This window comes from Hemicordylus capensis, chromosome 2, assembly GCF_027244095.1.
Source record: "Hemicordylus capensis ecotype Gifberg chromosome 2, rHemCap1.1.pri, whole genome shotgun sequence".
Classification (NCBI taxonomy): Eukaryota; Metazoa; Chordata; class Lepidosauria; order Squamata; family Cordylidae; genus Hemicordylus; species Hemicordylus capensis.
The window spans coordinates 238307759-238378192 of record NC_069658.1 but is presented as its reverse complement, the minus strand read 5'-3'; the positions used below and the strand labels follow the sequence as shown (position 1 = coordinate 238378192).

Here is a 70434-nt window from a genome sequence, read left to right as displayed (position 1 = left end):
AAGCAAGCAGCGCAGGAACAGAACCCAACAAATTATTGGTGCTGGGTCAGCACTGCTGACCAGCTGTTCACAGAATAAGATGAAACTAAAACATCTTCCTGACCTGGTTAAACCATTTGAGCCACACCATGGCATCCTGGTCAATGGTGAACTTGAGGTCTGGAGATCCCACCCTCTCTAGACTCCCAAATTTCACTTTATGGACAGACCGATTGGGAAACACAACCCAGTTCACAATATCAGTGTCAACTGCCAGGTCTCCGTTCTCATCCAAATACAATCCATCCATGGAAGTATTGTGGAACTGGAAGTTTCTCAGGAAATGATGAAGCTAGAATGAAAGAAAAACCACAAGTACAGATATCAGGAAACCATGCTGGAGAGTTCTGTCCTGCCTTTTCTGAGGCAAAATCTCCCTTCACTCATAGCCCATGACTATGACTTCCAGACTGATAATGGCTGTGTATACTTCTAAAAATTCAAAAGGGACATAATGACAAATCCCGAGATCCTTCCAGTCTATCCGTATAATTATTGCAAGACTGTACGTTTCTTAGGAATTGATGCATTTAGGAAGCAAGGGACCATGCTGGGCTTTTCTTTGTATATTTTAGAAACTTCTTTGTTTATTTTAGCACTCAATCCCTCAACCTTGTCTTGGCTACTCGTGAGAACAGCCTCAGACTGTAGCTGAACTAATTCACCGCAGTGTTCGAAAATGTGTTGTTGCCCTCTTGTGCAAAAGTTTCCTTTAAAACATATGAGGCTTGCCACAGGTTGTGCAGCTGTTGCACAAGTGCAAGGAAGTTTGCACCCGTTCAACACCCATCTGGAACACAAGCTCCAGACTCAGCACAAGTAGTTAGCACAATAGCCTTGCACTGGTGCAACATCCTTGTGCATGTGTTTCATTCATTTGTATGTCAGCTATCATTAATATCACAAGGCTGGACCCACAACACAATGCTGCAGTATATCCCTGGTGTGCATGTGTTACCTGAGTCTGATTATAAAAGGTTTTAGGCACCTTTCCCCTTCAGAAGCAGAGGGGGTTGTGACTGTGCTGAGGAAGTATTTTTCAAGCTGAGAAATTTCCAGCTCTTTTCATTCAAGCTTTCCTTCCCCCACCCTTGACACTGAGTTCCATTAGCTCTGCCAAGCTGTTTGTCTGTTAACTGCCCTCTGAGTCCATGAACATTCCGCTCCCTTGAATTACATAGGGGAAGCTGGGGGGGGTTGCCCCTTTAGTCTTTTTGTTCAGATTTTTGTACTCTGATCTATCTGAGAATCACCACGAGTCTGCTGGTACCTCCCTCTTGCCCATAGGTCCTGTTGTCATTTGTCCATAAAGATGATAACTTTTCCAGCTCTTTCAGAAATAAAGATGAAAATCTGACTCCATCTGGAAGTGGACAACAGCCTGTAATTTTCAATGAGACTATCTAAGAGGAGAAAGGCACACCTGCCATGGCTGTAGCCTTTGCAGTTCCAACCTGTCTCTGCCCACCATCAGCATCCACTTTGATCTGGATGAATATGCAGCATTTAAGGCATGTGCCACAGCTTGGACTGTGTTCCAGATCCTGTAGCTGTCGAGAGCCAGAGTGTTTGCAATCACTTCTGGAGGTGGGGCATCCAGGGTCTGTCTTTGTCTGCATCTTGTCCAGTCTTTCACTGACGATTTCACCAAATCCATACATTGAAATGCTTTTTCCATAAGCTGATTCATAACAGAAAACTCACCATAGCTTGCCCTTTTCTTTGTTTGGATCAAGAAAGAAAAGAAGCCATGGATGTGTTGGAAACGTATATTATTGAACTTCATCTCTAAGGTGATGGCCCACATGGCTGTTGTGATCCAGATTTTCCCCACCATTTCTTTATTAAATTTCTCCAAAGCTTGTATAATCATTATTCCATCTAAGAAGGAGCGGATCTCCGCATAGTAAACAAGCACATTGACTTCTCTCTGAAGACGACATTGAAGAGATAACCTAAGTGACCTTATCCCTGTTTCTGGGAGGATGCATGAGAAGGCAATGCAAATTCCACTCTCAGTGAGCAGAGGAGTCAAGGTCCATAAGAACCTTTCTCCATTTGCATTATATGTAGCAATCAGACCAATCCACGTCCATCTGAAATGCTGGAGGAGTTTGACAATCCCCATATATTGGGATTCTTCTTTGGGGAGCATCCGGTAGAAAAATGGGAACTGCAATTCATCGTTCAAAACATGAGAAACAAAAGCATAATTGACCTAGTAAGAAAAGAAAAGGATGGGGGGAGGGCGTGTTTTGACAGAATTATTCATCAACCTTCTTAAAAAGCAGAAAGGTAACAGCAATTAATATGGTTATATATTAGCATATACTAGCTGAACCCGCACAGAGCATCTGTGGGGTAGTTCACTTCCTTTTGGGGGTTAGTTGGGAGAATTTGTTTGGCTGGTCCTCCCACAGCTCTCTTGCTCGCTCTGTCCCCCCCCCACAACAGCTCTCTTGCTCACTCTGCCCCCCCACACCGCCTCTCTCGCTCGCGCTGTCGCTCCCCCCTGCGCGCCTCACTCACTTGCGCTCTCGCACCCCCGCGCTCCTCTCTCGCTCATGCTGTCGCTCCCCCACGCGCCGCTCTCGCTCCCCCGCTCTCACTCTCGCTCCCCCGCGCACCTCTCTCGCTCGCGCTCCCCCGTGCGCCTCTCTCGCTCGCGCTCCCCCGCGTGCCTCTCTCGCTCGCGCTCTCTTCCCCCCGCGCGCCTCTCTCACTCCCCCGCGCCTCTCTTGCTCGCGCTGTCGCTCCCCCGCGCCTCTCTCGCTCGCGCTGTCGCTCCCCACGCCACTCTCGCTCGTGCTTGCACTCCCCTGCGCCTCTCGCGCTCGCATTCCCCCCGCGCCTCTCCCGCCCACACTCTCTCTCCCCCGCGCCTCTCTCACCCACGCTCTCTCTTCCCCGTGCCTCTCTCACTCGCGCTCTCTCTCCCCTGCTCCTCTCTCGCTCGCGCTGTCTCCCCTCCCCCCACGCCTCTCTCGCTCGCGCTGTCTCCCCGTCCCCGCGCGCCTCTCTTGCTCACTCTCTCTCTCCCCCGCACGCCTCTCTCGCTCGCTCTGTCTCTCCCCCCCCCCCGTGCGCCTCTCTCTCTCGCTCTGTCTCCCCCGCCACCTGCCTCTCTCAATTGCTAGAGTCTGCAGCCACCACCGGTCGCCAGGCCAGGCCCGCCAGCATGGGCCGGCCAATTCTCCTACTCCCCTCCCCCCAAGCCTTCTGCCTCAGTCCCCTCCCCCCCAATCCTTCTGCCCCAGCTTGCTCCCTCCTCCGTTTCCACCTCTTTCTCGCTCTTTCTCTCTCTCTCCCTGCTTGTGTTTTCCCTGTTTTCCCTGCTGGCCGTTGCCGCATCCTCCTTCCTCCAGTCCCTGGTGTCGGGCCGCCAAGCGTTCAGCCAGCTCCTTCCTGCAGCCCTCCCTCTAGAGAGCCTCTTCCGAAGCGGCCAACTGTTTGTCTCTGCCCAGCCAGGCTCCCCCGCTTTCTCTCCCCTCCCTTCTGCCCCAGTCCATTCAGTTCTCTTCTCCACTTGCCCGCTTTCCTTCCTTTCCTTTCCTCCCCAAACGGCCACTTCCCTACGCGGCCAACCAGCCAATCCGGCGCCTCCACCGCCCAGCCAATCCTCTGGGTTACCGGGACGCATCCCCACAGAGGCACGTCTACGAGAATTGATATAATAGATTACAAGATAGTCTAGGGTGTGCATTCTCTGTGTATCCTGCTCACATTTTGCACTCACTGTAGGAGTCTGTCAGTGAGGACTCAGCCACCCAGAATCAAGAACAACATAAGAACAACCCTGCTGGAACAGGCCAAAGATCTATCTTGTCCAGCATGTTGTTTCATACAGTGGCCCACCAGAGGCCTCTGCGAAGCCCACAGGCAAGAGGTGAGGGCATGTCCTCTCTCCTGCTGTTGTTCCCCTGCAACAGGCATTTAGAGGCATCTTTCCTCTGATGCTGGAGGTGGCCTATAGTCACCAGACTAGCATCCTTTGATAGACCTGTCCTCCACGACTTTGTCTAAGCCCCTTCTAAAGCCATCCAAGCTGGTGGCCATCACCACATCCTGTGGCAGAGAATTCCATAGATTAATCACACACATGTTTAAGAGAAGAAGTAAGTAGGGATGTGCGTTTCGTTTCAGATACAAAACGTTTTGTGCACAAAACAGGCCATTTTGGCTGTTTTGTAGACAAAACAAAACACTCAATGCTCAAAACAGAACATTTTGTAGCCAAAACAAAACATCCCTGTTTCGGATACAAAACATTTTGTTGTTTCGGCGGTTTCAGAACTCCATTTTGAAATCGCTCATTATTCCTTTTAAGGAAATTTAAGGGTAAAATTTACCCTCATTGGCCAGTGGGGCAGTGTGCACACTGCATGGGACAGTGTGCATTTCACTGTTGTTGTTTCACACTGTTGTATGTAGATCAATTGCATTTCTGAGGGGGGGGTGGATGTGCATGACCTTTGGAAATCTGCCTGGTTCTTTGCAAACCTCTGCTGTTGTTGATGTGTGATGTTGATGTTATTTTGGGTGGATTCAGGGCAGAAAGGGGGCTTTGGGGGCAGAAGAGTGGGTCAGATGGTAGCGCCCCAATGGGTGCCCGCTGCCACCCAGATTCCAAAGGAATTAGGAAAAGGGCTGATTTTTAAAGAATTTCTGAAGTTGACATGTTTTGGGGGCAGATTTGGGGCAGAAAGGGGGTCTGAGGGGCAAAAGTGGGTTGGGCTGCCCCAAGGGGTGCCTGCCACAACCCAGATTCCAAAGGAATAGGGCAAAGGGCTGATTTCTTAGGAATTGTTGGAGTTTATGCATCTTTAAGGTTTTCCCCCATAGAGAATAATGGAGGTTTCAGCAGACCCATAACTCCACCTGGGGGGGCACTGGGGTAGCCGGGAGTGAGTGGTGTTGTAGTGCACATATTGTGCCAACCACCGCCATGGGTTGCTAACCCATGGGGTGCTGGGTTCTGTTGATTCTGAGGTGTTCTGAGTGTAGATTCTCTGGTAGCATATGAGATTTTCAACAACAAACCATGAATCCATTCTCATATGCTACCAGAGACTCTACACTCAAAACATCTCAAAAACAACATAACCCATGGGGGTGGTTGGCACCCTCTATGCTCTACAATACCACTCGCTCTGGGCCACCCTGGTGCCCCCCAAGTGCATTTATGGGGCTGCTGAAACGTCCATCATTCCCTATGGGGAAGAACCTTAAAGATGCGTAAACACCATTAAATCTTTACAAATCAGCCCTCTGCCCAATTCCTTTGAAATAATTCTGGCAGCTTCCTTATCCCCACTGGGCACTACGACCCACCCAACTCTGCTCTGGGCCACCCCTTTCCACCCAACGTGAAGCTATACTTTTGCTGAAACCTCCATTATTCCCTATGGGAAAAATCTTAAACTTCAAAAACTCACCAAAAATCAGCCCTTTGCCCAGTTCCTCTGAAATGTGGGTGGTAGCTTCCACCCATTGGGCACTACCACCCCCACCCACTAGTTTTTCCCTGGGGCCATTTTTTAAAATCCAAAATGTTTCAGATTCGGATTTTGCAATTTTGAACAAAGAACAAAATTGGGGTGTTTCGGATTGGCTGATTTCGAACAAAGAACAAAATGGGGGTGTTTCGGACAAAATGCACAACCCTAGAGGTAAGGCTATTACACATTCACTGGACAGGAAGTGTCAGTTAGGGCTCCTTCTTTAGCTTCTGTGTACCATGTATAAAGGAAAGGAAAGGTTGTTCCGTTGAGTCGGTGTCAGCTCCTGGCGACCACAGAGCCATGTGGTTTTCTTGGTAGAATACAGGAGGGGTTTACCATTGCCTCCCCCCACACAGTCTGAGATGATGCCTTTCAGCATCTTCCTATATCACTGCTGCCCGATATAGGAGTTTCCCATAGTCTGGGAAACACACCTACGGGGATTCAAACAAACAGCCTCCTGCTCTCTAGGCAGATTACTTCCCCGCAGTGCCATTTGGTGGCCTGTACCATGTATACCTGCCCATATATTTCAGAAATTTTGCTTCTTTAAAGCTTAGCCTCCCTGCACCCACACTGATATGTAGGACTTCACTGGGAGGAGGAGGAGGAGAAAGAGGGTGAGAGATTTTACTTTTAAATGCAATTCATTGCATCCCAGACACACACACACACACACACGCACACACATGTACACACACACACACACACACACACACCCCTTTTCTTCATTTTAAAAAAAATTCAAGCACAAACATGAAAAATATCTTGAGAGGACAGACATTTTGTTACTGATTGTCACTGTTACTATTAATTAGAAGAGGGAAAATAGGGTTTTAAATATTGTACTTCCTTTTAACATGGTCTCCATACATCAACACTGACAAGAACCACCTCCCTGAGTCTGATTGAAGTGGATTCTTCTTCTTCTCCCCTGCTAACCTGGCAAAGAGGCACCTTTTAACATGATGGTTCTCTTTATTTAGCAGGGGGAGAGTAACTGGCCCTATCCACCCTCAGCACAGTATCCCTCCAGTGACTGTTGCTGGTGTCAATCATGTTTCTTTTTAGATTGTGAGCCCTTTGGGGACAGGGAGCCATCTTATTTATTTGTTATTTATCTTTGTAAACTGCACTGAGCCATTTTTGGAAGGGCAGTATAAACATCGAATAAATAATAATATCTCTCATATTATATTCTTAATAATATTCTTAATAATATTATACATATATTATATAAATATATTTATTAATATCTTAATAAAACTTCTTAAAGAAATTTAAAATTTTATCTTTTATCTGATCCCATGTCCTTTACCAGATCATGTTCCCCTTAGGATCTGATAAGGGAGAAACTTGTTAACTTTCCCCACTAGCCCAATAGCTCTATCTCAAGAACAAACACAGAGCCTTCTTCTGTCAGACCCAACTTGCTCTTCTGTTCTTATGCTAGACATCTGTGAAGCTTGCAAAGGTCCGATTGGTCCCAAAGAGCTGCTTTCATGGCAGCACCAGGGAATCTCATCACTGTTGGTGCCCCCAGTATTCTTCTGCCTGAGGCATCTGCCTCCCCTTGCTTCATGAAAGTTCTCCCCCTAGTTCAAGGTGTTTGAACAAAAATTGCTGTTCATGGTATACCACTCACTTCACTCTCCCTTACCTTGAAGGAAAACAAGATTTTATTATTTTGAAAACTGGAGGGGGGGGAACAGAGCAGAGGAAAATATAGATGTCTCTACACCTGGATGTTTTTCACAGAGGGCTTTTAAAGCTCTTTAATTCGCATCTCCTCCTTAATGGAGGGGGTGCATTCACATATTGTCCAGATTTACCCCAAGTCTCTGTGAATTATTGGGGAGCAGTTCATTCACAATTTGGGTTTTTCACAGAGTGTAGCCAGATTTATATCCAGGGTAAAAAAATCCACTATTTGTGTCATTTTGGTGGGGGACAACTTCAAGTTTGCGGTAAAGCCTCCCAGTAAACTTGCGGTAAAGCCCGCTGTCTGTAGAAGTCCCAGGGGAAGAGAAATCAGTTTCAAATCAGTTTCAGTTCTCTGAAAACAATAGTTTCTCTTAAAACAATAAAATTGTGAGACTCTCAAACCTCTTTTTAAAAATAACCTGTTAAAATCATCAGATTCTCAGCTCTCACTTTTAATTCTCCAGCACTGCCTTCTTCTTTGGATTGATTGCAAGGGGACTTAGACATCGCCTGTACCCACCCACTCCTTCATACCTGTGGGATTTTGAAGGTGTTCAACATCCTTGAAATCTGGATGGAGATGTCAGAGTCAGACCCTTCAAGAACAGCCACCAGGTGTTTCTGTCTTCCACAGCTGTAGTTCGGAACATTCACCTGCCCAGTAGATAAAAGGTCTGCCACGGCATCCGAAGTCATTCTGATGTCATAATTGTTGTCATAGACATTGTAGCCCAGAGTGATGTTTGGTAAGAGCTGAGGATTCTGATTGATCTCCTGAACAGCAAACATGAAGGACAAGATGTTCCAGGATCTTGTCATTGCTCTCCTGCAACAAAATGTTTGGGTCCTCAATACCATCCTCCATTCACTGAGAACAACATGCCAGATTCCAGCTCCATTAACTCTAGGTCCTCTGCCCCCACACCAGTAAAGATAGGAGACATCAGCATGGATTGGGCCACTTCTTATATATTATAATAATTATATATTATAATCTGCAGTGGATCAAATATGCCAAGTCAAAATCTGCTCCTCTACAGTGCAGCCAGCTAAGCTTAGGAAGTGAGCGAGGAGGGCACCATCCTTCCCCCAACTTCACTGCGTGCACAACCCTAGCTCCAAGCTGCCAATGGTACTCAGAGCATGGACTGGTGAGGGAGGAGGAGGAGAGGAAGGGGTGAGCAGGAAAGGGAGCAGTGTAGGGGATGCATTAGAACTGTGACCTGCACTCTTTCCCATTCGCTCACCTACGTTCTTGCCTGCCTGCCTGCCTGCCTGCCAGTCTTCTCTGAAGCCTTGCGCTCTCTGTAACCATCTCACTCCCCTTACACGCCTGAGCTTTGGAATGTCTTCGTCTTAGTACAGGGCCATCTTCAAATACCTGAAGGGCTGCCACATAGAAAAGGGAGTTGACTGCTGCATTAGAGGGCAGGGCTGGAACCAGTGGGTTGGAATTGCCAGGAAGAAGAGTCAGGCTAGACATTGGGAGGAATTCAGTGAAGCTCTTCTCACAATCTGTGAGAAGAGCTTCTGTCGTGTCTGCAGGGAGAGCAGGCTTAGCCTCCCAGATGGGGGTCTACTCATGTGTCGCCGTGCAACACACAAACAAAAAAATGAGGTTAACAGAGTGCTCGCTTGGAGGGGGAATTAGGCGGGCTAGCCTGTGAGCTAGCCACGATCACTGGGATCGTGGTGACTACAAGAGCTGTTCAACAGTGGAACAGTCCACTTTGTGCAGTGCTGATCTTGCCTTTGCTGCGGGTTTTCAAAGAAAGGCTGCACTGCCACCTGCACAGCCTCCCCTGCTGACTTGGCAAAGAGGCACCTTTTAACGTGGAGATTCTCTTTATTTAGCAGGGGGAGAGAAACTGGCCCTATCCACCCCCAGCACAGTATCCCTCCAGTGACTGTTGCTGGTGTCTATCTTATGTTCCTTCTTAGATTGTGAGCCTTTTGGGGAAAGGGAGCGATCTTGTTTATTTATTGTTTCTCTGTGTAATTGTTTCTCTATGTTTCTCTAAATATTGTTTCTCTTTGGGAACTTTTGTTGAAGAGCGGTATATAAATACTTGTTGTTTGTCATTGTCAGGGAAGTGGCAGTTTCCTGCCCCGAGCAGGGGTTTAAACTAGAAAACCTCCCAGGTCCCTCCCAGATCTAATATTCCAATATTTTATTATTTCAACAACTGAAGAAACTCTTAGGAACATAGGACTATGAACCTGCCTTATACCGAGTCAGATCATTGGTCTATCTAACTAACTCAGTACAGTCGACACAGACTGGCAGCAGCTTCTCCAAGAGTGCAAGCAGGAGTCTCTCTCAGTCCTATCTTGGAAGTGGCAGGGGGGGAAATTGGAAGCTTCCGCATGCAAGCATGCAGGTGCTCTTCCCAGAGCAGACCCATCCCCTTAGTGGAATATCTTGCAATGCTCACACATGGAGTCTCCCATTTAAACATGAACCAGGGCAGACCCTGCTTAGAAAAGAGACAATACCACAAGAACAACTCCTCCTTACCTTCAGGGAAGACACAGGGAACTGAAAGGAAAGCTACGGGCTTCTCCTCCCTCCCTCCCTAGGAGGGTTAGAGGTAGGGTCATCCTGGCAGGGCAGAGGGCCAAACAGGGCCATCACTCCAAGCCTCATACCATCCCTGGGGGCGTGGGGCCTCGGCTAGGTTGGGGCATTGCTGCTGAGGCAGGAGTTCATAAGAACAGAAGAACAGCCCTGCTGGATCAGGCTCATGGCCAGCACCCTGTTTCACAACAGTGGCCCACCAAATGCATCTGGGGAACCCACAGGCAAGAGGTGAGGGCATGCCCTCTCTCCTGCTGTTGCTCCCCTGCAACTGGTACTGAGAACTGTGCTCTGGGGCAATCTGGATAGGGAAACTCCCACTTTATTATTATTACTAGTAGTAGTAGTAGTAGTAGTATTAATTCAATTTCTATACTGCCCTTCCAAGAATGGCTCAGGGCAGTTTACACAGAGAAATAACAAATAAATAAGGTGGATCCCTGTCCCCAAAGGGCTCACCATCTAAAAAGAAACATAAGACACACACCAGCAACAGTCACTGGAAGTACTGTGATGGGGGTGGATAGGGCCAGTTACTCTCCCCCTGCTAAATAAAGAGAATCACCACGTTAAAAAGGTGTCTCTTTGCCAAGTTAGCAGGGGTGTTAGCAGCCGTTCCTTTTCTCTTAGGAACATAGGAAGCTGCCTTATTCCGAGTCAGACCTTTGGTCCATCTAGCTCAGTATGGTCTGCCCTGACAGACAACGGCTTCCCAAGGTTTCAGACCGGAGTCTTTCCCAGCCCTTCCTGCAGACTCCAGAGATTGAACCGGGGACCTCCTGCAAGCAAAGCAGATGGCAGAGGAGAGCTGGTCTTGTGGTAGCAAGTATGACTTGTCCCCATAGCTAAGCAGGGTCTGCCCTGGTTGCATCTGAATGGGAAACTTGATGTGTGAGCACTGCAAGACATTCCCCTCAGGGGATGAAGCCACTCTGGGAAGAGCAAAAGGTTTCAAGTTCCCTCCCTGGCTTCTCCAAGATAGGGCTGAGAGAGATTCCTGCCTGCAACCTTGGAGCAGCCGCTGCCAGTCTGTGAAGACAATACTGAGCTAGATAGACCAATGGTCTGACTCAGTATATGGCAGTTTCCTATGTTCCTATGTTCCAGATACTCCACCACTGAGCTACAGCCTCATCCCTTTCTAGGAACCCTAAAAGAAATGTTCTCATAGTTTATAGTTCCAGATGAACCTCACCAGCTGCAGTGTGTAAATTGGCGTCGAGCACCCTAGATGGTATCCCAAAATCTTCTTCAGAAGGCAAAATGGGGCGAAAGAGGGGCACCTCTTTGGTTGGGGCAGATTTCAGAAAGCAAGGGAAGTCCATGGTTGTGAGGGATGATGTGAAAACAAACGGAAGTGAGAAGTGTGGTCGAGTAGCAGTAAAGCCATGAGCCATTTTTGGAAGGGTGCAGGGGCGTAGCTACCGTTGGACGAACGGGTTCAAAGAACCCGGGCTGCGCCCAATCAGGGGCTGCACCTCACGGCCCCGACACGCTCCCCCACGTCTGATGTCTGGTGCGGGGGTGCTGGTTTAGCTCCCGAGCAGGGGCTGCGCAGGAGTTAAATGGCCGCTGCATTTGCGGTGCGGCCAGGAGCAGCACTTCCCTGCCTTTAAGGCAGGGAAGATCCGCTCCTGGCTGCGTTGTGAATGTGTGGCTGGACCCCCGCATCTGACATCAGACACGGGGTGGGGTAAGTGGGGCCGCTGCCGGTCAGGCTCCATGCCTGGGAGGGCAGTATAGAAATCTAATAAATAAATAAATAAATAAACAAACTAAATAACACAATTACTTACCGCTGATGTCTGGGAAAGGGAGGTTTGTAGAAGATGTGTGGATGAGCCTTAACAGGGGTTGCAGATACGACTCCACTAATGAAGTGGTCTCCTGGCTGGTAGTAATTAAACGGGTCTGTTTGTTCCTGTATCACAGTCTGTGGGCATTTTGTCTCCAGCCACCCACAGGTTGCCTGGGGGAGCAATAGAAGCAGCAGCAGCATGCTTCTGGGGATGCCTGCCATAGCTGTCTCCCTTGTGGCTGCTTTCAGCTTAAACTGGGAGAAGCCTAAACTCTCTGGCAAGACCCAGGCTGCAGTGCCTGTACTAACGCAGACGGAGCCCAGCCATGGACTCACATCTGAAGATGATGGTAAGCCTCACATCATCCTGCCCTAATTCCCAGCCCAAGATCCCAGTGGCAGAGGAGGCATTTATGGACCAATCCTTTCATTTCTTACAATTGCAAAAGGGTGCTGCATGCAGGTTGCTATTGAGTCCGGTGCTTATGTTTGCCAGTTCCATCTTGTGAAATATCCCAAGAGAATTGATCAGAATAAATCACAGTAATTGTGATAATCATAAGGAGAAGAATCGCCTCTGTAACATCATTGTCTCTCTGCAGGCCTTCTTGAGCAGGTACACAGCCTGAGTAAACAGCTTTGTGCGAACTCACAGGTGGTTCCATACTCTGATATCAGAGTTGATGTCAGAGCAATTGAGCCTGGCAAACGTTATAGAAGAAACACACTTTTCAAAGCCAGGAGCAAGATATTGAACCTGTTCACACGATCAGCCCTACGCAGACCTGGGCAGCCCTACTTGGGTAGGACTGTTCATGTGAAGCGCTGGGATCGAGATTGATTGATTGATTGATTGATTGATTGATTTCTATACCGCCCTTCCAAAAATGACTCAGGGCGGCTTACACAGATAAATAATAAATAAATAAGATGGACCCCTGTCCCCAAAGGTCTCACAATCTAAAAAGAAACACAAGATAGACCCCAGCAACAGCCACTGGAGGTACTGTGCTGGGGGTGGATAGGGCCAGTTACTCTCCCCCTGCTAAATAAAGAGAATCATCACATTAAAAGTTGCCTCTTTGCCAAGTTAGCAAGGGTTATCAGTGCTGTCAAGTTAGCAGGGGTTAGCAGTGCTGCCCTCCCAGGTAGCCTGGGATTTTTACCCAACTGTTTACCTGAGTAAAGGTGCATGAGCAAACCCTTTCCCCAGGTACAGCGTGGTGTGAATCCATGGGTTGTATGCAGCCGGGTGTCTGGAGCACCAGACTCACGGCAGAATCCCTCAATAAATCACACTCATTGCATGGTGCATTGTGAGATATCTGGCGACCAGGATGTATTTTCCCAACCTCCAGAATGCCACATGGCTCGCAAAAAGCACTGGTTGTCTGGGTGCGCCAGCCACATGGCCCAGGACCACACCAGATCATCGGGCGGGGGGGATAGGTGCTCTCCTGTTTTCCTCCCACCCACTCGCCCCGGTGCTCTCAAATCGTGTGAATGACCTCATTGGCTGACATCCAGACTAAATTGCTTCTTGCTAAACCATGAGATTGCTCTTCCTCCATAGAAAAATACATGTGCACGAGTTGACTTTTTGTCATCACTATCTTCAGCCCAGATGGCATCCATGTATCCTACTAACTTGAGTGGCTCACATGCTGGTAGTACTAATTCCAGATCAGCTGTGCCCTTTAAATACTGTGCAATTCTTTTAAGTGCAATCCAGTCCTTTGTTGGTGAATTCATTTCAGATACCATCGTACTGAACAGTAACTTCCCAATTCCCATTCTGTAGTTTTCATTACTTTCCAGAGACTCGTTGGATTCTCTCTCCTTTAAGAATCCCACTTCCATTGGAGTACTCATCTCATTAGCCTCTGTTAATCAAGACACTCAATTAAATCTATTAACCTTTGCCTCTGAGTGTAAAACTTCCATCTCGCCTTTTTTATTTTTATCCTGATGGCAGGAGCCTCACTTCAGGGGTTGGCAGTGTTAGGGACAGGGACATTTCAGGCATGAATGTCCACGCTGCTGTCGTTGGCATGAGACAAGGGAGTGGCATGGGGTGTGGGGCAATGCCCAGATTCGCTACTTCCAAATGGCAGAGCTGCCCACACTGAGAGGTGTGCCCACACTTAAGCTTGATCAAAGAGGGTTCAGGATTTGATGAAGGACGGCTTCTTTTGTCTCCAGTCCAGACCAGTCCAGTAGGAGAATGTTCCTAGATCAGTCCCAACAGGGGTCCTCTTCTGCCAGACATTGCAGTCTAGGGCAGAGGTGTCAAAATACTGTGGCTTTCCAGCTCTTGTTGGCCTTAAACTCCCATCATCCCCAGCCATAGTGGCCAGTAGCCAAGGATGGTAGAAATTGTAGGCCAACAACAAGTTGGAGAGCTGCCATGCAGTTTGGCAGCACGGTCCAGTGGAGGTTTAAATATCCCTCCTTGAGCCTTTACAGACATAGCTTCCAGGGAGTTATTCACACATGGCTTTATGCCCCAGGGTATCTAAAGAGCAAATCTGCTTCAGAGCAGATTCGAGGCACTTTAATTCAGGGGATAAGATGGATCATCCACAGCGCCATCAGCTCCTCCCTGCATTCCCTGCAATCTTTCTCCAGTGTGCGTTCCCACTACTTGCTCCAGGTTTTTAATCCAGCCAATCACATGACAGGAGAAGGAGGAGGCAGGAGACCTTTTTCTTCCTTTTTGTTAGTTTGACAGCTGTAGTTTGACAGCCATATTTCAGCAAGATTGACTAGGCTCGGAAAAGCTGAAGAAACCCACATTTCTCATTCCCAATGATGTGTGCTTTGACTCAGGAATTTCTCCTTCTGGACTGTGGGAAGGCAGGGGAGAGACAAAGGGAGGGGAGAGAGAAAGGGAGGGGAGGGGAAAGGGAGGGGTGCTCATTGCAAGGAAAGGAGCCGATTCTGTCACACTCCTTAGTGGAAGATCAGAAGTTTGGCGAGACAAATTGCCAAACAGCACCCTCTGCTGATACTTGGCATTCTGGAAATACACCCAACAAACATTTTTTTTTAACAACACAAAAGTGTGAGTCTGGAAAAAATCCAAATTATTGGCACTGGCCCATCCACACATTACAGATAAACTTCGGGGCATAACAGAAGTCTTGTTTGTTTTTTTCAAAATCCGCTGGAAATAGAGGGTTTTTTAAAGCCGGACATACTTTGGGCTAAGCCAGAATGTGCAGCCTCAATTCGGGGGAAACCAGAGTCCTGTCTGGACTGGTCCCTAATAGCCCGCAGGGACTTCGGGGTAAATGCAGATAAAATGTGGATTGGCACACTCAATTCCAAAGGAGATTCAAAGTTTTTTTAAAAGTCTGTGTGTATAGCCTCCAGCTCTCGGAGAATCCAGCCAGTGAAGCCACTTTGAATTAGACTCGCAGCATTAGGGAAGCAGCCACTCCCCTCTCTGTTCCGAGTTGTCTTCTGTGCAGGTTCACACGCAGCTTGCTTCCATGTTTTGCTTGTGGTCAATGGCTTCCTAGAGGGACACCACACCTCCCTTTTTTCCAAGGGTTTAATACTGCAATTAAGACACTCTCTGTGATCTGGCTCCGCAGAAGTCCACACACACACACACACACACACTTACTTACACTTAATTAGCCATCAGCCTTTGCTTTCTATTCCCACCACCACCACAACCCCAACATACACAAGCTCCCAGCATCTGCCAGACTTCCTGCAGCGTCACCTCTGCCTTTGCAGCCCCCTACCTAGCTTGGATTGCATGCTCATTTTCAGCAAGGAAAGCCCTCTGCAGACTGCAAACCCTCTCTCCTCCCCAGATCTCCCCCCTCCAAAAGCTTCCACAGAGCAGAAAGCCTGAAAACTGGCTTTTCCACCCTTTACCTCTGAGCAGCTTTCTACAATATTTGCATTTCATAGGCATGTGTGGAGGAACAAGGCCTAGACCTCTTCGTTTGTAAACAAGTAAATTGTATTATATTATGAATTGAAAATATCCCTAAAAATCTTCTTTTTGTAATGGGATTGTATGTATACTTGCCTTGCAAAGAGTACCGGCAGGGTCAAAATATCATACTTGTTTTTTTGGTAGTTTCACATTTGAATTGGCAGTTGGTTTTGGAGGGAAATGTGATTTTGAAAAATGGAGGGAATTTTTATTTGCAATGATTGGTTAGGTCAGAAAAACTGACCCAAAAACTGTTGGGCCAGAAAAGTGTATAGTTGAGAGAGTTTCGGAGAGTTAGAGACACAGTTGAGTTGAGTCAAATCAGAGGAAGATTTGAAAGCCAGTCACAGCTGACCTTGGAAGCTTTGAGAGAAAAAGTGTTGGACAAGCGTCAGTCAGAGGCAGTCTGCAGGAGGATTCTAGAATCAGCAGTCAAGACTGTGAGTTTCTTTTTAGATTGTGAGCCCTTTGGGGACAGGGAGCCAGCTTATTTATTTGTTATTTCTCTGTGTAAACTGCCCTGAGCTAGTTTTGGAAGGGTGGTATAGAAATCAAATAGATAGATAGATAGATAGATAGATAGATAGATAGATAGATAGATAGATAGATAGATAGACAGACAGTAAAAAGACTGAGCAGTCAGCAGGGGACTCCTGTGATTTACCCATTGTCATGGACGGACCACCATCTGGTTAAGGTTGGACTCACGATCACGTCCCACCTCTGCAGGGGTGAGGTGCCTATTAGGATAGTCCACCTGAGAAGGTTATTGGATCCCATAGGATTCCAAGAAGCCTTGGAAGGATTTAGTGTTGGCTCAGCCAGTGATCCTGTTGATGCCTTGATGAAGACCTACTCAGGTCAGTTGACATGATCACTCCTAAACGTCCTTTCTAACACACTTTGAAGCTGGTCCCTTGTTATACAGAAGAACTGTAGGGGTTGAAGCAGCAAGGAAGATAACTGGAGTGCTAGTGGAGGAAGACTCAACTAGAATTGGACAGATTACAACATAGAGCACATTTGAAGATCTGTGCTCAGGTGATACGTGTGACAAAGAAGTGATTCTTTTCTACCTGTATTGCATTATGAATGCTGGATTAGATAGGCCTTGGGCTTGATCACGTCCAGTGGAGGAGTTCAGGGTTGTGAGAGAGCTAGTGTGTGCCCCTCCTCCCTTGAATCAGAATTTGGAACCATCACTTACCCACTGACATTTTTAAGGAGTTTTTTGTGGATAAAATCTCTCGTATTCAGTCTGACTTGGATTCAGATCCAGCAATTACTGCAGTGTCTGATGCGGAGGCGTCCAGCAACTCCTCTTATGTGGTTAGGCTGGATCGATTTCAGTTTGTGACTCTTGAGGATGTGGACAAGCTGCTTGCAACAGTGCAGTCTACCACCTGTTCTCTTGACCCTTGTCTGACTTGGCTTATACTATCAGCCGGGGGAGGGGTGGTTTGTTGTAGAAAGCCTGGTAGAGATTATAACTGTTTCACTGAGGGAGAGCAGGATGCCTCCTTGTCTCAAGAAGGCAATTATAAGACCTTTTCTGAAGAAGCCTGTATAAGATCCCTTGGATTTAAGCAACTACAGGCCTGTCTCCAACCTTACACGGTTGGCAAGGTAATTGAAAGGGTGATGACCACCCAGCTCCAGGCCATCTTGGAGGAACTGATTATGTAGACCAATTTCAAAATGGCTTCCAGGTGGGCTATGGGGTGTAGATGACCTTGGCCAGCCTGATGGATGACCTCCAATTGGGAATCAACAGAGGGAATCCAAAACGGATTGTGAGCAGCTCCAAAAGGATCTCTCCAAACTGGGGGAGTGGGCGACAAAATGGCAAATGCGGTTCAATGTTAGCAAGCGTAAAGCGATGCACATTGGGACGAAAAACCCCAACTTCAAGCATATGCTGATGGGATCCGAGCTGTCGGTGACGGACCAGGAGAGAGATCTTGGGGTTGTGGTGGACAGCTCGTTGAAAGTGCCAACTCAATGTGCGGCAGCTGTGAAAATGGCAAATTCCATGCTAGGGATCGTTAGAAAGGGGATTGAAAATAAAACGGCTAACATTATAATGCCCTTATACAAAACTATGGTGCGACCACACTTGGAGTACTGCGTACAATTCTGGTCACCACATCTTAAAAAGGACATTGTTGAACTGGAGAAGGTACAGAAGAGGGCAACCAAGATGATCAGGGGCCTAGAGCACCTTTCTTATGAGGCAAGACTACAACACCTGGGGCTTTTTAGTTTAGAAAAAAGACAACTGCGGGGAGACATGATAGAGGTCTATAAGGTCATGCATGGTGTGGAGAAAGTGGAGAGAGAGAGATTCTTTTCCCTCTCACACAACACTAGAACCAGGGGTCATCCCATGAAATTGATTGCCAGGAGGTCTAGGACCAACAAACGGAAGTACTTTTTCACACAACGCGTGATCCACTTGTGGAACTCTCTGCCACAGGATGTGGTGACAGCCAACAACCTGGATGGCTTTAAGAGGGGTTTGGATGACTTCATGGAGGAGAGGTCTATCAATGGCTACTAGTCAGAGGGCTTTGGGCCACCTCCAGCCTCAAGGGCAGGGTGCCTCTGAGTACCAGTTGCAGGGGAGTAATGGCAGGAGAGAGGGAACGCCCTCAACTCCTGTCTGTGGCTTCCGGCGGCATCTGGTGGGCCACTGTACGCAACAGGATGCTGGACTAGATGGGCCTTGGGCCTGATCCAGCAGGGCTGTTCTTATGTTCTTAATGTGACTCTGCGGTCCCTTTGGATCTCTCAGTGGCTTTCAATACTATCAACCATTGTGTCCTTCTGGAGCATCTGAGCAGGTTGGGGGTAGGAGCCACTGCTTTGTGGTGGCTCTGCTCCTACCTCTTAGGCAGATTCCAGATGGTGTCCCTTGGGGATAGTTGTTCTTCAAAAACTGAACTTCTGTATGGTGTCCATATGGTTTCCAATGTTGTTTAACATCTACATGAAGCCATTGGGAGAGATCAGGAGATCTGCTGCAGGGTGTTATCAGTATGCTGATGACACCCAAATCTATTTCTCCATGTCAACATCATCAGGAGAAGGCATAACCTCCCTAAATGCCTGTCTGGAAGTGGTAATGGGCTGGATGAGGGATAACAAACTGAATCAAGATAAGGCGGAGGTACTTATTGTGCAGGGTCAGAACTCAGGAGACTAGATGGGTCACACTTCCCCAGAAGGAACAGGTGGGCAGTCTTGGTGGTGCTTCTGGATCCAAACCTCTCCCTCGTGTCCCAGACTGAGGCAGTGGCCAGTAGCGTTTTTATCAGTTTCGGCTGATATGCCAGCTGTGTCCATTTCTCAAGATAAATGACCTCAAAATGGTGGTACATTTACTGGTAACCTCCAGATTTGACTACTGCAATGTGCTCTATGTGGGGGTGTACGCAGTCCGGAAACTGCAGTTGGTACAGAATGCGGCAGGCAGGTTAGTCTCTGGGTCTTCTCGGAGAGACCATATTACTCCTGTACTGAAAGAGCAACAATGGCTGCCGATAAGTTACTGGGCAAAATACAAGGTGCTGGTTATAACCTATAAAGCCCTAAAGGGCTTAGGCCCTTGGTATTTAAGAGAATGTCATCTTCTCCATGACCCCTTCCACCCATTAAGATCATCTGGAGAGGTTCATCTACAGTTGCCACCAGCTCATCTGGTTTCTACTCAGGAACGGGCCTTTTCCATTCCTGCCCCCGAGCCTTTGGAAAGTGCTCCCTGTTGAAATAAGAGCCTTCCCATCTCTGACAAATTTTTCATAGTCCGTTAAGACACATCTGTTCACCCAGGCTTTTAATTAGATTTACAGTTTTTAATAGTTGTTTAAACATTGTGTTACATTTTACATTATTTCAATGATTTAATTTTGTTGGAATGGTATTTTTATTTTAAACCACCCAGAGACATCTTGGGTGGTATATAAAGTTGCTAAATAAATAAAATAAAATAAAGTATGCTAAATTGGCCAAAAAAGTGGGTGCAAGTGGAGAATAAGAGTATAGCACAATACCTTGCTCTCCAGCAATGCCCCCCCCCATCTCTGAAATAATCTCATCTTTTGCCTTGGGGTGGGGGGCAGGGAAAGGAGACACAAATCGGCTCCACACTGCTTCCAGGCCAGAAACGCCACCAGAAATCATTTCTGGTCACATAGGCACCATGAATAGGCTAACACTGCCTGAAATTCCCTGCACAAGAATGGAAACCAGTTCCCTATGATCTGACTGCAAATAGCTGGAACCACCATAGGAGAACCTGTGGAAAATGAGGGTCTCCTGTGCTTGGAAATGTTGTCTGAGGGTAAGGATGATGAGCAGGTTAATAGACACGGGGGGTGGGGGGACAAAAACAAGGGTGAAGTTCTCCCAGGTTGTTCACTACGATTCAAGGAGGTCATTCACACAATCAAAAACTATGTTCTACCCGGGATCGGGAGCTGTGTGTGCTCCAAATTTTCGGTTGTGTGGAAGCAAGGTAAGGAGAAAACCTTGGCAGAAGTGATTGTGTGGAAGCAAGTTAGGAGGGAGAGCTACCCAGGTTTCCTGCCTACTTTGCTTCCACACAACCAAAAATTGGAAGCACACACAGCTCCCAAACCAGGGTAGAACACAGTTTTTGATTGTGTGAATGGCTTCAAGGGGTTAGCAGAGGAAGGTAAGAAGGAGGGTTTGGACAGCTTTAGGTAACCTTTTACCATAGTTGGGGAAAACTATTCATGAATATGGATCCCTACTTTTTTTGCCTGGGAATGCTTTTTGTTCCAACAAAGACCAGAGGTCTCCATTCCTGTTAGTCCTGTTAAATTTTGATCTGATTTTAACTGTTTTTTTAAAAACATATTTTAAGTTGTCTTGTCTTTTGTATTCCCCTGCCCCCACTTTTGGGGGGGGGGTCTGTTATGAAAACACACTCAGACTCACAGAATCCTTACTCACTGGCTTTACTGCATCAAGATGAGACTCTTGTGTGTAAACCTTGCAAGTGCCCGGAATGTGAGAGTTATCCTGGACAACACCCCTTAAAGCAGGTATCCTCAACATTGGGCCCTCAGATGTTCTTGGACTTCAACTCCCATAATCCCCAGGCCCAGTGGCCTTTGGCTGGGGATTATGGAAGTTGAAGTCCAAGAACATCTGGGGGCCCAACATTGAGGATCCCTGCCTTAAAGCACACACACACACACACACAAAACCCCACAAAACCACCCACCCGCCATTAATACAGGGGTATCGTTTGGACAAAAATATGGCTGTTGGCTCCTTTTCTTTGGGCTTATAACAAAGTCTTTATTATAGACAACAAAGCTTATGAGAATAGAATAATACTTGCAAAAATTTCAAAATCAAAGCATTAAAAGCCCACAAAAGGTGGGACTGTCAAATGGAGCAAAAAGTAACAAGGGCCTATATTTGCAAAGGTAAAGAATGATCTACAAGTCCAATTAAAAAAAAACCCCTCTCTCTACTTGTTTTCCAAGCTAACAAGCACAGCCTAATTAAAGGTAAAGTATGCCGTTGAGTCAGTGTTGATTCCTGGTGCCCACAGAGCCCTATGGTTGTCTCTGGTTGAATACAGGAGAGGTTTACCATTGCCATCTTCCACGCAGTATGAGATGATGCCTTTCAGCATCTTCTTATATCACTGCTGCCTGATATAGGTGTTCCCCATAGTCTAGGAAACGTACCAGCGGGGATTCAAACCGGCAGCCTCTGGCTTGCTAATCAAGTCATTTCCTCGCTGTGCCATTAGGTGGCTACCATTCATTCCATTCATTCTGCCTTTGCTGTGTTAGTTTTGACAGCCTAATTAGCCCTATCAAAACTAACACAGCGAAGGCAGAATGAATGGAGTGCCTTGAGCCTCTGGCCTTCATCGCCTAAACCTGTCCAGATAAACCTTTTAACTCGCTCCTCCCCGCTCCCATCTCAAAGTGTCCAAAAGGGCAGTGAAATTCCTTGGTTGAAAACAGGACTTGGGTATTCATCACATTTTGTTTAGACTCTTCCAGGCTGCAGAAGGACAACATATGCTCCACAGTCTTATTGGTGAAAGGAATGCAGGTGACAGAGTTTGCTGGCATAACTGAAGGGCAGAGGGCACTGCACACAGAGGTTTCTAGGCAAAGCGGGCACAGGAAGTCCAGAACGGAAAACATGGCTTCACTCAGGCCAAGCACGCACGCCAGAACAGTCCAAATGCATATCAACCCATGACTACTGAAATGAATTTAAAGCGATTTATTCAGGCATTAAGTATTTTACAGAGAAATTGAGAACTTAGGTACATGGCATACAAAAGAAATAGAAAAACAGTTCCGTTACATTATAAGCTTCATACAACCATGCAGTTATTAAATCAAACACCTTCCCTCCTCCTGCTTACTTGGAAGCTCTATTTGTTCCCAACAATAGACAGTAGTCAAGAGAATTCATGGTCAAAAAACAAAGAGATAAAATACTATATCTACCCATCTTCAAGCTGTAGTGTCTCTATACATCTCAGAAGTTAGAGGGGGGACAAGGAAAGGTGAAGAAGAGAGAGAGCCTCTCAAAGAAGCTTCCCTCCTTCCTGAAAAACTATTAGTCAAACAAAAGCCAAAAGCCCCCAAAGGAATCCTTCAACTTACCAGGCCTCCAGCCTTTATACCTCAGCCAAATTACCACAACTCTTCAGGCCTTCCATTAGTTACATTCTCTTGGCAACCCAGCAATGATCATTTTAATTAATACAATCGGTTCTGTATTGAGTAATGACGACTCAGGGCATTTTCAAATATTGTCCCTTTTGTTCTCAAATTTTCCACTGTGGGTGTGCAAGCAAACTTAGATGGATACCAACAAGGTATCCAGAAAGTTCTTTCTCTAAAGCCTGTGATCCTCGTGGCAGCTTATGTTCAGGCAGCAAAAGGCAATCAAGGTCTTTCCTCTGGCTTCCATTGAAACTTCCATACACCAGTGCTAACCAATTTTAAAAAACAAACAACAACAACAACCACCCATGATTATCATTCCATTAAACTGCTGACTTGGCTTAAAAGCAAATAATGGCTCAGCATTGCCAATCTTGACTTAGGCTACCTAAGATGGCTCCTTCCAGCTCAAGTCGTCTTTCAGGCACACCTTAGGGAAGTTTTCACCTTATCTTCACTGTGAACCAGCAAAAACATCTCCATGGGTCAGATCTGGTCCGCGGGCCACATGCCGTGCAACCCTGATAGAGATGATCTGGCAGGATGGTCTTCCTGGCTTTGGGGCTCCACTCCTAGGACACATTGGTGAAACGTCCCTCCAGGCCTCTTGGTCCAGGTCAACTTGTCCAAAACACACTCACTAAACCATTTCTCTGCCACTGGAGATGGTCCAGCTGTCAAATCCCACTCTGCACTTGTCTCTCAAGTCCCTGCTCTCAGCACACTTTCTATTCACCCAGTAATCTTGGCCCGTTGGCCTGTTTACTCTCACCACTAACTAACCATATCTTCACTCACTCTTACTCACACAAACATACACACACAAACACACACAGATGTTTCTAACTACAATTCATTGCACCCGTGTTCCCAAATTTTGAGCAAATAATTGCAATCAACAAGGCACTTTCTAGAAGTTGAGCTTGACCTCAACTAAGTCAATCGCCCATCTTGCATGGCAAAGCTCCTTGGAAACAACCATTTAAGAAGTACAAAACAACTTAGCAATACAGAAAAAGCATTACATGGTCACTCCGGTTTGGGTCTGGAAGCATTTCTTAGCATCAGCACAGCCCTCTTGTAATCAAGCAACCATTTTAAGAATGGCTAAGCATCATGACCCCTCTTCAGACCCTTGGATAGAGTCCGTTGATGCAGAGGAGAAAGCAGTCGGCGAGGTCTCCCCACTCCAGGTACCAGGACATCCTATATCTCTTGAACTCCTTCAGCCCAAGGATGCCCCTCAGGACTCAGAGGACCCTATATTTCTTGCCCCTCCCCTTTGATTTGAGAATGCCCCAATGCTCTCTTCTTCCTCTTCTACTTCAGAGAAGGAGGTGGAAGCCACACCACTCCCAGCACCAGTACACCTTCGGCTCTGCCACAGCCAACAATTAAAGAATAAGGCACGGGCCCTTTAAGCCTGCAGCAGAAAACCAAAGGGGCATGGCCAGGCACCACACTTCCACTTTAAAAGCACTGTGTTTGCAGCAGAACTTTTCTGAAGTAGCATCCCACTCCTTGAGTTCTCAGCCCACTCCTTGCACTTTACCTTGCTCCCTGCAGACCTGATCTCCTGGCTTTTTGACCCTGGCTTGTTATTGGACCTGCTTTTGAGGTGTACACAAACGTGTGTGACATGTGCATCTGCACCGGGTACTTCCAGTTACTTCCAGTCTGACGAGGCAGCAAGGAGGTAGGCTGCTGCCCTGCTGAACCAGTTTAAAATGGAGCACCAGTGGGGGGAAACTGGGGGTGGGTGGTGGGTAAGAACACTCTCCTCCACCCTTAAAGCTATGCCCCCCTGCCTTCGAACCAGCCCACTCCAGTTCCATGTACACCCCTAGTGTGGGCTCTACTCATACATAAAGCAAGAGCAACTCACGAGTAGGAGTGGGTGGTCTACTCATACGGATGAGGTCTATTTGCAACAAGCATGAAAGGTTTATCTGCAATAGGGCTGTAGGTCTACTATAAATAAGGGCAAGGGGTATATTTCTAAAGGTAAGGTCTACTTGTGTGTAAAGGTGTAACATGGATCCTCATTCCCAAAGCAAATTTCCAAGGCTGTACAAGGCCTTTGCAGTTTACATGGCATGGAAGCTAAGATGGGCACCATAAAGTGCTATTTCCACACCTTCTAGAGCACGAGTGAAAACTGAAAGCATCTTAACTCCCATCTTAAAGGTATTTGGATGAATAAATATAGATTTCTTGTCCTTGTGGATTCTGTGATGGGAACGAAGTGCTATCTTCTCAATGAGGCTCTTTCCACACTCCAAGCACTGAAGTGATCTCTATCTCCTGTGTGGGTTCTCTGGTGGGATGTAACTTATTTCCACATCCTGAACGTTAAAAAAGGCTTCTCACCTGTGTGGATTCTTCGATGCAGATTTTTGCTCCAACTGAAGCCCTTTCTACACTCTGAACCAGGTATATGGTTTCTCTCCTGTGTGGATTCTATGATGGATAGTAAACCTGACACCCTGAGTGGAACACTTTCCACATGTAAAAGGCTTCTAACGTGTGTGGATTCTTTGATGCAATGTAAGGTTTGGTTTTTGACTAAACAGAGCCAGCGTGGTGTAGTGGTTAGAGTGCTGGACTAGGACCGGGGAGATCCGAGTTCAAATCCCCATTCAGCCATACTAGCTGGGTGACTCTGGGCCAGTCACTTCTCTTTCAGACTAACCTACTTCACAGGGTTGTTGTGAAAGAGAAACTTAAGTATGTAGTACACCACTCTGGGCTCCTTGGAGGAAGAGTGGGATATAAAATGTAAATTAATAATAATAATAATAATAATAATAAACCTTTCCACACTCTGAGCAGGTATATGGTTTTTCTCCTGTGTGGACTCTGTGATGGACTGTAAGCTTATCATCCCGAGTGAAACTCCACATTCTGAGCATTTAAAAGGCTTCTCTCCTGTGTGGATTCTTTGATGGACAGTAAGTGCTGCCTTCTGACTGAAGCTCCGTCCACACTCTGAGCAGGAATATAGTAGACTCTTTGATGGACAGTAAGTGTCACTTTCAGACTGAAGCTCTTTCCACACTCTGAGAAGTTATATGGTTTCTCTCCTGTGTGGATTCTTTGATGGACAGTAAGTGCTGCTTTCTGGCTGAAGCTCTTTCCACACTCAGAGCATTTAAAAGGCTTCTCTCCTCTGTGGACTCTTTGATGGGAAATAAGCATTACCTTCTGGCTGAAGCTCTTTCCACATGCTGAACAGGTATATGGTTTTACCCTGTGTGGATTCTCTGGTGATAAGATTTGCCTTCTGACTGAAGCTCTTTCCACACTCTGAGCAGGTGTGTGGTTTCTCTCCTGTGTGGATTCTTAAATGGACAGTAAGCTTGTCACCCCAAGTGAAACTCTTTCCACATTCCAAGCATTTAAAAGGCTTCTCACCTGTGTGGATTCTTTGATGCAATGTAAGGTCTATATTTTTACTGAAGCTCTTTCCACACTCTGAGCAGGTATAGGTTTCCTTTCCTGTGTGCATAGTGGGACTTCTGCTCAGATGTGTCTTACTAGTCAAGGTGTTTATATACTGGGTGATCTTATTCCTTTTGCTTCCCTTGTGGCATCCTCCTTGGATTAGGATGGAATGCAACTCTGACCCTCTGGAAGAATTAGTCTGCCTCCTCTTCTGACTCGCTTCAGTTCTCTTTCTCGGTATATCAGTCTGTTTCTCTTCCTCCCTCCAATGACCTGCAGGAATAAAGAGAAGAATTAGGGAAGGGAGCAACAGAATCTCACATCAAGGAGGAAGCCTACCGGGAAGGATGTCATGAAGAGTCCCGGGAAGGATGTCATGGAGTAGGGGTTCCCAACCGGTGGTCCTCCAGATGCTGATGAACTACAACTCCCATCATCCCCAGTCACAATCAACTTACCAGGCTGGGAACCCCCTGATGTCAAGGAAGTCCAAAGGATGCCTCTCAGCCACAGTGCAAGAAAGTCCTAACCCCAAGGAAATCTCTCACTTCGACCATGCCAGAAGGCAGCCTCCAATCCCCAGGTCTGACAACACCAAATGTGGTTGCAACAGGTTCACTAGCCAAGGGCTGTAGGGAGCTCACAGTTTGACCAGCTTGGAAGAGGAGGTTTTCAAGGTCATACCATTTCATTGAGGGTTTTAGAAATAGTGTCTTCTAGGCTCTGGTTGCAGCCAACTGCATTTTTCTTCAAACAAGGAGCGAATCCAAGGAACATTTACTAGCCACTGAGATCCCCACGGTGCATTGCTACAGACTGACAATCGCAGAAATTTCTGCTTTCTTACATCCATCGGCCAAGGCAAGGAGGGAGGCTTACCCAGAAAGGCCAGATGCCCAGAAATCTCCTCCAGGACTTCCCTGTGCAGAGCCCTTTGGCCTGGATCCAGCAGAGCCTCCTCCTCCTCCTCAGAGAAATACACAGCCACCTCTTCCAGGCTCACAGACTCCAGAAAAAGAGAGAACACATTAAGGTCCTTCACACGACCCAAGGAACTTAGGCGGGGGGATCTGAGGGGGAAGGCAGCATCTACCAACCTTCCCCACCACGAGCGCAGTTTCTTCCGCATGCCCCCTCTCACATGCCCACATGAGCCACTCTGCGCCAGTAGTCCAAGGTGGGATCAGGAAGGGGAACTCTTCCCACCTCCCATAATGCCTTGTGTGGGCAGCAGAGAGGCAGCCTGCTACAATGCAGCAAGGCTCCTCTCCCTGGCCATACTGCAGTTGGGGCTCTATGATCGCCACTCTCGGTGGTGCCCTGATGGTACACATGACTAGGCAGTGATCTAGGAGATGTGCACAGGGCCTCCTGCCCCACTTTTAGCCTAGGTTTCAAATGTGGGCTACCCAGCAGAGGAGCATCAGGATCGGGAACGATCCCACTGGTTCCAACCACCAGCCCTACGCGGGCTAGCACAGCCCTACTCAGGAAGGGCGGGTTGTGAGAATGGCCTGTTTCTAAATCAGTTTTTTTTTTAGATTTATTTATTTATTTATTTATTATTAAGACTTTTATATCGCCCTTCCAAAAGGCTCAGGGCGGTTTCCATTAGAACACCATTAAAATCAGTTAATACTTAAAACAAAAATTATAAAAGGCATAAAACAATGATGAATAATTAAAAACATAATAAAACAATTAAATAGAACAATTTAAAAACAAGTTTTAAAAAGCTGAGAAAGCTTGGTTGAAGAGATGTGTTTTCAGAAGTTTTTTTTAAAAATTGCCAGAGATGGGGAGGCTCGTATCCCAGCAGGGAGCGCATTCCACAATCTCGGGGCAGCAGTCGAGAAGGCCCGTCTCTGTATAGCCACCAAACGGGTTGGCGGTAACTGGAGATGGATCTCCTCAGATGACCTCAATGGGCGGTGGGGCTCATAGCGAAGAAGATGCTCTCTTAGATACCCAGGGCCTAAGCCGTTTAGGGCTTTATAAGTTATAACTAGCACTTTGTATTTTGCCCAGAAACCTATTGGCAGCCAGTGTAGCTCTATCAGCAAAGGAGGGATGTGGTCTCTCCAAGATGACCCGGAGACCAACCTGGCTGCCACATTCTGAACCAACTGAAGTTTCCAGACTTCGTACAAAGGCAGCCCCACGTAGACTGCTTTTAGATTGATGGAAAGGTGGGGGCTCATGGTTCTCCTGTAGGATGCAAAACGTCCTCTGTGGATTTCAGAGTCAAAAGGGAGCACCTTTGAATGAAGTAAAGGGGAAAACAGAGGCTCAGTGGGGCCCAGAGAGGGGTGAGGTCACCCCCCCTCCCAGTGATCCTTCTCCTACCTGATTCAGTGAGAGCACAGCAACTATTTCCACTCCATCACCCAAAGGAAGAGCTCTAGGAGGAGCTGCCAGCATCTTTTCACTGCCTAGAAGGAGAGGAAAGAAGTGGGGGGAAATTTTGTGCTTTGGGGGCATTTTGCATTTCAGTGGCTGCAGGGACACCACAGTGTCTTCGTGCCACTTCTGGGCTCTCTTCCAAGTGTGGCTTTGGAGTTCTACTCACAAGAAGCATCTCCAACACACAGGCTCAAGGGGAACATCAAAGCAGTGCTTGGGCTTTGCGAGAGAGAACAACCCAGTGGAAATGCACCCCTGCAGCCTTACCCAGCCCCATGGCGCCTCCGTCACTCTCCTACACAATCCCGCTGAACAGTGGCCGCTGCCGGGTCACCGATGGAGCCGTTTCGGACTCTGGGAGCTCCAAGGCTACATTGGCTGACATCCCATTTGTCTGAAACAGGAGAATGTAGAGTGGGGCTAAGAAAGCAACATGTGCATTTGTAGGGCATTTCCCTCCCTCAGCTCCAGTACTCTCCATTTCATAGAGAGCAGCCATTTCATAGAGCAGCCATCCCTGCGAACCGCCTCTCATATTGGGAGCTTCACTGCAGAGAAGGTCTTCCAGGAGACGGCAGAAGAACTGAGAGGGAGAGGATAACCCCTGCTGACTGAGCAAAGAGGAGCTTTTCAGAAATGGCGATTCTCTTACACTTAGTGGGAGGGGACGGACATAGGAAGACAGGAAGCTGCCTTATAGAGAGTCAGACCATTGATCCATCTAGCTCAGGATTGTCTACACTGACTGGCAGCGGCATCTCCTAGGTTACAGGCAGGGGTTTCTCTCAGCCCCGTCTTGGAGATGCCAGGGAGGGAATTTGGAACCTTCCGCATGCAAGCATGCAGGTGCTCACAAGTAGTCTCCCATTCAAACGCAAACCAAGGTGGGCCTTGCGTAGCGACAGGGACAATTCATGCTTGCTGCCACAAGACCAGCTCTCTTCCCATTCGGCCCTCTTCTGATCCCTTCTACTGTCAGTGTTAGGGAAATATCCCAATCAAATGGTTGTTACATACTTTCCTACCAAAGACCTTGTTTGTTGTGGTTTGCCTTAGGGCCCTCCAGTTCAGAGATGATTTTAATAGACCCAAATTCAGAGACTGCTGCCCCCTTTACCCACAGCTGGCAAGAGGAAAGGGCCTCTAACTCTTCTCAGGATCCGTCTGAGATAATTACTTATGTTTCACTTTCCAACAAAAGTGCTCCGAGTGGTTTACATAAATCAATAATAAGATGGTGCCATGACCCAGAATGCTTCACAATTAAAAAAAGAAAAGAAATGCAAGGTGAACAATAGCAAGAGCCACTGGAAGGATCCTGTGCTGGTCCTAGATTGGAAGAGCACCTGCATGCAGAAGGTTCCAATTTCTTTCCCTGGCATCTCCAGATATTCTATATATGGGCTGAGATTCCTGCCCGTAACTTTGGAGAAGCTGCTCCCAGTCTGTGTTGACAATACTGAGCTTCACGGACCAATGGTCTGACTCAGTATGTGGCAGTTTCCTATGTTCCAGCTCTGTCTCTCTCCTGAAACCTGCCAAGTAGGGAATAAGCTAGGAGGGTCGCTTGCTTCTCTGCAGCTTCTATTAGTAATGAAGCATGTTTGTTGCTTTAATATCTGCATGCACTCTACTCTAGGATGATCAACTCACTCTCTGGAATGTCAAGTGTCCTCCTGAGGGAGGACTGCAGGGAGACATGATAGAGGTATATAAAATCATGCATGGTGTGGAGAAAGCAGATAGAGAAAAATTCTTCTCCCTCTAACATAACACTAGAACCAGGGGTCATCCCATGAAATTGATTGCCAGGAAATGTAGGAAGGAAAAAAAGAGGTACTTTTTCACACAAGGCATAATGAGCCCCACTGGCCGTTGAGGTCACTTGAAGAGATCCGTCTCCAGTTGCCACCAACCCGTTTGGTGGCTACACAGAGACGGGCCTTCTCGACTGCAGCCCCGAGATTGTGGAATGCACTCCCAGCTGAGATACGATCCTCCCCATCTCTGGCAATTTTCAGAAAACACCTGAAAACACATCTCTTCAACCAGGCTTTCTCAGCTTTTTAAAACTTATTTTTAAATTCTTCTGATTATTTAATTGTTGTTTTATGATGTTTTTAATGGTTAATCATTGTTTTATGCTTTATAATTTTTGTTTTAATTATTAACTGACTTTATTGGTGTCTTAATGTAAACCACCCTGAGCCTTTTAGAAGGGTGGTATAAAAGTTTTAATAATAAATAAATAAATAAATAAATAAATAAATAAAATAAAATAATCAACTTGTGGAATTCTCTGCCACAAGATGTGGTGACAGCTAACAACCTGGATGGCTTGAAGAGGGGTTTGGATAATTTCATGGAGGAGAGGTCTATCAATGGCTACTAGTCGGAGAGCTATAGGCCACCTCCAGCCTCAGAGGCAGGATGCCTTTGAGTACCTGTTGCAGGGGAGTAGAAGCAGGAGAGAGGGCATGCCCTCAGCTCCTGCCTGTCGGCTTCCAGCGGCATCTGATGGGCCACTGTGTAAGGCAGGATGCTGGACTGGATGTGCTGCCTTGGGCCTGATCCAGCAGGGCTGTTCCTATGCAAGCAGCTTCTTTGCCACTGAGCTACAGCCCCAGCTTTGCCAGCTCTTCTTGCCACCTTGAGAAAGATCCCTCTGACAGGATCCAAGAGGGAAGACTGGCTAGAGGGCTCTTTATACGGAGCAACACTCTCGATCCAGCTCCTGATGAACCATCTTTCCCCATCAGGCTGCTGCTGCTCTATGAAGAGGCTGCCAGCCAGGGACTCTACCTGGGAGCTTCTTCATGCCAAGCAGGCGCTCTGCCAGCCTGCTACCACTGAGCGGCAGCCCCTCCAATTGAGAGCGCTCTCTCCTCCTGGGGCTTCCTGAAGCCTCCTCCCCTGCCGGCCATTGCATTCCCTGTCTGGTCCGGGGCGGGGGTCTCCCTTGCTCCCCAGGTGCCCGCTTTGCACTCACCGGATCCTTCTCACAAGAAGCCGCTGGTGCATCATGCCGGAAGGGCAATGTCAAGACGGGACATGAAGCAGCCGGTTGCTCGGCGTTCTGCTAGCTAGCCTTCTCAGGTAGCTCTCTAGGAAGCGCGGCTCTCTCCCCTTGCCCAGCGGACCTCCAGGGTCCCGGCAGAGGGGAGGGGCCACTGAGAAAGCCGGTCTCAGGCGAGGGAGAGCGCGCGAGTCGGGGCGCGTTCCATCCATTCGCTACGGCTAGGAGGGGTGTGCATGACGTCACTGCCTGCCACGGCCCCTCCTCAAGTTGGGAGAAGAGTTGCGGCCATCAGCAGCAGCTCCTCCCCCTTCTCACCTGGAGGGTCCATGCGCGCTGCGTGCGGGGGGGGGGGGGGATGCAGGGCCAGGTCAGGAGAGGAGGAGACGCTCCAATCTCCATTCTCCAGCCAGGACAAGCCCTGGTTGCTTTCGGATCTTGCCGCCTCACTAGTTTGGCGATAGAGCCACACCACGCCGCCCTTGCCAAGCTGCAGGAGTGAGAAGCTCCTCCATCCGCTCCCTCGGGGCTCCCTTGCCGCCTGGGTCATAAGAACAGCCCTGCTAGATCAGGCCCAAGGCCATCTAGTCCAGCATCCTGTTCCTCACAGTGGCCCACCAGATGCTGCTGGAAGCCACAGGCAGGAGTTGAGGGCGTGCCTTGCCTGCCTGAAGGAAGGGGATTGCACAAAAAGGGTTCTTGCTTTTCAAACAATGGAGAAAGGAACAGTAAGTGCTTTGTCCTTGTGTTGCTCAATTGTATGAATCAAAGACTAAACAGTGTGGGCTTTTGAATCATACAAAACCCTCCCTCAAGCCCTTAAAAAAAAAAACGTAAATGAAAGTTGAGAATGTTCCTGACCAAGAGTTTGGTAAAAGTGTGTTGGTCTTTGATGCTCCTTGATTCTTGGTGACCCCCACCCCGCTTCAGGGAGGAGCTGAGTTTGAATGTGAATTATATGCTTGTCTGTAAATACAATGACTTTCAATGCCACCAACAAACTTGCCTTGGCCTTGTGTGACTATGCAGTGGTTTCATCACATTCTTCTTGTAGCAATAGGAAGAAGAGCATCTGGGTGTGTTGGCAGCTTAATTTGAGCATAGAGGGATCATGGATTTGCAAAGCCCAGAATCAAGGAAGGGAGCAGAAAAAGGCCTTCAAGCCATCCAGTCTGGCAGTGATAAGGAATTCTGGGAAAGAACTGTGCAGAAGATCCTGGGAGGAGACAGCTCAGATGTCCAGCGCAAGAAGTTCAGGTGGTTCATCTACGAGGAAGTTGAGGTCCCCCAAGAGGTTTGCAGCTGACTCCACCACCTTTGCCACCAGTGGCTGGAGCCAGAGAGGCACACGAAAGCTCAGATGCTGGACCTGTTGGTCCTGGAGCAGTTCCTGGCCATCCTGCCCCCAGAGATAGAGAGCTGGGTGAGAGAATGTGGAGCAGAAACCAGTTCCCAGGCAGTGGCCCTGGCAGAAGGTTTCCTGCTGAGCCAGACCGAGAAGAAAAAGCAGGAAGAGCAGCAGGTGAGAGAGCATTTCATCCAGGTTTGTGGGACAGTATCCGCAAAAGTTCTACCACGTGCCCAGTTTTGTCCAGAAATCATCTGAACTCTGATCTCCCTAGGCTAGTGGTTCAGTATATGTTGTGTGACCACAAGACACTTGACACTCCAGAGAGTGAGTTGATCATCCTAGAGTAGAGTGCATGCAGACATTAGAGCAATAAACATGCTTCATTAGTAATAGAAGCTGCAGAGAAGCAAGCGATTCTCCTAGCTTATTCCCTACTTGGCAGGTTTCAGGAGAGAGACAGAGCTGGAACATAGGAAGCTGCCACATACTGAGTCAGACCATTGGTCCGTGAAGCTCAGTATTGTCAACACAGACTGGGAGCAGCTTCTCCAAAGTTACGGGCAGGAATCTCAGCCCATATATAGAATATCTGGAGATGCCAGGGAGAGAAATTGGAACCTTCTGCATGCAAGCATGCAGGTGCTCTTCCAATCTAGCCCCAGCACAGGATCCTTCCAGTGTCTCCTGCTTTTGTTCACCTTGTATTTCTTTTCTTTTTTTAATTGTGAGGCATTCTGGGTCATGGCACCATCTTATTATTGATTTATGTAAACCACTCGGAGCACTTTTGTTGGAAAGTGAAACATAAGTAATTATCTCAGACGGATCCTGAGAAGAGTTCGAGGCTCTTTCCTCTTGCCAGCTGTGGGTCAAGGGCTCAGCAGTCTCGTAATTTGGGTCTCCTAAGACCATCTCTGAACGGGAGGGCCCTAAGGCAACCCACAACAAACCAGGTCTTTGGCAGGAAAGTACATAACAACCACTTGATTGAGATAGTACCCTAACACTGACAGCAGAAGGGATCAGAAGAGGGCCGAATGGGAAGAGAGCTGGTCTTGTGGCAGCAAGCATGAATTGTCCCTGTGGCTAAGCAAGGTCCACCCTGTTTTGCATTTGAATGGGAGACTAGACTTGAGCACACTAGGAATTTCCCCTCTGGGGATGGGGCTGCTCTGGGAAGAGCACCTGCATGCATGCATTCGGAAGGTTCCAAGTGCCTCCACTGGCATCTCCAAGACAGGGCTGAGAGAGACCCCTGCCTGTAACCTAGGAGATGCCGCTGCCAGTCAGTGTAGACAATCCTGAGCTAGATGGTCTGACTCTCTCTAAGGCAGCTTCCTGTGATCCGATGTCCGTCCCCTCCCACTAAGTGTAAGAGAATCACCACTTCTGAAAAACTCTTCTTTCTTCAGTCAGCAGGGGTTATCCTCTCCCTCCCAGTTCTTCTTCTGTCTCCCGGAAGACCTTCTCTGCAGTGAGGCTCCCAATATGAGAGGCGGTTCGCAGGGATGGCTGCTCTATGAAATGGCTGCTCTCTATGAAATGGAGAGTACTGGAGCTGAGGGAGGGAAATGCCCTACAAATGCACATGTTGCTTTCTTAGCCCCACTCTACGTTCTCCTGTTTCAGACAAATGGGATGTCAGCCAAAGTAGCCTTGGAGCTCCCAGAGTCCGAGACGGCTCCATCGGTGACCTGGCAGCGGCCACTGTTCAGCGGGATTGTGCAGGAGAGTGACGGAGGCGCCATGGGGCTGGGTAAGGCTGCAGGGGTGCATTTCCACTGGGTTGTTCTCTCTCGCAAAGCCCAAGCACTGCTTTGATGTTCCCCTTAAGCCTGTGTGTTGGAGATGCTTCTTGTGAGTAGAACTCCAAAGCAACACTTGGAAGAGAGCCCAGAAGTGGCACGAAGACACTGTGGTGTCCCTGCAGCCACTGAAATGCGAAATGCCCCGAAAGCACAAAACCTTTTCCCACTTCTTTCCTCTCCTTCTAGGCAGTGAAAAGACGCTGGCGCCTCCTCCTGGAGCTCCTCCTTTGGGTGATGGAGTGGAAACAGTTGCTGTGCTCTCACTGGATCAGGTAGGAAAAGAATCACTGGGGGGAGAGAGAAGCCGACCTCACCCCTCTCTGGGCCCCACTGAGCCTCTGTTTTCCCCTTTACTTCATTCAAAGGTGCTCCCTTTTGACTCCTCTCCAATGGAGAGGAGAGCTGGTCTTGCGGTAGCAAGCATGACTTGTCCCCTTAGCTAAGCAGGGTCTGCCCTGGTTGCATATGAAAGGGAGACTAGAAGTGTGAGCACTGTAAGATATTCTCCTCAGGGGATGGAGCAGCTCTGGGAAGAGCATCTAGGTTCCAAGTTCCCTCCCTGGCTTCTCCAAGATAAGGCTGAGAGAGGCTCCTGCCTTCCACCTTGGAGAAGCTGCTGCCAATCTGTGAAGACAAGACTGAGCCAGATAGACCAACAGTCTGACTCAGTATACGGCAGCTTCCTATGTTCAAAAGCCACAGAGGAAGTTTGCATCCTACAGGAGAACCTTGAGCCCCCACCTTTCTTGCAATACTGGATTTAGAAACAGGCCATTCTCACGACCCGCCCTTCCTGAGTAGGGCTTTCCTGCTCCCGATCCTGGTGCTCCTATGCTGGGTAGCCCACATTTGAAACCCAGGCTAGAAGTGGGGCAGGAGGCCATGTGTGCACATCCTAGATCACTGCCTGGTCATGTGTACCATCGGGGCTCTAAAAATGGTCACCAGGATTGGCAATCATAGAGCCCCAACTGCAGTGTGGCCAGGGAGAGGAGCCTTGCTGCATTATAGCAGGATGCCTCTCCGCTGCCCACACAAGGCATTATGGGAGGTGGGAAGAGTTCCCCTTCCCGATCCCACCTTGGACTACTGGCGCAGAGTGGCTCATGTGGGCATGTGAGAGGGGGCATGCGGAAGACACTGCGCTCGTTGTGGGGAAGGTCAGTAGATGCTGCCTTCTCCCTCAGCTCCCCCCGCCGAAGTTCCTCATGTTGTGTGAAAGACCTTAATGTTTTCTCTCTTTTTCAGGAGTCTGTGAGCTTTGAGGAGGTGGCTGTGTATTTCTCCAAAGAGGAGGTGGCTCTCCTGGATCCAGGTCAAAAGGCTCTGCACAGGGAAGTCCTGAAGGAGATTTCTGGGCATCTGGCATTTCTGGGTAAGCCTCCCTCCTTGCCTTGGCCGATGAATGTAAGAAAGCAGAAATTTCTGTGATTGTCAGTCTGTAGCAATGCACCGTGGGGATCTAAGTGGCTAGTCCATGTTCCTTGGATTCGCTCCTTGTTTGAAGAAAAATGGAGTTGGCTGCAACCAGAGCCTAGAAGACACTATTTCTGAAACCCTCAATGAAATGGTATGACCTTGAAAACCTCCTCTTCCAAGCTGGTCCAACTCTGAGCTCCCTATAGCCCTTGGTTAGTTAACCTGTTGCAACCACATTTGGTGTTGTCAGACCTGGGGGTTGGAGGCTGCCTTCTGGCATGGTCGAAGTGAGAGATTTCCTTGGGGTTAGGGCTTTCTTGCACTGTGGCTGAGAGGCATCCTTTGGACTTCCTCGACATCAGGGGGTACCCAATCTGGTAAGTTGATTATGACTGCGGATGATGGGAGTTGTAGTTCATCAGCATCTGGAGGACCACCGGCTGGGAACCCCTGCTCTTCATGACATCATTCCTGGGACTGTTTCTTAGCAGGGTGAGCAAACAAGGGCCACCTCCAGGTGACTGGCTGGATCTTCTAGTGCTACTCACTCACCTTGGCTCTCCTGATGTTTCCCAGTGTATAGTAAGACCACGTGCCCTGTCAGAAGATAGGGCTGAGAGAGGCTCCTGTTTGTTACCTTGGAGAAGCCACTGCCAGTCTGTGTAGGCAATCCTGAGCTAGATGGACCAATGGTCTGACTCTGTATAAGGCAGCTTCCTATGTTCCAATGAAAGGGAGGATGCGTTTCTGGAGGGTTTCGAGAAAGGAGAGGGATCAGTAGGTTGCTGCATGGGTGGGCATCTTTGTCAGGCAGATCAGGCTGCGAGTTATCCCCGAAAGACCTTTCCTCAGGCTGAATGTCACCCACTTGAAAGACCTGACAGGGAAACGGCCAAGTAATGAATGCAGAGATTCTACCAGCGGAGTAAGAGATCGATTTTAACAATCAAAGAAGTTGTTCTAGTAAGAAGTAATTAGCCTACTTTCCTTTCACTATCTCTACATTTGGACTAAATTTGGTGCAAATCGAGGTCCACAAGTTAGATCTCTTGTGCCTCAAATGTTCATGTGTCCACCATCTTGGATCGGGGTGGATGTCATCCATACAAACTGCACCATTGAGGTGTCCCTGTGTGTCACTCACTACAGCTGCTCCAAATTTGGTTCAAATCAGCTAGACAGTCCTCAAGTTAGTGCCCTTGCGCTTTAGAGGTTTATGAATCTGCCATCTTGGATCGGGGTGGGTGACATCATCATCACAAACTTCACCATTGGGGCTTCACTATGTGTCGATTCAGCTGTATCAAATTTGGTTCAAATCAGTTACTGTCCACAAATTAGTGCACTTGCGCCTCAAAAGTTTACGTGTCATCCTTATCAAATTGAGGTGGATGACATCGTCACAATCTTCACCATTGAGGTGTTCCTATGTGTCTGTACAGCTGTAGCAAATTTGGTTCAAATTGGTTAAGCGGTTCACAATTTAGCTCACTTACGTCTCAAACGTTTATGATTCCGCCATCTTGAATCAGGGTGGATGATATAATCACAAACTACACCACTGAGGTGTCCCTGTGTGTCACTCACTACAACTGAACCTAATTTGGTTCAAATCAGTTAGACAGTACACAAGTTTGCCCACTTGCGTCTCAAAAGCTTACGTGTCTGCCATAACAAACTATGCCATTGAGGTGTTCCTGTGAGTCACTCACTGTAACTATACCTAATTTGGTTTACATTGGTTAGATAGTCCACAAATTAACCCGCTTGCGCCTCAGATGTTGACACAGCTGCCATCTTGGTTTGAGGTGGCTGACATCGTCACAAACTACACCATTGAGTTGTCCCTACAACTGTACCCGATTTGGTTCATATTGGTCCAGGCATTTTGGTTGACATGGGGGGTAGGCACACAGACAAACACACATAGAAGTGTCGGGTGAGATCATAAGCCTACTGGAAAGTAGGCTAAAAATAGTGTCCAAACTGTGGAAAGTGGAGCAAGTGCCTGCTGAACTACAACTCCCACCTTCCCCAGCCATGATAAATTATTACTGGGGATGATGGGAGTTGTAGTTATCTGGTAGTAGGAGCTGCTTTTCCACTGCCTTTTTAAGGGTTGTGTCCTTGCAGCAATTAGGCAGGCTTCCTCCCTGATGTGAGACTCAGTTGCTCCATTCCCAAATTCTTCTCCTTATTCCTGCAGGTCATTGGAGGGAGGACGAGAAGCAGACTGATATACCGAGAAGGAGAACTAAAGGGAGTCAGAAGAGGAGGCAGACTAGTCCTTCCAGAGGGTCAGGCTTTAATTCCATCCCAGTCCAAGGAGGATGCCACAAGGGAAGCAAAAGGAATAAGATCACCCAGTATGTAAACACCTTGACTAGTAAGACACATCTGAGCAGAAGTTCCACTCTGCACACAGGAAAGGAAACCTATACCTGCTCAGAGTGTGGAAAGAGCTTCAGTAAAAATATAAACCTTACATTGCATCAAAGAATCCACACAGGTGAGAAGCCTTTTAAATGTTGGGAATGTGGAAGGAGTTTCAGTCAGAAGACAACACTTATTTCCCATCAAAGAGTCCACACAGGAGAGAAACCATATACCTGCTCAGAGTGTGAAAAGAGTTTCAGTCAGAAGGCAAATCTTAGTCATCATCAAAGAGTCCACACAGGAGAGAAGCCATATAGCTGCTCAGAGTGTGGAAAGAGCTTCAGCCAGAAGACTATGCTTATTTCCCATCAAAGAATCCACACAGGAGAGAAACCATATACCTGCTCTGAGTGTGGAAAGAGCTTCAGTCAGAAGGCAAATCTTAGTCATCATCAAAGAGTCCACACAGGAGAGAAACCATATAACTGCTCAGAGTGCGGAAATAGCTTCATTAGGAAAGCAATGCTTATTTCCCATCAAAGAGTCCACACAGGAGAGAAGCCTTTTAAATGCTCGGAATGTGGAAGCAGTTTCAGTCAGAAGGCAACACTTATTTCCCATCAAAGAGTCCACACAGGAAAGAAACCATATAATTGCTCAGAGTGTGGAAAGAGCTTCAGTCAGAAGGCAAAGCTTACTGTCCATCAAAGAGTCCACACAGGAGAGAAACCATATATCTGCTCAGAGTGTGGAAAGAGTTTCAGTCAGAAAGCAACACTTACTGTCCATCAAAGAATCCACACAGGAGAGAAACCCTATACCTGCTCAGAGTGTGGAAAGAGCTTCAGTCATAAGACAACATTTTCTTACCACCAGAGAGTGCACACACAAGAGAAACCGTATAATTGCTCACATTGTGGAAAGAGCTTCAATAATAAGTCAGGACTTCTTGTCCATCAAATAGTCCACACAAGAGAAAAACCATATAATTGCTCAGAGTGTGGAAAGAGCTTCAGTCAGAAGGCAAAGCTTACTGTCCATCAAAGAGTCCACACAGGAGAGAAACCATATAATTGCTCAGAGTGTGGAAAGAGCTTCAGTCAGAAGGCAAAGCTTACTGTCCATCAAAGAGTCCACACAGGAGAGAAACCATATACATGCTCAGAGTGTGGAAAGAGCTTCAGTCGTAAGTCAGGACTTACTGTCCATCAAAGAGTCCACACACGTTAGAAGCCTTTTACATGCTCAGAATGTGGAAAGTGTTTCATTCAGGTTGTCAGGCTTACTGTCCATCATAGAATCCACACAGGAGAAAAACCATATACCTGGTTCAGAGTGTAGAAAGAGCTTGAGTTGGAGCAAGAATCTGCATCAAAGAATCCACACAGATGAGAAGTGTTTTATATGTTCAGGTTGTGGAAAGAACGTTAGTTGTAGTGATCCCCTTACTTCTTTCTCATCAGAGAACCCACACAGGAGATAGAAATCACTTCAGTGCTTCGAATGTGGAAAGAGCTTCAATGAGAAGGCAGAACTTAGTTCTCATCAAAGAGCCAACACAGAGAAGAAATCCATATTCATTCATCCAAATACCTTTAAGATGGGAGTTAAGATGCTTTCAGTTTTCACTCGTGCTCTAAAAGGTGTGGAAATAGCAAGTTATGGTGCCCATCTTAACTTCCATGCCATATAAACTGAAAAGGCCTTGTACAGTCTTGTATATTCTGCTTTAGAAATGTGGCTCCACGTGCACACACCTTTACACACAAAGACCTTCCCCTTGCAAATATAGCCCTTGCCCTTGTTTGTGAGTAGACCTACAGCCCTATACTGAGAAACCTTCCATCCTTGATGCAAATAGACCTCATCTTACTCCTGAGTAGGCCATCCACACCTACTCATGAATAGCTCCGGCATTCTTAGGTATGAGTAGAGACCACAATTACAGGTAACATTCAGCATTCTCTCTCAGCTCTGCTGTTGACACAAATCTCTTTGGCAGGGACCAGGGACAGGGTCTTCTCAGTGGTGGCTCCTGTCTTTGGAACGCCCTACCAGAAGGGCTTAGTCAGTCTCCCTCTTTGCTTAGTTTCGCAAAGAACTTGAGGACCTTACTTTTTAAAGAATCTTTTAAAGGCTGGCTGTAACTTAGTTTTAGTCCTGGCTACTGTTCTACTTGGTATGTTATATTATCTGTTCTGTCTGTGTTTTAGGACAACTCATCTTTAATTGCCTTTTACTCTTATCATGGATTTTATGTTTTTATACTTTCATTGTAAGCCACCCTGAGCAGCTATATGTTGGAGGGGCAGAATAAACATTTTATAAATCATAAATAAAATTCATTAGGCTGATCATCTGCTCCTTTGAGGGCAACATCCTCACTCCCCAGGAAAGCCCCACATTCACTCAGGAGGAGTAGACTCCCTTGCTTGTGAGGAGACTTGCAACCATACCCAAAAGTTAATCTCTCACGAGCAGTCGGGATGTGCACAGAACCGGCGATTCCACCGGTTCGAAGGGAGCGGGGGTCTCCCTTTAAGAGCAGGGGAGGGTGCACTTACCCCTCCCGGTGCTTCCCCCCCACCAGCGTCTGTGTTTAATAATGCGCATCGGGGCACCAGCATACCTCCCTGTTGCCCCGTTACGCTTGTCTTCCAGGTATGACCGGAAGTCGCCGATGCACATTGCAGAAGTGAAGTCTGGAGGTTACCAGCATATGTACCACTGTTTTGAGGTCTTTCATCTCAAAAAAATGGGCACAGCTGGTATATCAGCTGAAGCTGATAGAAAGCCCCTCTGTCCACCACCTCAACCTGAGATACCAGGGAGAGGGTGTGGATCCAGAAGTACTCCCAGACTGTGTGCCTGTTCCCTTTGGGGAAGTGTGACCTCATCTAGAACAGGTAGGTCAAAACTGTTTCTGGAGGTCTGACCCCGCACAATAAGTACCTCTGTCTTATCTGGATTCAGTCTCAGTTTATTCTCCCTCATCCACCCCATTATTGCTTCCAGGAAAGCATTTAGGGAGTGACATGGAGAAGTATATCTGGGTGTCATCAGCATACTGAATACCACTCTGCACCAAATCCCCTGATGTTCTCTCCCACCGTTTCTTGTAGATGTTAAGCAACATCGGAGACAATATGGAGCCCTGAGGGACACCATACATTAGCTCAGATTTCGGAGCAACAGTCTCCAATCGACACGGTCTGAAGTCTGTCTGATAGGAAGGAGCGAAGCCATTGTAAAACAGTGCCTTCCGCCTCCAACGCTCTCAGATGTTCCAGAAAGATACTATGGTAGATAGTATCGAAAGCCACTGAGGGATCCAAAAGGACCAACAGAGTCACACTTCCTCTGTCTATTCCGAATTAAAGATCATCCATCAGGCCGACCAAGGCAGTCTCCACCCCATAGCCTGCCCGAAAGCCAGTTTGAAATGTGTCTAGATAATCAGTTTCCTCCAGGACCGTCTGGAGCTGAGAGGCCACCACCCTCTCAATTACCTTGCCCAGCCACGGAAGGTTTGAGGCAGGCCTGTAGTTGCTCAGCTCTGAGGGATCCAAGGTAGATTTCTTTAGAAGGTCTAATAATTGCCTCAAGACAAGGAGACATCCTGCCCTCCCTCAGAGAAGCATTTATGATTGCTACCAGGCCTCCTACAACAGCTTCCCTGCTAGATAGAATAATCCATGTTGGGCAAGTGTTGAGAGGGCAAGTGGTAGGCCTCATAGTTCCAAGCAGCTTGTCCACATCCTCAGGAGTCACAAACTGAAACTAATCCAGTTGAACCACATAAGAGGAGTTGCTGGACAACTCCAGTTCAGACTCCGCAGTAACTGGTGTCTCCATCTAAGTCGTCCCGAATACGAGAGATTTTATCTGCAAATAATTAATTAAACACATCACAGCAGGTAATTGATGGCTCCAAATTCTGATTCAAGGAAGGGAGGGCACGTACACGTCCCCTCACAACCCTGAACAACTCCACTGGACATGAACTCACAGATGCAATATGGGCAAAAAAGGACTGCTTCTTTGCTGCACGTATTGCCTGAGCATAGATCTTTAGATGTGCTCTATGTCCTAATCTGTCAGATTCGAGTAGAGACTTTCTCCACTTGCGCTCCAGTCACCTACCTTGCTGCTTCTGCTCCCATAGATCTTTTGTATACCAAGGGACCAATTTTGAAGCAGGTTGGAGGGGATGCTTAGGAGCAATCATGTCTACTGCCCTGGTGAGCATGTTCCAGTTCTCCACCAGGGCATCAACAGGATCACCGGCAGAGCCAATACTAAATCCTTCCAAGCCTTTTTGGAATCCTATTGGGTCTGATAACCTCTTTGGGCAGACCATTCTAATAGGTCCTTCACCCCTGCAGAGGTGGAAAGTGGTTGTAACTCTAAACCAGATGGTGGTCCATCCATGACAATGGGGATGGAGAAGAGCCGCTCCTGGGCTGTGCTGCGAAAGCAGCGCCAGCCTTCGTTTAACTGCTGAAGCGGCCGCGTGGCCCCTTTGGCAGTTAAAGAGCAAATCTCCCGTCCCGGGCCGAACCACGGAGCCTCAAGGCTCCGTTCAGCCAGACCACGTCTGACGTCAGACGTGGGGGCAGGGTCAGCGGGGCCACCGCCACACACAGGCCACTGGCGGTCCCACTCCGCCGTTGGAGTTAAGCTTAAATGTGTCTTGCAATATACCAAGTATTGAGCTGAACCAAACTGAACCACACTAACTCCATCTTTGAACTCTGTGCGAGCTAGGCTAGTCCATTAGGTTCGGAAGGTCTCTGTAAGCATGTTCTGTTTCTCATCACCATTTTATGTTTCCTTGAAGTGTATCTGGAACGAGCTGTTTACTGCCTGCCTCCCTTTGCCATGCTCTGCTGCTCTCGGGCAAGGGATGACACCTCAGTAAGGGATAGCCATGTATAAACAAACGATGCAGCCATTTATTGAGGAGTAGACCCCCACTGAGAGGCTGAAACAAGCCTCCCAGTCCTGGGGGTCTCCAGGATGCCCTGTGCACTTGCAGGGGGCATCCTGGAACTTTCGGAGGCCGCGCAGCCCCTGATCCCTGAAGCCCCTGCCGGCTCTGTGACGGAGCCAGCAGTCATGTGGGCGGCCGATCCGGCCACCCAGGCCTGCTTTCCTGCTCATCTGCAGGGAACGGGGGCTAAGCCCGCTCTCCCCGCAAACCCCTTCCCGGCGAGTCTCACTGATCGTGAGTCTGCCCTCAGTGTTTAACAATGCCTTTCTGTGATCACTGAGGCTATGAATGGAGATGGATCACCACAGATTACCTGTCAGGTGTGGTGTTTTATGGAATGTGCTCAAATGTTTGGAATGTATCGACTTTGTATAAATATTGGGGCAGACTCCATTTTGGGTCTGTCCTGTCTTTGGAAATTTGAATTTCTCAGGACTGCTGCTTGCTTGCTCTGCAGAGACAATAAAGCTTATTTGATCAGTCTCCTCTGTCCGTGTGAATTGGCTAAACGCACACCAGGTAGAAATAACCCTTTGTAGTTATCATAAACACTGTCACATCTATCTATCTATATAATTCTCTTAGATGTGCCCATCGCTATTCCCATGTGTGGCAGCTCTTGCGAGAGTTCGCGAACAGCTGCAGCGAAGGGGAGTGGGAGGACTGGATGGCTAGTGGGGGGGGGGGGGAGGCACAGACAGATGGCCAGCAAGTAGTGGGAAGAGGACCGGATGGCTGGCAAGCGGCGGGGGGGGGACAGGTGGGCAACAAGTGGGGGGAGGGAGGAACTGACAGACAGAAAGCAAGGGCAGAGAACAGCGAGCGGGTGAGGGGGAGGAATGGGTGACCGGATGAGTGCGGGGGAGGGAGGAATGAGTGACCGGCAAGCGGGAGGGAGGCAGAGTGGGGGGGTGCTTCCATTGCCCCACCAAAGTTTGAGAGCACTAGCACACAGATGCTCTGTCCTGGTTCAGCTTGTTGGTAGTAAACGATCTGAAGTTGCATAGGAAACTGCTTTATACTGAGTCAGATCCTTTGTCCATCTTGCTCAGTATTGTTTACCCTGACTGGCAGCAGCTCTTCAGGGTTTCAGGTAGGAGTCCCCCCACCCCTACCTGGAGATGTCAGGGCCTGAGCCTGCAACTTGTTGACTGTGAATTAGATGCTCTTCCTGTGAGCTTTTTATTTTATTTTTACTTTTATAACCTGTTTCAAGTGTGGTGTGCATAGTTATGTTTATCTTCACAACAGCCCTGTGAGGTAGGTTAGGCTGGGAGATAAGTGATTGGCACAGAGTCAGTGAATGTCATGGCTGAACAGGGATTTATTTATTTAACATTTTTATACCGCCCAAAACTTACGTCTCTGGGCAGTTTACAACAAGATAAAAACAAAAGTAAAACAGTAGTTAAAAACACAAACAAGAAACAACAATTTAAAAATTTTAAAACAATATTCTAAAAACTACATTAAAACAATCAAAACTATCAGTTAAAAGCCTGGGTGAACAGATGCGTCTTAAAAGAGTTTTTAAAAGTTGTCAGAGATGGGGAGGCTCTTATTTCATTAGGGAGCGCATTCCAAAGCCTCGGGGCAGCAACGGAGAAGGCCTGTCCCTGAGTAGCCACCAGATGAGCAATGCAGATGGACCTCTCCTGATGATCTCAATGGGCGGTGGGATTCATGACGTTCAAGCTGTTTAGGTCTTTATAGGTTATAACCAACACCTTGTATTTTGCCTGGAACATACTGACAGCCAGTGTAACACCTTCAATACGGGAGTAATATGGTCTCTCCTGAGACCAGCCTGGCTGCCACATTCTGAACCGACTGTAGTTTCCGGACTACATACAAGGGCAGCCCATAGAGTGCATTGCAGTAATCCAGTCTGGAGGTTACCAGCAGATGTACCACTGTTTTGAGGTCATGTACCACTTGGGTCTCCCCAGTCCTAGTCCAATACTCTTAACTATTACACCACACTGGTTATGGTCCTTCCTTTGAGAGTGATCTGAACTAATTAACAGGCCAGTATGGTTTGTAGGCAAATAATTTTTTGATCACTTTGTAACACCATTTCCTAAGACCTGCCATTGTATACGATGTGGAAAGAGCTCTGCAACCATTAAAACAAACTGGAGAAATGGCTGGACCAATAAAAATTCTGCTGCCACAACTCGTTTCCTTACATCTAGGAATTGGGATTCTTTTTCCTCAAGTCCCAGTATACATAAGGGTGTGTGGTGTGTGCTTATGGAAATAAACTCAGCTCCAAAAAGCAAGAGAGGCTGCAATTTCCATTTACTGAATAGGTCTGCAAGTTCTTTATTGGGGGGTGGGGGTGTTATCTTTTATAATCTGGCAGATCTTCTGCTCCTGTGAGAAGCTGAATTCTCATCTAAGGCTTGATTCGCAAATGGTCCTGTATGGTGTGGGCTTCCCGCAGCAGCAGCTGGCAACTGGATCCCAGGTCAATGTGAATGAATCATCATTTGCTTCCTTCTCCCTATATGTGCACCCCTGACTAAAACCAAGGCTTTTCTTTTCCCTTCTTAACCAGGGGGCTAGAGATAGGAGGGGGAAATAGAGCCCCCTCAAGGTTTGGAGTTGCATGTGGGGGGAAATCAGAAGCCACTTTGCCCCAGCAAATCCTTAAGTTAAACAGAATCCCTTTATTTCTACAATCCCTAACAGCTGTCGGAAGGGCATTTAGGCAGACAAGAGTAAATGGATGCCTAAATTTAGGGATAAGAATATTATCTAAATATGCTGCCTGTTTGTAATTAAAAGGTTGTTTCCCCAGATAGATACCACTCCTTAGACAGGCTGTATCCACTTGTAATTCTGTATCGGCAATACACTGCTTAATAACCTGCCAGGCCTGATCATGTCCTAATCTAAGAATTTGCTCATGGGAGAACCCAAATCGAAGAAGTTTTTTTTTAATCAAGGTCTTCCACTTATGATTAAAGTCACCAATCATTACCAAAGAAGCCAGGCCTACACTTGCAAAAACCAGTATTAACCAAAACTTTATAATACAGGTCCAGTAACCCGATTCAACCCTAGCGAGACCTACTTCTCGTCTGGTAAGAGAGTTGGGAATGTAGGGAAAAACTTGAAGAATAGCTCTAATAAATTTAGACTGTACAGCTTCTAGCGGGCCAAAATTACTAGGAGGCCCAAATTGGGCACCATAAAAAAATAAGGGATAGACTTTAGCAACAAATAACTTAATTGCCACAGGGATAAATGAGGCCCCTCTCATAAAATGGAATGATTTTATTTTATTTGTCGAAATTTGAGCATTTTGTATGGACAAATTTAAGTGGCCATTTCGCGAGCCAGAAGACTGAAAAACAACTCCAAGATTTTTAAACAAGTTGACTTGCTCCATTTTGAGCCCCTGCATAACCCAATTGTGATATCTTGGCCATTTGGCAAACACTAAGATTTTCATTTTGTGATAATTGACCTTAATGGATTCCTCTCTACAGAAATCATATAATATACCAAGGACACATTTTAATCCTATGGGAGTCTGAGTCAGGATGGCCATATCATCTGCATATAGAAGAATGGGGACATGTCTATTGGCCAATTTTGGAGGGTGAATGACAGGAGTCGAAAGACAGGACACTACAAAATTAATATAGATGTTAAACAAAATAGGTGCTAGTATGCAGCCCTGTCTTACTCCTCTAAAGGTGGAGATTTCTGAGGATAAATGTCCTCTTGGGGTATATCGAACCTTTAAGCAAGAATTCTTGTGTAAATTAATAATTAATAGCAGAAGGTGGGTGTCAATTGATAGTTCTTTCAATTTCATCCAAAGTCTTTCCCTAGAGATGTAATCAGAAGCTGACTTTAAATCACTAAAGGCATGGGCGTAACGATAGGGGGGGCGGGGGGGCACATGCCCTGGGCGCCACTCTGATTGATCACGTGGGGGGGCACCCAAAAGTACCCCCGAAGATCCCCTGCCTTTTTCGGGGGGGGGGGTTTGAGGGGAAAAAATTTTGTTTAGTGCACTGCAGCAGCCCCCCTCCCCCGGTCCCGGCGCCAGTTCCAGCACTGGGCGCCGCGTTTGCCGTCCCGTTTGTAGTGCCTGCCTGCTTTGCAAACTGCAGCGTCGGCAAGGCAGCTCTCTTTGTCTCTCTTCACACTTGAAACTCCGAGAGTCCTCTGACGCCAGTCGCGCATGCGTTTGGCCTGGGAGAGCTCGTTGCCTGCACGTGCACACACTTGCCGTGCGGTGCATCAGGCTGGAAAGGAGCGGACCAGGGAGGACGGAGGAAGGAAGGATTCGGCAGCCAGCCAGCGTAGGAGCAGGAGGACAAGCAAGGATGGAGCATTGATTGAGCAAGGAAACAATAGGTGTGTGTGTGTGTGTGAATGATATCAGATAATCTCGTTCTCTTTCGCGAAATCTCGTCCTCCCAGCCGCAGTGACTTAAAAGCCCAGCTTTAGGGGGCTCAATAGTCTATTGTGTGGGCTGGGGGAAGCCAGCCGCGAGCCTGCCCCTGAGGGCTTAATTCAGTCAAACTGCATTAGTTAGTCCCAGCTTGATCTCTTATTCTGACTTAAAAATTGTATCGTTGTGGGAATTTATTTCTTCCTTTTTTTTAAGTCACTGCTGCTAGACATGCAAGACGACATGCAAAGGGAGTGGCGCGGTCCTGCAAACCTGACTTGCAGAAACACGACCCGTAGCAATGAGCTAGCTGAGCACAGCCGAGCTGTAGGTTAGTCAGAGAAAGTCCCTTAAAGAAATAGCTTCCTGAGTGAGTCCTTACTTGAGAATTGCATGAAGTGAATTATGTCGGCATTCAGCGCGCAGGCAAAGATACTTCCACTGACCCTTCTGGCTCAGCGGGTTTGCTGGGTTGTTGCTGTTTTTGAATAAACTGAAAACCTGCTACGCCTGAGGGACCGAGTGAGGAGAAATGAGCCCGATGCAAAGCAGCAGCCGCCGCCTCTCTGCAAGAGCTCCGGCTGGCTTCAGGCTCCGCGTTTCCTACGGAGGCGGCTTCTTTGTGTCAAGCAGCTCAGGGTCGCACCTGACCCCCTTTCCCGGCACGTGAAAACAGCCCTTCCCCCCCCACCCCCCCACCGGGCGTGTGCGCTCTGCCACCCTCTGCAGCATCACCCCATCTGGCTGGCTCTCCGCGCCTTTCTCCCTCCCTCTCTTTTTTCTTGTCTGACTTCCTTCCTTCCTTCCTTCCTTTCTTTCTCTTCCTTCCTCTCTCAATTTCTTTCTCTCTCTCTCTCTCTTCCTTCATTCATCTCTCTTTCTTTCCTTCTTTCTTTCTCTATCTCTTTCTTCCTCCCTCCCTCTCTCTCTGCCCCCTCTCACTTTTCTTGTCTGACTTCCTTCCTTTCTTTCTCTTCCTTCCTCTCTCAATTTCTTTCTCTCTCTCTCTATTCCTTCCTTCCTCTCTTTTTTCCTGTTTTTCTTTCTCTATCTCTACCTCCCTCCCTCTCTGCCCCCTCTCTCTTTTCTTGTCTGACTTGCTTTCTTTCTCTCTTCCTTCCTCTCTCAATTTCTCTCTCTCTCTCTCTCTCTCTCTCTCGCTATTTTATGCTTTTATGGTTCTGCTGTTCTACTTGGTTGTGGGGTTTTTTCATTGGTTTTCCATGATTTGTCAGTCACCCTGAGAATAGCTATTCTGAAGGTCAGGGCATACATTTTTTAAATACCAGTAAATAAATGACAAATATGTCAATGCTCACTAGGACATTTCAAAGCAGTGTTTTATGTGTTCCGTTTCCTTGTGAGAAAAGTATACTGGAGATGTATTGTGTAGGGCTGCCAAGTGGGGAAAGGACAGCTTTTTCTTTCCCTTGCATGACAAGCTGCACCTGCTGAAATTCCCTCTTCTCTGCATCTCTACAGGAGACCGGTTCTCTTTTCCATTTGGCAGCCCTAGTATTGTGTGTTTGAAATGTCAAAGGAGGGAAAAGACAACTACTACTTTTATCACAACATTGATTCCCCCAAAGCAACAGCACACCCTTGTTGCTTCTTGCAGGCAGCTTCAAAGGCTCAGTCTCCATTTGTCCTTCTTGTCCTCCTTGTTCTCCTCTGCCCAACTCATTCCTGTAACTGGCACAGACAGATTTTATCTTGCACCGGGTTAGTCGGGAAAGGGAATGGGGGGGGCGGGCTGTTCTCCTCAGCCACAGTTTGCCTGCTGCTGCCCGGCACCAGCTCAGCATAGAAGGGGGAAGTTTTCAGTTGTATTTCTTGCCACCAGTTTCCCTTTTTGCTCATTCAAGTCTTTCCTCCCCTATAATCTAACCACGTTTTAACTGAAAAAGTTCAGGGGGGAGATGGGGGGGATGTAGAACCTTGCTATCATAGCAAGGTTCCACATCCCCCCCCATTTCCCCCACCCTGAACTTTTTCACTATGTAATGCATGCTAATTTAATTCTGTGCCATCATCAAAGTGGATTAGTTGCTTCAGCCCATCAGGAAAGTCTAAACCTCCACCAATTTAATTAACTAGACTGAAAATCAGATGAACAGTGAATAAAACTTTTATGGTTCAATTTTATGGAGCAATTAGTGATTATTTAAGCATGGTGCTGCCAAACAGTTTGTAAATAAAACTAGTAGCCCTTGAAAAAAATAGCTGGAATTAATTGTAGGTTGGGGCAGGGGGAGAAAGTATATACTTCAACATTTAGAAGATCAAGTGAGTCTTTTTTTATGTTCACTAAAAAAAATATTGCAAGTGCAAAAAGGGAAATTTGCTTACAGTTATGACTTATGATTCCATGTGGTTTCTTCCATGTCACATGGAAGAAACCACATGGAATCATAAGTCATAATTGTAAGCAAATGTCACATGGAAGAAACCACATGGAATCATAATTCATAATTGTGAGCAAATTTACTTTGAGTTGCTTGCACAGAAATAGGAACAGCTTAGTAAAAGCTAATCATTCTGGACAAGAAAGCTGAGTTACATGCTTGGATGGAGAGAGTGCGTGTCAGATGTTGGGGGGGGGCGCAATTTCAGTGCTTGCCCCAGGTGCCATTTTCCCTAGTTACGCCTCTGACTAAAGGCTATGCAGAAAGCAGAGCCAGGGCTTTGTGTGTATTTGGCTGCTAAATATTGGAGGGTAAAAGCATGCTCTAAAGCCCGCCTGTTCAGAAGCTAAAATTTGTTAGATTCCATACAATCAATCAGTTTGCTTAATAGATGTTTGGCATATAGTTTGCTGATTGTCTTTACGAGGCTTATTGTTGGGGACCTCCTCTGTACCAACATTAAACCAAGAATACCAACCCAGAATTGTGTAGCATTCAGGCCTGTGTCTGATTCCATTTTATTAAAAGAATTCATGCCTGAACTCAAGGTGAACTGACACCCAGGTCTCATGACTGCCTTGGCAGACTGCTCTGTGAAGGAAGAGGCAATCCAGCATTGTATTGTGAAATGGGTACTCAAAGAAACACAAGGGCTAGGCCTGAGCTATAATGCTAAAATGTAACTCACTATCAGATAATGTCTGTGGAAGAGGCCAGAGGCTGCTCCCCCTTTCTTGTTGCAAGAAATCTATGCTAATCCTTGTCAATGATTGCTGTGCTCTGCCCAAAGGGGATACTCAGTGCTGTCTATAGAAATTCCACTCTAGGAAAACACCTGTAGATTTAGTCCTTTTACTAACACCATCTGGGATCAGGCCCCAAATCTGGAGACAAGAGAAGATGTCCATTTGCAGCTCAGAAATGCAAATTTGCTTTGGGCGAAATAGAATGTCCCCTCCCCAAGATAACAGATAACAGAAGATGGGATTAAAATCTCCCTGGACTGCCTGAATAATTAAAAGACAATATCCAGAAGGAAACAGCAGATTTCTGTTACCTTTCTGGGGACCCAGGAAGGATGAGGATATTTTGAATAGACTCTATGGGGATCAGAGGAAGATACAACTATAAAGAATGAGGCTTACTGGACAGAGAGCTAGCAGTCTTTTGCCTACAAGCAATCTTGCCTAACAAGCATACTTGCTCAAGAGCCATCCCAGAGTTTGCTGCTAAGCCGCGGGGGCAACAAGTAGGAACTCTGCCCAAGGACAGGAACTGTCTGTGGCTTCTGCTGCGCAGTGAGAAGTCAAGACTTCCCCAGCCATGGTGCTCTCACTCTTAGCCTCGCTCTGAGCAAACTGCCTGCTTGACTGCTAGAAGATTGCATTGCTCTCAAGCTCCTGTCTCCAGCGACAGCCTCTCTCCTTCAGCTGAAAGCCTCACCACTCTCAAGCCTCTGACTCTGGTAATATGCTGCTCCACAAGCCTTGGATCCCTCCATCCTTTCCCCTTCCCCTTTTCCCTCTACTAATTCCTGATCTCCCCAAACTATGCCAGTCCTCAACCTTCCTTACCCCCCCCTTCCACCTATATCTGAATTATATTAGGCTCTAGGAAGGTTTAATACACACACATATGGTAGTTAGGAACACTGGGAGAATGTTGTTGCTGGCTAGGGTTGAAATATTGTTAGTAATAATGATAGATTGTTGTGTTTTCTGCTCAGTTAGATTGAAGTTGTGATTCTTTTATACTCAATAAAGCCCATTGAATCATTTAGGATTGCTTTGATCTCCTTTCTTCCTTGCACCCAGATCCTACATGGTCACCATATAAAAGAACTGGTCACTTTGTGACACTGATGAAACAGGCCTAATTTTGTATGCTAGCTCATAAGCATATTTAGTATACAAATCAGGCCTGGCTCTCAACATAATGGGTTGATAGTTAGCAGGATCATCACATTTCCTATTTTTATAAATGGGGATTAAGATAGCTACGCCCTGATCCTTTGGTATTTTAGCTGTTAAATCTATGTACATGAAAAGAGAAGCTAGCGTCGGAAACCACCAATCTAAATTTGCTAGCAAAACTTCGATGAAAATACAGTCAATTCTCAGGGCTTTACCTTTTTTAGATTGTTTAATGAGGTTTTCAACTTCCATGCAGGAAACCTGCTTCCAGGGAGGCAAATCATAAATATTTAAATCAATTTTAAACACTGCTGCATCTAATTTCTTAAAGGGGAAGGTGTAGGAGTTCTATTTAAAACAGGTGAAGCTAGCCTACAGAATATAGAGAGTCTGGACAGCTTCCTAAAAACCTGGACAGCTTCAGCCTCTGAAAGATGAGCTGAGACTCCTTTCCCTGGGGGATGGCGGGTGGGAGTCACTTTCTCGTTGCACAGCCGTTGCCGGGACTCTCTAGGAAGGCTCCGCTCGCTCCCTTTAACCATCTGCCTGCCTTGTTTTTCTTCTCCGGGCCGAGTCCGGGATCATTTGCGGGGAGCCCCGCGGTGTGTTTATTTGGAGGAGGAGGGAGGATGATGAAGGGCAAGGAATCGAGGGAGGAGTGAGTGGATTGAACCCCCCTGGGGGGAGAGCAAAGTCCAGGAAGTGAGTGGGAGAAGGGGGGAACCTCAGCTCATGGGGAGGTGGCTGTGTGGGGCTTATGATCCCTCTGCAGTTCCTCCCAAGCCAAGACAAACTTCTTTGCAAAAGGAGAAGTAGGAGAACCTACCTACCTCTCCTAGTAGGCGAGGCAGGCGGCGGAGCGCGGAGGGTTAAAGGGAGCGAGCGGAGCCTTCCTAGAGAGTCCCTGCAAAGGCTGTGCAACGAGAAAGTGACTCCCACCCGCCATCCCCGCGGAAAGGAGTCTCTGCTTTTATGGTGTCCGCGCGCGGGCATTGGCCTCGTGCGGGGACCTGGTGAGTGTGTAAGTGATTGTGGAGTGCGGCATAGAAAAAAGCAATGCAGAGCAGGGGCGGGGGGAGCTCGGGTGGGGGGGATTTTATCCCCCCGCTCTTAGAGCTGCGGCTGGTGGATAACAGTTCGTATAATCTTTTGATACTACTAGTTTAGAGTTGCACTTTGCTTTCATTGATCTTCTTAATTCTCTGTATTTGAAAATTTAATAATTTTGGTGTGTGTAAAATTGGCCTCGGGCGAGGTCCTGGTGACTGTAAGTGATTGTGGAGTGCGGCATTGAAAAAAGCATTGCAGAGCAGGGGCGGGGAAGAAGAGAAGATTGTAGCAAATTGGTCCTCCACTGCAACCTTAGGGGAGGTCCACGGGGATGGGGGTTCTGCTTGCTTCTTCCTGAGCAGACTCAAGCAAGTCCCATTCACACGTTGTGTTCAACCCTTGTACAATGAGTGTACAGATCTGTACACAGGTACAATGATTCATACATTATGTTGGACACAGCTACAGCAGTATACTTGCTATTTGTTCCACTAGGATAGTGTAATGTCTGAATCGGGTTTCGGTTGCAGAGGATCCGCATTGGGAAGCAGGAGTTTGCAAGAGAAGAAAGGTTGTTTGTTTGAGACAGCCCCTTCCTGGATTGGGCACAAGAAATGGAAACAAGCAGAAAGTGGGTAGGGACATAAAAGCGGAGGGGTGGAGAAATGGAAGTCAATTGTGGGGAAGGAGCTTTGGAAGTTTGGGGAGAAAGGAGACCCAACAGTGAATAGAGAGGTGAGGCAAGGAAGCAGTCATGAAGGGGAGGGAGGTGTTGGGCAGGAAGTAGAATCAATGGAGAAGGTGGAGGGAAGAGGAAATCTCCTCCCCACCCCTGTCGTTATGTTGTGGTAAACCACCCAGAGATGTAAGTTGGAGGCAGTATAAAAATATGTTAAATAAATAAATAAATAAATGAGTTATCCGGGCGGGGGAGCTCAAGTCACTGGTTCTTTCATGAGTTTTGTCATTCATCCTATTTTTTAACAGTTGTTCTGAGCTGCCTGGGGAACAGTCTGTTCTGGAGCAGCCATTAAAGACAGAAGGAAGAAGCAATTGCTCGCTGGAATCGCCTACTTTTGTTATTAAAACACCTTTCATCTTCAAGAATGTAATACCGCTAACTGAATAATGTGTTGACTTCACAGGACTTCATAGTCTCACCTCTCTGGACAGTCCTTGCTTTAGGAAAGAAGCTTCCTGTAGAGCAAGGAAACCCGGCAGTCTTGCTAGAATTTGCCTTGGAGTAGGGAGCAGAGATGGAAAAGGAACACTCAGCTGGCCCTGAAGCAGGAAGGGACCCTCTTGCCAGGCAGACTAAGAGCAGTGAAGAATTCTGGGAGAGAACTGTGCAGACGATGCTGGCAGAGGAGTGCACCAGCTCAGCTGCAAACTGTCAGAGACTCCGGCAGTTGTGCTACCAGGAGGGAAAGGGCCCCCGAGAGATTTGCAGCCAACTCCATGGCCTTTGCCGTCAGTGGCTGAAGCCAGAAAAACACACAAAGATGCAGATCCTGGACTTGGTGATCCTGGAGCAGTTGCTGACCATCCTGCCGCCAGAGATGGAGAGCTGGGTCAGAGAATGCGGAGCAGAGACCAGTTCCCAGGCAGTAGCCCTAGCAGAAGGTTTCCTCCTGAGCCAAGCAGAGGCCAAGAAGAAGAAAGAGCAAAAGGTGAGAGTGTCTCTTTCACCTTGAAAGCAATGAGTGTTTTAGCATTCACAACTGGCAGCCTAATTTTGGGGGGGTGGGGGGCGGGAGGATATTTGACGAAGGGCTTTCCCAAGCTCCTTTCTTTTGATTGTGCCAAACTTGGATGATGATTCTAAAATATTGATATCTTAGCTTTTAATTAAAAATCCAGAAGGTTTTAACAACATGTATTAAAATGACTGCTACTACTAAATAAACATTCATATACGATCTCTCAACAAAGGTTCTTAATGTGCTTTACATAGCCCTGGTTCTCCCTTCCTCCCCCTCCACTTCTGGGCTCAGCCCTTTCGGCCGGCAGCTCTCATCCTCCTCCGTGTGGAGGCCTGTGGTCCTGTTTTCGCAACCTACTTGTCCACTCACAGTTACACCACTGCCTTCTGCTCACCCTTCCCCTGCCTCCCACCCCCCACCAGCTCTCATTCTGCTCATGAGGAGGCCAGCGGCCCTGTTTTTGCTGCCTACCTGGCCGTCCTCAGCGGCTCGCAGTGGTGCCTTCTTCTTCTTCTCCGTCTGCCTCGCTCCCTCCTCGCCAGCTCTTGCAACTCCTAGCAGCTGTTCACGAACTCTTGCAAGAGTTGCCACACATGGGATTAGCCATGGGGTATGCCTTAGAGAATTTTATTTATATATCTATAGACAGAGAGAGAGATGGTTCCCAGTTCCCAAAAAGTCCCTCAGTCTAAAAAGAAACAAAGGTAGATGTGCTGGGGTTGGATAGGGACAGTTGTTCACTTCCCCCCAGCCCCCAACTAAATAGAAGAGAATAGCCGCTTTAAATCCATTTTCTCTCTCCAACCCTTCTCTTGTCTTTTAGTGCCAGGAGCCATCAAAAGTGGACCCCAATTTCTCCATAGAAGAGCTGGCTGCATCAGACCATAGAGAAAGTTCACTGAATAGGTGTATCGTTCAAGAGAGTGAAGGAGGTGCCACCTCACTGGGTAAGGAGTAACAGGGTGAACTGACACCTTCTGAACCTGACCCTCCAAGTAGAACCAGACGCAGTCCCCAGACTGATCCACTCAGCCCCAGCTCAGAGAGGCAACCCAGAAGGATACTGTGGCTGATGGTATCAAATGCCGCAGAGAGGTCCAGCAGAACCAACAGGGATCCAGTTTACATCATCCACCAGGGCGACCAAGGCACTTTCAGTCCCATAACCAGCACGATAACCAAATGGACATGGGTCCTGATGATGTGTGTCAACCAAAGTATTTTTGGTTCCTTTCACAGGTTCTAAAATGGCACCCGTTCTTCCATCCAAGCCTTCTACTCTTTTTTGTGGAGTAGAGATGGTCTCTGTGCAACTGGACCAGGTAAAGGAGGGATCCTGCAGGAGAATGTTGTGAGCCATCCTGAGCAGTAACGTATTGTAGGCATGGGGTATCAATATTTAAACTAAATAAATGAGAAGGGGGCACAGCCAGGGAACCTCTGCATCCTGCACGAAACTCTGGATCTTAAAAGGATTTGCCTCATTCCCTTGGCTTAGATTATCCAAGCTGCCCGCTCAAAGGCTTTGAAGGCTACTGGGCGGAGCTCTGGCTCCCATAGGAGAACTCCTGTGGGCAACCAAGATGATCAGGGGCCTGTTGCAGCTTCCTTATGAGGCAAGGCTACAGCATCTGGGTTTTTAGTTTGGAACAGAGGCAACTATGGGGAAAGAAGACAGAGTTGTATACAATTATTCATGGAGTAGAGTGGACAAATCTTTCTCCCGATCGTCCGATTTTTCTAGATGAAAGGGAGAAATTGTTCTCCCTTTCATCCCATGAAACTGAAGACCTGGAAACTTAGGACCAACAAAAGGAAGTAACTTTTTCACACAGCGCACAATTAATCTAGGGAATCCTCTGCCATGGAATGTTGTGATGGCCACCACTAGCTTGGATGGCTTTAAAAGGGGCATAGAGAAATTCATGGAGGACAGGTCTAGCGATGGTGATTATTTATTTATTTATTTATTTATTTATTTATTTCGATTTCTATACCGCCCTTCAAAAAATGGCTCAGGGTGGTTTACACAGAGAAATACCAAACAAATAAGATGGAACCCTGTCCCCAAAGGGCTCACATTCTAAAGAGAAATGTAAGATAGACACCAGCAACAATCACTGGAAGTACTGTGCTGGGATGGATAGGGCAAGTTACTCTCCCCCTGCTATATAAAGAGAATCACCACGTTAAAAGGTGCCTCTTTGCCCTGTTAGCAGGGGTTGCCAGTCATGTGACGATAGGCCTCCTCCAGCCTCAGAGGCATGATGCCTCTCAATATCAGTTGCAGGGGAACAGCAGCAGGAGAGAGGGCATACCCTCACCTCTTGCCTGTGGGCTTCTCAGAGGCATCGGGTGGGCCACTGTGTGAAACAGGATGTTGAACTGGATGGGCCTTGGGCCTGATCCAGCAGTGCTGTTCTTAGGTTCTCAATATTTGTTTTGCTACTCCTCTTAACAACTGTTTCCCTTTAATGTGTTTCTCATTATTTTTCAACCACCTATGTCCTATTGGAGAAAAAGGGGTTGTAGTCGGGGATCACATTAATAGAAAGAGGAACGTCTGAGCATTTTGTTGAAAATCTGGTAAACCCATCCCCCCACATTAACATAAATTATCTGGATTAAATAATGTTGTTTGCCAATTTAGATAGGCCTTGGGCCTGATCCAGCAGGGCTATTGTTATGTTCCCAGCAGCTTTGCATAAGAACATAAGAACAGTCCTGCTGGATCAGACCCATCTAGTCCAGCATCCTGTTTCACACAGTGGCCCTCCCGTAGTCACCTCCTTTCCAAACTGAAAAGCCCCAGATGCCTTAGCCCTGCCTCCTTAGGAAGGTGCTCTAGGCCCCTGATCTGTGAATTTGCTTGACTGTAAATATACCCATTCTATCTGTGGGTAATTGAAGTCACCCATGATTACTGTCCTGCCTCTCCTTGACACCTCCCTGATTTCCTTCTGCAACTAAACGAAAAACTAGTTTAGTGTAGTCTGCAAATTTGGCCACTTTGTGGTTACCCCAACATCTAGATCACTTATGAAGAAGTTAAAGAGCACTGGTCCCACTTGTTGATGAAACTACCTCAGAGGTGTTTGGTCAGCACCCCCAGTTTGTGTGAATGTGATGAATGTAGCTCAGAAGGGCAGACACTTCCAATCCGCCTTAATTTGTGCGAGCGTATGAACTCAAGAAAACCAGCTTGAGAGAGAGGTTTTAATTAACAAAAAGGAGTTTCTTGAAAAATAATAATAAAAGCAACAAGACTAAATTACTAGGCGGTCCTAACATAAAAGCAATACAAACAAGTTTACAAATAGACTATTGTAAGGCATATTTAGCTTAAAGTTCCAAATTATGTGTAAATTCCCAGGCGGACTAGAGAGAGGTACTTTTAGATAGAGGGGCAAAGTTTCAGAAATGAGAGAAAGGGATATATTCAGCCCTGAAGGAGCAGGACAAGAGGCTCTATCACCTGTCCTCATGAAGATCCGACTTGGGCAGCTGGAGTCTATCATCCATCCAAGGAGATGAAGTGGAAAGCAGGAGAGGTGAAGGAGTTAGTGGGGTTCCTAACGAGGAGAGTTCCAGGGTGAGGCCAGCTGGATCAATTTGGGGGGGGGGGGCAATCTAAAACCAGGCAAAATGAGCTGCGCTTTGGCATGAGGACAGCGAATTGGCCAAGCAGATAGTGATTTCAGTTCTGGTGGCCCAAATGGAGAGGGGAATACATGTTGCTGTGGAGTCCCAAAGACCGACAGCATGAGGCTTGCTTGTTGCGATGTTCTGCAGTTGGAGTCTCCAGTGTTAGACACGAGAGAGCACGAAGATTGAATCCCCAGCAGGGCGGAGAGAGGAACACACAGAGTCAGTGGCTTGGGGATACTTCTATCCTGTGCTGGGAAGGACTTCCCAATAATTCTATCAAAAGTTTCGATGGGCACTTTTTCAAAGGTACATCACTAAGTCATCCCTATTGTAATGGAGACTGCAGTTGGAATTGTCATATCTGCCTTCCCTTCTTGGCCTAATTGCTTTGTTAGCATCATGTGTTATCTCTCTTGCAGGAGGAGTTGAGAGGAGTGTACAGTTCACTCCAAGGCCATGATCTTGAATGCCAGACACTTGCAGTAGCTAGCTCTGGCGTCTGCTTAGCTGGGGCCCCCTCATAGAAAGAGGGAGTATGAATCTGTCATGGCTCAGACTTCTGACTCAGAAGAGTCAGAGCAGGAATGGGAGGATTCGCCTGCTAGTGAGGGCTCAGAGGCACAGCAACAGGATTTGGCAAGGAGACCAGACTCTGGAGCTGAGGATTCGCAACAGCTGCCAGACATGATTTCTGATGAGGAGGAGGCTGGGATTTCACCTGTCTTGAAAAGACGTCTCAAGAGGGAGGCTCAGTGGGAGTCACGCAGGCACAGGAGATCACAAGAGAGGAAGCCGAAGTGCTGACTCAGGGAAGCCTGATTGGCTGCTGGTTCTCTTGAGCCATATATACTTAGCAGTCTGTCAATTGCTCAGATGCTGTTTGCAACTTTCGCTGACCGCAGCCCGTGAGCTATTTGAATTCCAAACTTTTCCAAGTTCCAGTTTGCCCTTGTTTATGCTTTCCTGCTTTGTTCCGTTTCTTTGTTCTGGTGTCCTTCACTCTTTCCATTCCTTGCTTTGTGTTTACTTTTCACTTATTACTCAGTTATTGTTAGAGAGGGGTACCTAGTTCAGTTCAGGGGACTTAATTCTTTTACTATTTTCTTTGTGAGACTTTTATTTTCCTTCCTCCAGTTTCGCTGCTGCTTTCTGTTAACTCTCAGGGGGAGTGCTGAAGGGGGTTGTAAATCCTGTTGCATTAGCCGAGCTAACAGATTTACGACATAATCTAATCCCCTTTCCAATTCATGTTGCTGGTAGCCAAATCTAGGGGTGACTAGTCCACCGCCAACTAAGCGACTTGTCCCCATGTATAACATAAACTGGAAGCTCACTTTGCGGTGCAGCTCCTGAGCATAACCAAAATGCAGTCTCCAAGCCTGAAGATGCAGTTGCAACCAGGGAGGCTTCTGGGAGCGGGCTGAATAAGCTCAACTGATAACACAGTACAGATTCTTGGGAGACCCCACTTCTTACTTTCCTCCATTGTGAAAACTGTCAATTTGTTCCTACCCTCTGTTTCCTGTCCTTCAAGCAGTTAACAATCCAAACATGAACCTGTCTCCTTATCCCATGACTTTTAAGTTTACTCAAGAGCCTTTGGTGGAGAACTTTGTCAAAGTTATGTTATATCGACCAGATCTCCTTTGTCCACACTCAAAGAAGTCCAAAAATGTTAGTGAGGGAAGACTTGCTCTTGCAGAAGCCATGCTACTTCTCTTTCAGCAAGGCCTATTCTTCTATATGTTTAATGATGTTGTCCTTAAGTATGCTTTCCATCAGTTCACCTGGCACAAAAGTTAAGATAACTGGTTTGTAGTTTCTCGGATACCCTCTGGATCCCTTTTTGAAAATCGGAATTGGGTTAGCTACCTTCCAGTCCTCTGGTACAGAGCCTGATTGTAGGAACAAGTTATATATTTTTGCTAGGAGATCAGTAATTTCAGATTTGAGTTCCTTCAGAACTCTTGGGTGGCTGCCATCTGGCCCTGGCAATTAACCTTTAGTTTTTTGAGGCAGTTTAGAACATCCTCTCAGGTCACCTCAAATCTGTTCAGTTCTTCAGCCTCCAAGCCTAAGAAGCTCAGTTCCGGAGCGGGTATATCGTCAGCATCCTCTGCCGTGATGAAAGATGCAAAGAACTCATTCAGCTTCTTTGCAATCTCTTTATCCTCCTTAATAATTCCTTTCGCACCCTCATCATCTAAGCGTCCAACCGCCTACCTAGCAGGTTTTCTGCTTCGTTTTTGTTATCCTCCTTGACACTTCTAGCTATATACTCCTCAAAGTTTCTTTTTGCATCCCTTATTGTCTCCTTACATTTCTTTTGGCAGAGTTTATGTTCCTTTCTGTTCTCTTCATTTGGGCAAGACTTCCATTTTCTGAAGTAAGTCTTCTTCTCTTTTATTGCTTCCCTGACTCTACTTGTCAGTCATGCTGGCATCCTCCTGAACTTGGTGGTGAAATCCCTCCTTCTTGGAATACATTCAAATTGAGCTTCTATTATTGTGGTTTTAAATAGGTTCCATGCTTTCTGGAGTGGATTGACCCTCCTGACCTTGCCTTTCAGCTTCCTTCATACCACTTCCCTCATTCTTGATGTTTCTCCTTCTGAAGTCCAACACATCTGTGTTGGACTTCCTTGGCAGTGCTCTGCTCACAAATAAGCAGAATTGGATCTTTACTGCCTCTCTGGATTAATGTGTGGGATCTCAGGACAAATGTTTCCTCCTCCTTTCAGGGTCCGGTGGATGTGATTGTGAATTTCACAGAGGAAGAGTGGGCTCTGCTGGATGCAGGCCAAAGAGCTCTGCACAAAGAAATCACGGAGGAGATCTGTGGGCATCTGGCCTCTCTGGGTAAGGCGCCTCCTTTCCTTTGATGCTGTGGTTGGTCTGCAACAGTGAACTAGAGGGCTTTGGTTGAGGACACCATTGGTGCCTCTTTCCTGTCTCTGGTCGTATGTCAAGGCCTATATTTAAATTCAGAAAAGATCAGCACCAGTGTTCTTTGTAATTGGGATTCCCAGCTGTCACTGACTACAACTCCCATCCCCCCAGCTGCCTTTGGCATGGTCACATCTTAGAATCCCTGTTATGGGGAACAGTGTTCAGCACAGCAATGCTGTCACCTCCTAAGAAGAATCTTGGGATGGTGAGAGTTGTCCTTTCCTTTGCCTCTTTTGTGTCTGTTATTGGCAAATGTGCGTGGGATCTGGCCCTTCTCTGATTTCTGCAATATTTTTTTTCCAGTGGTCACCGTTGTGCTTAGTTGAGATTTTAAGGAAGTCCCTAGCCCGTTTCTTGTCAGGAGGCAGGGTTTCCTCAGAGTCTTGAATGGCTGCACACCTCTTTGTTGGAGTAATTATTGAGGAGAGCTTGTCTTGTGGTAGCAAGCATGACTTGCCCCCTTCGCTCGGCACGGTCAGTATTCCCTGTAAGAGGGAATCCCAGATGTTGTGAACTACAGCTCCCAAAATCCCTGGCTGCAGTGGGCTTTGGCTGAGGATGCTGGGAGTTGTAGTCTACAAAATCTGGGATTTTCTGTTACGAGGGAATACTGAGCAGCTCTCCGGCCAATCTAGTGGAAGAGGGCTTTATTGCATAAAATGGGAGGTAGTGGCAACAGTGAAGAATATTTATATACCGCTTTTCAACAAAAGTTCCCGAAGAGGTTTACATAGAGAAATAAAAATAAAGATAGATCCCTGTCCCTAAAGGGCTCATAATCAGAAAGAAACACAAGATAGAGACCAGCAATGGCCACTTGAGGGGTGCTGTGTTGGGGCTGGATGGGGCCAGTTGATTTCCCCCTGCCCAATGAAGATAATCGTCACTTTAAATAGCTGCCTCTGCTCAGTTAGCAGGGGAATAGGATCCCCAAATTCCCCACTTCTCCTCCTGGGATAAGACAACTCTTGGCTTAGCGGGTTGGCTTCCATTTTTCATAGGAATAGCTGCCATTCCTAGGGTCTCTGGATTGTGACGGTCAAATTCCATTAGATTTAAAACTCCCCCCTTTCTGTTCCACTACTCAGCTTAGCCTGCTGCAATTCTTGGATTCAGTGAGGCTTGTTCTAGTATATGCACCTCTGCCATTGCACATTGTCACCCAGGAGTGGTAAAGATGCTATTTCGAGGAGGTGTCTCAGAGGGACAGGGCTCCCCCTCCCCTCCCCTTCCATGCCCTGACTGTCGTCTTCCTGGGAGCGAATGAGCTGTGCCAACCTAGCCATGAACTCAGGCATGGGTTTTCCCTCCCTTTTTGTCTCATTTGATAGGTGCGAGCTGTATCAGGAGAAATAGCCAGTGGGTGGCTTCACGCATCATGGCGGCAATTTAGGTCTGGCTCCAGAGTGTTGTCCAAACCCACCAGAATGAGTGGGTTCTTCCCTCCAAGAACCAAGCATCTGTCAACTGGATTTGAAATCAGTTACAAGTGTCAGATTCCCTGAGCGAAATGCAACTGGGGAACCCAACATTGATACAGGTAGTGGTATTCGCAGCTCATGCCTGAAGTAAGCAGTTGTCGGAAATAGGAGGTTGGCATTGCCTTATTTGCTGCCATGACGTGTGAAGCCACACAGTAAATAGCTGGTGGGGTCTCCGGGAACTGTGAAGGGGGAGGTTATTGTGATGGATCATTTAGGTCCAAACTGTGGGGAAGGGAGAAGCTTTTTCATAGCAAGTTTCCTAGAACTCTGCAGCAGATGAAGCTGCCATTGGTCTACCTTGTCCAGTGTTGTGTGCTCTGAGTGGCAGTGAGCCTCCAAGGTGTGATTCAGAGGACTTCCCGGCTCCCTGATTTCAGATTCTCCCTAAGCAGATTTAACCTGGGTCTTTATGCTTGAGGAGCACCTCAAAATCAATTCTACAATACCTGCCAGGCTGCCAGTTAGAGCCAATGAAAGGGAGCTAATTAATACATGTGGATCAGGTTCCCCATGGGGAAAAAAATCAGACAGCAGAAATTGGGTCTCTTCTGCAACCTGCGCTCTGTCTCGTCCCTCATGGGGATGCTCTCTTTCTTTTATTCCTGCAGGTGATGGAGGGAAGAGTGAGAAAAAGAATGAACTGCAGAGTAGGGAAAGGGAAGTGAAATATACGTGGGAGAAGAAAGCTGCTACTTCTGAATACACTGATGTCCCTGAAATTTCTGTCCAAACAAAGGATTCCAATGGAAATGGAAGGAATGAAAACCCTCAATGTGTGAAATTCATAAACCATAACTCAAGCCTTCACACACATCAAATTATTCATACAGATGATAAAAAATATGAATGCCCAGAATGCGGAAAGAAATTCTGCCAAAGGCGAAATCGTACTTGCCATCAAAGAATCCACACAGGGGAGAAACCCTATCTATGCTCAGAATGTGGAAAAAGCTTCCGTTTGAGCAGGCACCTTATTAATCATCAAAGAATCCACACAGGGGAAAAACCATATCAGTGCCTGGTGTGTGGAAAGAATTTCAGTGACAGGAGAAACCTTATTTCCCATCAAAGAATCCACACAGGGGATAAACCATATCAATGCTTAGAATGTGGAAAGAGCTTCAGCTACATCTCACAGCTTACTTATCATCAAAGAGTCCACACAGGGGAGAAACCATATCAATGTTTAGAATGTGGGAAGAGTTTCCGTTTGAGAAGGCACCTTATTAATCATCAAAGAATCCACACAGGGGAAAAACCATATCAGTGCCTGGTGTGTGGAAAGAATTTCAGTGACAGGAGAAACCTTATTTCCCATCAAAGAATCCACACAGGGGATAAACCATATCAATGCTTAGAATGTGGAAAGAGCTTCAGCTACATCTCACAGCTTACTTATCATCAAAGAGTCCACACAGGGGAGAAACCATATCAATGTTTAGAATGTGGGAAGAGTTTCCGTCAGCAAGGCCAACTTACTTCTCATCTGTGCATCCACACAGGGGAGAAACGATTTAGATGCTCAGAATGTGGAAAGAACTTCAAGTACATCTCAAATCTTACTCGTCATAAAAGAATCCACACTGGGGAGAAACCATATCAGTGTTCAAAGTGTGGAAAGAGGTTCAGTCAAAAGTCTTACCTTACTTCTCATCAAAGAATCCACATAGGGGAGTAACCATATCAATATTCATAATGTGTGAGGGATTTCAGCAAGATCTCACAATTTGCTTGTCCTTGCTTGTGCTTGGTTTGTGGAAAATGCTTCAGTCAGAAGGGTAGCTTTTCTTGCCATCAAAGCATCTACACAGGATAGAAACCATATCGAAGTTTAGAGTGTGTAAAGAGCTTTAGCTTGCAGCCTACTTGTTGTGAGAAATCATGTCAATGCTCATTGTGTGAAAAACCTTCAACTGGAACTCAAACCTAAAGATCAGAAAATCCACACACAAAAGAGAGCATTTCAGTAGTAGGTAGTATGTTGTAGCTAAACTGCGGAGAGGCAGTTTCAGAGCCCTCTAAACTGGGAAACTTGGTGGGTTAATGTGATCAGAAAATAGAATTTAGTCATCCAAAAAGCATGGTTTAAGATAAAAGTTGAATAAGAGTAAGGTAAGATAAGCTAAAGAAATATGGTAGGCAACAGAAGAAGAATCAGTCAAAGCTCTAACCAACCTATGCCAACAAATTTGGAGAACGACACAATGGCCAACAGATTGGAAGAGGCAAGTCTACTTACCCATACCAAAGAAAGGAGACTCAACAGATTGCACAAACCACTGCACAATATCCTTAATTTCACATATTAGCAAAATAATGCTCAGGATCGTCCACCGCAGATTAAAGCTCTACGTCTGCAGGGAAATGCCGGATGTTTAAGCATGTTTCAGAAAAGGCTGAGGAACAAGAAGCACCACTGCTGATGCACACTGGATAATTGAGAATGCCAAAGAATACCAGAAAGAAGTAAATATGTGCTTTACAATATGTGTGTAAATATGTGATCGTGAGAAGAGCCTCCAAATGTGCTTTATTGACTACAGAAAAGCCTTTGATTGTGTCGACCAGGTCAAGTTGTTGAATATCCCTAGGAAAATGGGCATCCCAGAATGTCTCATTGTTCTCATGAGAAACCTATATACAGGACAGGAAGCCACAGTCCAGACGAAACATGGTGAAACAGAGTGGTTCCAGATCGGCAAAGGAGTAAGGCAAGGCCGTATACTTCTTCTTTATTCAATTTATATGTTGAACATATCCTGAGAGAAGCTGGATTGGAAGAAGATGAGCGTGGTTTTTAAGTTGGCAGAAGAAACATCAATGAGCTGCGCTACACTGATGACACCACTCTGATAGCTGAGAATGCTGATGATTTGCTTGCTCTAGTAATGAAAGTCAAGGAGTACAGTGAAAAAATGGGACTACAACTAAATGTAAAGAAGACTAAGTTAATGACAACGGGTATAGCAACCAGCCTCAGAATTGACAATGAAGACATTGAAGTGGTGGATAGCTTCTGCCATTTAGAATTGGCCGTCAACAGTAAAGGATCCAGCAGTCAAGAAATACACCACAGACTAGCACTTGGCAGGGTTGCAATGAAGACCTTGGAAAGGATATTTAGATGGTGTGACGTGTCTACACCTACAAAGATTAGAATCATTTGGACAGTGGTTTTTCTCGTGACACTCTATGGCTGTGAAAGCTGCCTTTGAAGAAGCAAGATAGAAAAAGCATTGACACTTTAGAACTTTTGGTGCAGGAGAAGACTTTTGAGGATACCATGGACAGCTAGGGAAACAAATCAATGGATCATAGCACAAATGAATCCAGAATTTTCACTTGAGGCACAAATGACCAGGCTCAAACTATCATACTTTGGACACATTATGCGAAGGCCCAGCTCCCTTGAGAAGTCCATAATGCTGGGGAAAGTTGAAGGAAAGAGAAAAAGAGGACGACCAGCAGCAAGGTGGATGAAGTCGATTAAGACAAAAATGAATGTACCACTGCGAGACCTTAAAGGCCAAGTTGAAGAAAGATCACCCTGGAGAGAATCTACCTTCAGATTGCCCATTAAGGTGTCCATCTTAACTTAGGCACCATATAAACAGTAAAGACATTGGATGGTCTTGAATATTGTACTGACTTTAGAGATGGAGGAGCTCCACTACCATCTTGAGGTTCCTTCAAACTAGTGGTGGTCAGTATGTACCTCCAGCGCTCAAACTATATGAAGTCAAGCCGCTGGCACAATTACTCTGCGGTGCCCACCCAAGACCCCCCTCTAACTTTTAGTATATTGGAGCGTGTCCAATCTAAATTCCTAAGAGTGGCCTTACAGGTACCTTGCTATATCTTCTATGCCACTTTGCGTCTGGAAACTGGCATGATAAAAGTTGAGGTCAGAGTTTGGATGACCGCTCTCAATCACTGGCTCAAACTAGCTCTTTGCCCACAGGGCCTGGCCCCATTGACACTACAGGACAACTTCCAGTCCTCCTGGAAGCAGGCAGTTGCTAATAAAGTGCCACTGTTGGGCTTCTCCCCGTCTTACCTTTTTGCTGTGGGCAGTGACAAAGCAAAAACGGCCGTCAAACAGAGGATCCTGGACACGGAACGAGAGGTGGACCTAAGTATGGTGCCTGGCTGCCTGGCCTCGGACAGCTCTAGGTTCACGGTATCCACCCACACCCACACCCAACATATTTGACTCAGCTGGAAATTCCAAGCCACAGATGGGCGTTCACCCTCGCCCTCTGCTGTGCCCTTCTATCCGCTGTACTGGAAGGCAAATATAGGAAGATCCCATTAACGGAATGGCTTTGCCTCTGGAGAGGTGGAAACCACTGAACATGTTCTCTTTTCCTGCCCATTTTATAAAGATAGCCGGGAGAAGCTTATCTTTCCTCTACTTCTCAACTACCCTGGCCGCCCTGTTGTGAACGGTCATAACATATCAGAACCAAAGGTACCAACTCAGAAATATGTGAACTATAGGCCTTTGTCTGACTCCATTTTATATCAAGAAATGAAATGATACCTGAACTCTGGCACCCAGGTCAACTGCTCTGTGAAGCAGGAGGAATACAGCATTGTGTTGTAAAAATGGATATGCAAGGAAACACAAAGGCTTTGGCCTGAGCTTTCATATGCTAAAAATGTGACTCACTATGTCTGTGGAAAGGTTTGCCCGACCTTTTGAGTTCCTCCTTCCGTTGTAAAAAATCTATGTTAATCGTTGTCAGTGATGGCCCTGCAATGCCCAAGTGATTAACTCAATTGCTCTCTATAGAGGTTCCACAGAGGTAAAATGCATACACAGTAAATGCCTGTAGATTTTAATTCTCACCTCACTAATGCTACAAATCTCACACACACCTTTTCATGTATACTTTAAATATTCTCTTGTTTTCAATTAAACACTAGGAAGAGGTACACAAGAAATAATGTAATTGCTGTCTCACACAGAATATCCTGAAACCCCTTACTAACTGCTGACTTTTAACACCTTTTTGACTGGCAAAGATGCAAATATGCAGATTTGCTTTGGGCAATGCTCCCCCCTTCCCTTCTGAGCACACAGTTTACAGAAGAGAAGATTCAGATCTCTCTCTGGACTGGACAATATCCTGAGTAATTAAAGGATTGTCCAGAAGCTAGCAGCAAGTTGTCACCTTTTTGGACACCCAGGAAAAGATGAGACTTTGAATAGATCTATGAGAGAGCAAAGAGAAATACACTATAAACAGTGAGGCCAATAGACAGAGAGCGAGTAGTTCTGTGCCTATGGGCAATCTGCTCACACACTCAGAGTTTGCTGCTAAGCCGCGGGGCAAAGCAGGAACTCTGCCCATGGTCAGAGGCTGTCTGTGACTTCTACTGCACAGTGAGAAAGTCAAGACTCCCCAGCCATGGTGATCTGAGCAACTGCACAACTCCTGTCTCCAGCCAAGCGCCTCACTCCTTCAGCTGAAGAGATTCACTGCTTTCAAGTCTCTGGTCCTGGGTAAATATGCTGCTCCTACAAGCCTGGAATCCCCTCATCCCTTCCCCTTTCGCTGCTCCCTTCTCCTCCCCCCCACTTTTCCTCTACTAATCACCCCAAACCATGCCAGCCCTCAGCCTTCCTTCTCCCCCCCCCCCCGTCTTTTCTGCCTGTATCTGAATTGTATTAGTCTTTAGGAAGATTTAATGCACATACATATGTTAGTTAGGCACACGGGTTGAATATTGGTACTGGCTGGGATGTTCCGTTTAAATACTGCTAGTAATATTGATAGAGTGTTCTGCTTTCTGCTTGCTAGATTATGTTGTTACTCTTTTATATTCAATAAAGACCATTGAACTCTTTTAGGAATGGTTTGATCTCCTTTCTTCCATGCGCTCAGATCACACATGGTCACCATATAAAAGAACTTGATGACATTATGAGCCAGACCTAATTTTGTATACTAGCTAATGAGCATGTTTGGTATATAAATCAGGCCTGGTTTGTAACAGCCCCAGTCAAGCCTACACTACGGTGCTGCTCTTCATGTACAATGTTGATAGGTTCTGTGCAGCGGCGTGCAAGATCCGATAATGGACTGCTAGCCCATAATCGGTGGTTTTACCTACTGGATACCCTAATATGTCTCTTGATATACTTCTTTGTTCTTAGATGCATTTAACTCATAGATAGTTAGCTTTTAACATTTTACTACTCATCCTATTAGAGTTGTATATTAGTTAGTTATCAGTTTTATTACTTATCTATGAGCTGTCTTATTTTTTTAGCTATCTCTCTTTTACCCTTTAGTATATTTTATAGTCTATTTTATACTTTTAAAACATTTTTATACACATTGATAGCTGTATGCATATATGTAGCAACTTTCAGTATGGTTCTATTATCTATTCTGCTGCATTATTACCTGTGCTGGTCTCTGGCCGTAATAAAGTTGGTTGACTTTAGAGATGAGGCATTCTTTGCCTGGGCCGTTTAGCTTGAGATTGGGCTGAAGAGGAATGTGCCCAGGCAGAAGTCTAATAGGTTCTGTTTCCCTAATGACTCGCTAGAGATACCCCAGTGAATGTCTACCTGATGCATCTCCAGAAGGCACAGTGCATCCGTGAAGTGCCACCTGTATAGTAGATGTCCAGCCAGAAATGCAACAGCTCCTTGGTCCAGCCACAGTCACTTTAGACAGATATACCTGATGGATTGTCTGGTGCATCTTTTGAGGGAAGAACGGGTTAGGAATCTTTCTGGCTTTGTTGACTGTGTTTAGCTACATTTCTCTGCATTCCAGCTGAGAACAAGATGATGGAGATCTTTGCCTGGTTTCCCTGTAACATGCTGACACGTTTCCTCCCCTCAAGGGCCAGAAATTAAATTTTTTTAACGGGGTGATGAAAATGTTTGTGAATGATTTGTGCTCCTTTATTTGTCTGAGCTTTGAATGTACTAGCTGCTGCCCAGAGGCTTCTCCTGTCCTTCCATTATTTGTCAGAGATGCCACCTCAGTTAGCTTTGCTTCTGAGCGTGAAGTATATCTCATTACTGTATCAAATGTCAATGAGTTCCACAGTCCAGTTGGGAAAATAAACAGTAATGGCTGTCCAATCTTCTCGGTTTCCAGGTGCTTTTCAGGTTTGAACAAAGTTCCTCTTAAAATGCTTGAGAAGGAATAGCCTCCCCAGTGAGGTTCGCTTGGCTTCATCACTTTGTTCTTTTAGACAGCAGGTCTTTGTGTTCGCACAGGCCTTTTAAATTTGGGTTTTTAAATTCAGGTTTTCAGATTTTGATCTGATTTTTAACTAATTTTCAAATGAGTTTTAAGCTGCTTTGTATTGTACTTTGTATTTTCTTTTCACCTTTTTTGTCTGTTATAATTTAATGTGTTACTGTATGTGTTTTTAATTGTATGTTTTAATCCTCTGTTATGAGCCACCCAGAGAAAAATTTGTTATGGGGTGGCTAACAAATAATGTTGTTATTTTTTGTTGTTATCAATAAACATTAGGCTACTGTGATATCTAAGTTTCTGTGTCATGCTTGAACAAACAGCTGATGGAGCATCTGGCTTTCAGCAAAACATATACCTCTTATTTTTGAGGCCTATAGCAAATCCTTTCCATGACTATTACTGTGGTATAGATTTTCTAACTCCCTCTATGTGCAAACATGGGCACATGTGTACACCCATCCAAATTCATACAACCATTTATGGTCAGTCTCTCTACCCAGGTATATATGGTCGTGTGAAT

The 70434-nt window shown here is 46.7% G+C and overlaps 3 protein-coding genes and 1 pseudogene across 5 annotated transcripts in view; 2 read left to right on the top strand and 2 right to left on the bottom strand.

The window, feature by feature from the left end:
• The window catches only part of LOC128343884 (vomeronasal type-2 receptor 26-like), a 6504-nt gene extending 6261 nt beyond the window's left edge, over positions 1-243 (bottom strand). The window contains exon 1 of the mRNA XM_053293319.1: positions 104-243. Coding sequence (XP_053149294.1) covers positions 104-130 — 27 coding nt within the window. The 5' untranslated portion in view covers positions 131-243. The remainder of the gene's footprint in view (positions 1-103) is intronic.
• Positions 244-21839: 21596 nt separating this feature from the next.
• On the bottom strand, positions 21840-31397 carry LOC128344071 (gastrula zinc finger protein XlCGF49.1-like). Of its 3 annotated transcripts, XM_053293519.1 has the most exons (5): positions 31143-31397; positions 28421-28547; positions 28097-28182; positions 26630-26756; positions 21840-26023 (listed from the first exon to the last, which is right to left on the bottom strand). In XM_053293519.1, exons 2-5 carry the CDS (start codon positions 28428-28430, stop codon positions 25458-25460), a joined length of 789 nt encoding a protein of 262 aa, XP_053149494.1. In that variant the 5' UTR covers positions 28431-28547; positions 31143-31397; the 3' UTR covers positions 21840-25457. The 3 variants fall into 3 exon arrangements, with proteins under 3 accessions (XP_053149494.1, XP_053149492.1, XP_053149493.1); XM_053293517.1 differs by having other exon boundaries at positions 28097-28547; positions 31143-31395; XM_053293518.1 differs by lacking the exon at positions 31143-31397 and adding an exon at positions 30956-31133 and having other exon boundaries at positions 28097-28547.
• Positions 31398-31737: 340 nt separating this feature from the next.
• LOC128344073 (zinc finger protein 420-like) lies at positions 31738-70202 on the top strand (annotated as a pseudogene).
• On the top strand, positions 53544-63424 carry LOC128344072 (zinc finger and SCAN domain-containing protein 23-like). Its single transcript, XM_053293520.1, has 7 exons — positions 53544-53764; positions 53887-54569; positions 55426-55549; positions 55842-55924; positions 60991-61108; positions 62530-62738; positions 63291-63424. Exons 2-6 carry the CDS (start codon positions 54156-54158, stop codon positions 62589-62591), a joined length of 801 nt encoding a protein of 266 aa, XP_053149495.1. The 5' UTR covers positions 53544-53764; positions 53887-54155; the 3' UTR covers positions 62592-62738; positions 63291-63424.
• Positions 70203-70434: the final 232 nt, after the last annotated feature.

Bases quoted from the DNA above. Each gene is read 5' to 3' on its own strand.
- LOC128344071 (XM_053293517.1), bottom strand. From the start codon at position 28,231: ATGCCCCCAAAGCACAAAATTTCCCCCCACTTCTTTCCTCTCCTTCTA. The intron at 26,757-28,096 runs GTAGGAGAAGGA...CTTTTTCTGGAG, and splicing joins CTGTGCTCTCACTGAATCAG to TCTGTGAGCCTGGAAGAGGT. The intron at 26,024-26,629 runs GTAAGCCTCCCT...TTATTCCTGCAG, and splicing joins TGGGCATCTGGCCTTTCTGG to GTCATTGGAGGGAGGAAGAG.
- LOC128344072 (XM_053293520.1), top strand. From the start codon at position 54,156: ATGGAAAAGGAACACTCAGCTGGCCCTGAAGCAGGAAGGGACCCTCTT. The intron at 54,570-55,425 runs GTGAGAGTGTCT...CTTGTCTTTTAG, and splicing joins AGAAGAAGAAAGAGCAAAAG to TGCCAGGAGCCATCAAAAGT. The intron at 55,925-60,990 runs GTAAAGGAGGGA...TCCTCCTTTCAG, and splicing joins TCTCTGTGCAACTGGACCAG to GGTCCGGTGGATGTGATTGT.